Consider the following 60,948-nt stretch of genomic DNA (forward strand, 5'->3'; position numbering starts at 1 on the left):
GGTGCTGGAACTAGAGGTGCTGAGGATGCTGCAACACTCCACTGCTGACGGCAGTTTAACTGCACTGCAACTTATGTTAACACAATTTGAAATTAAGTTGTTGTTGTTTTTCTTCATTTTCCACATTTATTTATTTATTTTTTTCAATTATTGTAAATGTTATTTCATTTTTATACTAGGGGTGTGCACAAATAGTCGATTATTTGATCTGTAAATATTATTAAAAAAAACAAAACATTGCTGGCTGTAAATGCAGGGAATCCATGATAAATCCTAAACACGCAAACCAAAAGTCAGTTATAAGTGATGGCCAGATGAAGCTTCATGAAGCTTTAAGCTGTTCAGGTTCACAAAAGGGTTCATTTCTGGAGGCTTCATTTGCTCACAATACCACCTGGTGGCCAAAGAGTGTAAAACAAGCAGATATATTACAGACAGATGTGGATAGTCCAGGGGTCAGAAAGTAAAAGTCCTGCCATATGTTTATTCCACCCATTAACTTAGCAGCTGATTTCTCCAGAGGAGGAACCAAGTCATTCCTTTCAAGTCACAAGCAAGTCTCAAGTCAAATCCCAAGTCCTCAAAGAGTTTAAGTTAATGAGATAATTAAGTGTCTAATTAAATGATGATTGTGCATTAGTGATGAACACCTGCTGTTATTGAGAATCACAGAGGATCAGATGTTGATGTTTTATTGGTTAAAATGATGCCACCATCACGGAGAGCAGTGTTTGGGCTCTTGACCCTTTTAATAATTCAAAGTAACTTGTTTTTAAGTAGTTGCAGTAGTGTTTTATAGCAAACCTTTGTGCATTGCTGAATTCATGAAGCTTCATCTTGCCGTCACTGTCAGTTATAACTAAATGGGCAATGGGTGGCGCTTTGTAGTCTGTTAAGAAGTGAGCTGGCTGCATTTGAAATTGCGTACTCAATGAGTAGGTACTTAATTTCAGTAAGTACTTATTTAACGAGCGCTGAAAGAGTATTTATTCTACAGCCCAATCTCATTGAGTATGAATGTGATCTGCCATGTTTACTCCATGTGATTTTTGATGTTATAATAAGTGCAAAAACAAACTTAAAATATATGAATGACAGATTGAATTTATCTGTTAATATTTTGATGTTGATGAAATTTGCTCATTTTTGGTCTTGTTGAAAAAACAGCTGTCCTCGTGATTGTAGTATAACCAATACATTTTGGATTGATATAAGTTTTTATATTTTTAACTAATATAACCCACAGTTTCATCCTTGAAGATATTATTTTTTATTATGAAAAACCAAAATCGTCATCTCTTGAATATGTTATTCATTTCTTAATTTTATGTGCAAAATTGTTCATCCACACGCAAAACTGGGTTAAATCTCCTTTGTTTTCCTCTTTTTCTTCTTGAATGTCTCTCTTGTTTCATCCCTGAGGCTTATACATAACAAAAACAAAAGCAATTTTAATGCATTATGAATTTTATGATTATTCAAAGATATTTAATTTTTTTTTTCTGTATATATAATCTCATACTATGATGTACGCAAACCCATTATAGTTGTTTTCGTGTTTTTTTTTTCTTCTACCATTATGATTGTTCATTGTTAAAGATGCTACCATCTTTCCCTGAGCTTGTATGTAATTATAAGTTCTGCAGTAATAACAATAAAAAGAAAATAAGAGCGACAGGTGCATAAACACCTCATAGCATCAATAAATCCACAACCCTACCTAGTTCGTTTTCCTCCATGTTTGCAGTGTTTGTAATATATGCACAAAGGAGACATCGATCAGCTGCTCAAAGATCTCATCTTTGGAGAAGACTGTTGATTTTACTCGAAAAATGTAAGTATTACTACTTAGAAATTAAGATTACGGGTGGTGTTGGTTATGTTTTGACATCATCATCAGACCTGAATCTCTGAGTTGGATTTACCGTATCAATTTATGCCATCCTGTGATTGTACAGTGTAATATCTGGAATTTTCAGCATAAACAGATTTTTAAGAGCTCTCCTGATCAAATAATAAAGAAAGCTTTCATTTAGGCGCACATACATCAAGTATCAGCGTGAGAACCTCAACAATGGTGACCATCAAATGTTGCAGTGCATTCTGGGTGCCACCAATGAAAACTCATCAATAGCTCCCATCATGCATTGCATATTTTTAGTAGTTTGTTTTGTGAAGTTCAGAGTTGATCTGTTTATCTGAATATGTTGTTTATCACCGTTGTTGAGATTCATACTCTGATTCTTTATGTCAGAATGTGCCTAAAAAATGATTTTTTTTTCTTTTGGGATCAGAACTGTTTTTAAAAAACCCTTTGGATTATACTGAAAATTTCAGAATTTATACTGTAGAATTACAGGACTGCTGTAATCAAAGTAACTCTAATTCAGAGATTCAGGTCAAATGATGATGACAATACATAATCAACACCACCAAACCACCTTCTCATTTGGCTTGTCTAACTGTTGTTTAACTCTATAACAGCAGCCAAACAAAATCTAATGTTAAAGAGTCAAGGGTCAAGAGCCCAACTAAAGCAAACATTGACCACCGTGATGGTGACCCAATGGTAAAACATGATTTTCTCCTTCAGTGATTCTGTGTTAACATCAGGTGTCTTCAATAATTCAGTTTTGGGGGCCTGGAAACACAAGCTTTTGAACAAGATGCCTGTATCATCTCCATGTAAACAACAAAAACATGAATTTGCGAAAAAGGTGACGTCATGTGCATGCATATTACGTTTTTGCGCAGTGTTTCTTGATCGCCAACTACTGGCCTGACATGCATAACATAGTATCATTAGCATAGTGTTTTTTGTCCAATGAAACGAATATTTTTGTTTGAATTTTACTTAATTTTTTCATGCTATTTTACTCATTTTGAATGGTTAATTGTTAGCATTTCATTTGATTAATTCTAATTAATTTTAATGTGTTGAATTTAATTAATAATATTGCATGTAATATTTTGAAACAAATATATTTTTTACAGTGTGGGTGAGAAAGAGACATCGAGGCTATCATTGCCTGAGTGCAGAGAGAGGATGAGGTCCCCCGTACCACACAATCTTGAATAAGAGCAGGAGAACACGTGTGGGATAATCTGGATGCAGCTGTGTCTGATCCAAACATTTGTGTGCTGCTCTCTATGAGCGCAAATACCTGTAAAACATTTAAACAGAGTAAAAAAAAAAATAAATAAATATGTTGTCAGCATTCCATTTCTTGCCAAATTTCATTTCATATGTTTACAATTACATGCGAATTTTTGATATAGCTTCATTACTTCTGTGGTGTAATGAATTGGTAAGCAGAAGGTTGCTGGTTCGATCTCTGCAGCCGTCACCATCAGTGTCTCCTTCAGCAAGGCTCTACTCCAGGTTGCTGCAGGGGTTAGGGTTCCTGTAATAAGAGCACTGCAAGTCAATTCGGATAAAAGTCTCTTGCAAATGCATTTAAATGTAAATTAAAAAAACAACAACAACAACAAAAAAAAAATTAATATGTAAATGCTTTTAACGTTCAATAAAGCTGCTTATTTCTTAAAGTTTATCTCTTCAAGGTACTACTATAATATAAATTCTTACATACATTTCATGCAATTTATATTTGGGGCTTTAAAAGTTTAGTTCACCCAAACATGTAAATTCAGTCATATAGGGCTTTTCACACTGTGCTTAACCCCGGGTTATCGTCATTCTAAACACCGCTTTTAACCCCGGGTAAAGACACGTTTCACACCTGTAATTTGAAAGCAGTGTTAGCACCGCATTTTACCCGGGGTTATGAAACACTGCTCCGGAGCATTGTTAGCACCACATTTGTGGTGTTAACCCCGCATTGTGGTGCTAAGTTTGTTCAGTGTGAAACGGAGCGGTGTTTGCTTGTTGCTGCTGGAGCTTGGCAACAGACAGCCAATCAGAAACTGAGCAGCGAGGCTCATGTCAGTAACAGGAGACGCGCGTCGTGTAAACTGCAGCCAGTGAGAAGATAATATTCACATACTTTGCTCCTTGTTTTCTTTCTTTTGTACTTTTGTCTTTGTTTTCTTGCTTTTGTGCGTCATGAGGCCGTTCACATGTCGCGCCTAAAAATGCGGGTAAAACGCTAAGTGCACCGCTTTAGCACTGTAGCTTGCGCTCCCATGGCGTCTGCCGTTGCTAAGCAACCATGACCCGTGCTCTTCATGAAGACGCAGAAGTTTCAGCAAAGGATAAATGGATTTCCGGCACTAAATCGCTGGCAGTAGCTCTGCTACTAAATTTATTTAAAAATGGCTATCCCTGCCTGTACAGCTGATCAGCTGTTCCTCAATCTTCTGATCTAAAGACATAAGCTGCAACGTTTTTAATAACTGGCAAGACGCGGGAAAAGCCGTGTAAACAGGTTGCCTGCTGTTCGTCCAATCAGAGACAGTGACACCGCAAATATGCAAATAAGAACGTTAACTGGGGTTTAGGAATGTACCGTGTGAAACGTCTGTTAATGAATACCCAGGGTCAGGGCTGGACTGGGACAAAAAATCGGCCCTGGCATTTTTTGGTCCTGGCGGCCCACCACCATATACCATTCAAAAGTTTTTGAACAGTAAGATTTTTCTTTTTTTTTTTTTGAAAGAAGTCTCTTCTGCTAACCAAGCCTGCATTTATTTTATCAAAAATACTGCAAAAACAGTAATATTGTGAAATAGTTTTACTATTTAAAATAACTGTTTTCTATTTGAATATATTTTAAAATGTAATTTATTCCTGTGATCAAAGCTGAATTTTCAGCATCATTACTCCAGCATCATTACTCCAGTCCCATCTTTTGTAACATTATAAATGTCTTTATCATCATTTTTGATCAATTTAAAGCTTCCTTGCTAAATAAAAGTATTAATTTCCATAATTTCTTTCCCAAAAAATTATACTGACTCCAATCTTTTGAATGGTGTATTTTATAATGTTACAAAAGCTTTTTATTTCAGATAAATGCTGATCTTTGGATCTTTCTATTCATCAAATAATTCAAATAAGGGGGTACTCGACTGTTTTAAATATTGATAATAATAATAACAATAATAAATATTTATTATGAGCAGCAAATCAGCATATTAGATTGATTTCTGAACGATCATGTGACTGGAGTAATGATGCTGAAAATTCATCTTTGATCACAGGAATAAATGACATTTTAACATATATTCAAATAGAAAACAGTTATTTTAAATAGTAAAAATATTTCACAATATTACTGCTTTTGCTGAATTTTGGATAAAATAAATGCAGGCTTGGTCAGCAGAAGAGAATTCTTTAAAAAAAAAAAACATTCAAAAATGTTCAATAACGTTTGACTGGTAGTGTAGATATGTATCATTGCATCTAGTTGTTTTGGATAATAAAAACCGTCAGGTCTGACAATATCGTGTCTTTTCTAATTTAAATCTAGATTTATTCGCATTGGCCCATGGAAACCTCTATGAACACACTTGACATGACTTGGCCAAAAAATGGCGGTGTACGAATTTACGTTTTATTAAGAAGTGTTTGCGTATTCTGCACTAATGGCGCGCGCACACAGGATAGATGCAGACTCTGGTGCGAGTCCCGATCAAGCACTTCACCAATTCAACTGCTCTCCTCTCCTCCTCTTGCATGGCTCTTTACGCCGCATCACTCACCGCAGAGCAAAGCTGTGTCCGAAACCGCTCCCTATCCACTATATAGTGCACTATATCGGGTGTCAGCCATTTTGTAGTGCTGTCCGAATTCTGAGTGAACGACTTCATTCCCTACATTCGTTCACTACTTTTTACCCACAATGCATTCTGATTTCGAGTGTACAACCGATGTACACTCGCTGAAGCACTATTTCCCACAATCCAATGCGGAGGACCGACGAGCTGTTAGAGAGAGCGGGAGCGAGCGAGTTTGAACGAGAGATGCCGTTTAATTTACAAAAATTATGAATTTGGTGGATTTTTAAAAATGTTCGTTGGTAGTGTATTCATTCTCAGAGGTGGGTAGAGTACCCAAAAACTGTACTCAAGTAAAAGTAAAAGTACTTGAAGAAATATTTACTCAAGTAAAAGTAAAAGTAATAGTCTGAATAGTTACTTGAGTAAGAGTAAAAAAGTATCGGATAAAAAAACTAAAAAAATCAGACTATTACTTTTACTTTTACTTGAGTAAATATTTCTTCAAGTACTTTTACTTTTACTTGAGTACAGTTTTTGGGTACTCTACCCACCTCTGTGTATATATGTATATAACCTCTGACACGGAGAAGAATGAAATCTCCTCACATGACCGCTACAGAACATCTGAACATAACGAAAAAAATGCACATTGACGGATCTTCTTCCGTCTGTTCTGCAAAATGTAAACAAATGTAGCCTTTATTTCTGAAAGCGTAAATATTGTGAAAATATCAATATTAATTGTTTCCAGGCAAGGCATTCCTCCTAGAACTAACGCGGGTTATCGGGTGTTTATTTCATACTCTCTGACAGCTTATTTAATGAATAAATTATACATTGTATTTAATGTGTAAGGTACATGTACAACAAACTGGCAATGTCATAGTGGTATCGTGTATTGTAATCGAATCTATACCTGTGGAACCGTCAGCACACGCGGTGTTCATCTAATAAAGGTCTTCATAGCTAGCAAACCATAGCCTTTGCAGATTTGCTTTCAACTGACTGTTGATCCAGAGCCACGTCTTCAACGCTCTTCTACAACTCTGAGTGAGAGCCGCTTCAGACGACTCAGCGCGTGCTGCAGGGAACTGAACGAATCATTCAAACTGATTCGCGAACCGATTCACTGGTCTGCCAACTGGTTTGATCAAGCCTTCGAACAGAATTGACTCAAAAGAATGAATCATTCGCGAACGGGCATCGCTCATTGCCCAGGAAAAAAAGTAGATGGCGCGCTTGGAATAAATGAGCGTCGCCCACAGTAACGAAGTAAAAGTACCGTTTTTTCACTAAAAATGTACTTGAGTAAGAGTAAAAGTACCCATTTTTAAATATACTCTAAAAGTATTAGTTACTCAAGTAAATGTAACGAAGTAAATGTAACTCGTTACTACCCACCTCTGTTCATTCTGATGTCAAATTAACGGTCGCCTGAGGGCGCTCTACGGCCATCTTATTTGAGTGCAAAAACGCTGCTCGGGAGAGTTTCAAGATACTACAAACAATAAATACATACAATTATTAATGTGTGCTAATGTGAGTTTATTTTTGTTGACAATATTTTAATAGTATTTAATGATTATGACCATATTACAGAACAAATGAATAATATACCATCAATGAAACCACAAAGCTGATTACAATAGTCATTTTAAGTGTTATTGCTATTAATATTATTTTCTAAAATGAGGTACATGAAATATAAAAGTACATCAAAGATGTTTTTGCAACAGCCAAGTCTCACGCGCAGTGTACACGTCACCATCCGAATCCGTTCACTTCATTTCGTTCACTCCTTTCTAATATAGTGCACTCAACTGCCACACACTATATAGGGATTAGTGAATGAGTGAACGAGTGAGCGATTTCGGACACAGCTCAAGCCTGTTCTTGATGAAGCTGCTGCGAAAACGTGGAAAAAGCCGACGAGGAAGAAGCTGGGATGAAGCCTTCTATAGGCGGAGGCTCTGTCTATAGCGCATTGTGACTGGGTGGTTTACGCTGTCAATACAGGAGACAAACCAATGGGCCACTGGCTGCTCGTAGTCCCTGCGTGATGGTCCTTGGCAAAAAAAAAAAAGAAAAAGAAATTCTGTCGGCCCCTTCAGTGCGTCGGCCCACCGGGAAAATGCCCGATATGCCAGATTACCAGTCCAGCCCTGCCCAGGGTTAACAGTTAACCCCAGGCATAGTATGAGCAGTGTGAAACGTGATTACACAGGATTCCGCTTATCCGGGGTTTAGGATGACCCAGGGTTAACAATTTCAAGTGGGAAAAGCCCTATTATCCACGCTGTTTATTCGTTGTGTGTGTGTGTGTTTTCCAAACACAAAAGGTGTTGGAGCCCGAGTTACAGATTCTTCATGAAATTATTTGACGATGCTTTTGAAACTCGGGTTTCATTGACTGATGTTGTATGAACAGAAACCAGCAGAACAAACTTGACCAAAATCACATCCTCAGTGTCTTTTGGTCTTTCTCTAGATGTTCTCGCTGGCTCTGGGGTAACTGGGGATGAAGAGACCACAGCAACAGGGCAGGTGGAGTGATGGAGTGTCTCATCCATAGCACTGGACCATTTTCAGGATGCTGCTGTGGACTCTCCATCCTCACTGCACACACCAGTCTGCAGACATTTCAGACCCTGCAAGGATGCACAAATATAATACACAAGCAGTCATTTTAACAGCACGTCATTTGATTTCTGTATTAGAAGTAAAAAATAATTTCTTACTTTTTCTTACTTTATATTTTTGTTTCAGGTTTAACCAAAAAGTCATTACCAAAAAGTAGTATACTTTGAGTTTATTTTATTAAGTATACTTAAGTAAAGTTCAAGTATATTTTTAAGTATACTTTAAGTAGTAAGTATTCAAATATCAGTGTACTAGTAGTATACTCGTAACCCAGTCAACACGTCACACAATTCTCATACGGTGATTCTCACAGTGTGAGTAATATATGAGCTCATTGTGAATTCAAAATGTTGAGCAGGTTGAGAGGAGGCAGCTCAAATATCAGTCACCGAGGCGGCACATTCTACTTCCTGTTTCTCAACACTATCACAGAGATATCACAGTGCTCTCACATGATGAGCTCATGAGTGCACGCCCAGCTAACAGATTTCTGTTATAAGAACCTTCTCCAAACATACAACTGACTTCCAGACACAGCCTTCGATGAAATCAACTGAAATAAGAGAATCACAAGCTTCACTCATTATTAACCAGACTGACTTTTATTTATATACATTGTTACCATCAAAGTGATTAGTGTTTGCTTTAGTTGGGCTCTTGACCCTTGACTTTTTAACATTATATTTTTGGGGGCTGCTGTGTTTGTAGAGCACATTTGTTATGGCAACCAGGGGCCTGTTCCATAAAACTAGTTTACCAAATAAGCCAGGCTTATTTCAGTAATTCTGACTTATTTTCACTTGATTTGGTTTCTGAAAGCAAAATTACCATAGCTCAAGCTCAGTCACTGTGGCAACTTATGCTGGCAAACTAACCTGGTCCGGAGCAGGCTAACTGTCAGGCTAAACTGAGCTCCTCTAACACTGACCAATAGGAACACATCGATATTACCACTGACTCTCTCACATACAATTAGTTGACTTTATTATTAGTTCAAAAATAAAAGTATACAGAAAATACACCTTAAATAATCAAATACATAAAAAATAGGCTACAACCAACTGTATTTAATGTATTGTGCCCAAAATGTAGGCTAATGACATTTTAACGTAGTTGCTACTTGCGCATTTAGTTGATCAGCGGTTTCTAGCCATGCAGCCTTTCTCTCTGAATTTATGACAGATGCACCTTTTATGGTTATTAGAACATTAAAACATTGCAATCTAAAATGGCTCTTTAAAGCATTAAAAACACTAAATCAAAAGTTAAAATCACTGAATTAAAAAATAAAATAAATTATAGAAATCAGACTACATTTTAACTAATAAGAGGAACACACATTTAAGTCATTTGAGCTAGTATGGCTGTATTAGCCAGCTTACATTTGATTTACAGTTACTGCTATCATAAAAATACACTTATATGTAGGATTAAAATTCTATGTGTCACATTTAATGTCCAACAACAAATATTTGAGCAGAATGTATATTGTATTCAGAATTCTTCCGCTATTATTCTATTCTGCTCCGTCTGTGTAACGCGCATGCGCTCAGCAGCGCTAGTTCGCTCGCTAAGCCTCGCCCACTCCTGACAGCAAAATGGATATATTTGCATGACTTTCTAACATTTACAGATGAAAAATATACTTGTGACGTGTCAGTTATGCACTGAGGAAAACACAATGTCTCAAATGCATTAAACAACACAAATATTCGCTGTTTGCCATGGTGGATCGATTTGATCCATGATCGACTTTAAGGGCTGCTTAAGAATAAGTGTGCACATCAAATTATCCTGACTCACTGAACCTGGCTCGAATTAGTGAGATTGCGTGAACTTCAGTTTTCGTTTATGAAACCGCTTTAGTCCCGATTGATTTGTTAGGCTATTTCAAGTCAGGTTTTGGACTTTAATCCCCGCTTTTCTTAGCGTCTTTTATGGAACAGGCCCCTGGTGATATTGGTTTGTTATTGTTGATAGCAACACAGTAATCACCTACATTCCTCAGTCTTTTGTGTTTAGAGTTCACACAAAAAATGAAGACAATGACTGGTAACCAAACAGTTGGTGGTCCCCATTGACTTCCATTGTATTGGGGGGGATTACTATGGAAGTATATACATACATAGACCAAAATTTTCATTTTTGGGTGCACTGTCTATCCTTTCACGCAGCTCCTTGGCTGACGTATACTTACTTTTGTAGATGTGCTTGCAGTGTTCAGAATGTTAATACTCTCAGCTGTTGTTGTATTTATTATTACATGTATTTATTATAACAGTTTCTTCCTCCAGGCAATCCAACTTATGAACAGTTAAATTTGTTTGTTTATTTATATTTATATATGTGTATTTTATTAGTCTCATCTTATTTTTATTTTCTGTGTGTCGTTGTTGTCTCTGTAAACTGGAAGCTTATGACACTAAAACAAATTCCTTGTATGCACAAGCATACTTAGCAATAAAAGCTCTTTCTGATTCCGATTCTGAAGAAAGTGTGTAAAAGATGTTAATGTTTAACCAGAGATTTATATGTACAAAAAGATGTGTTATATACAGATGTACAAATTTCATCTTTCTTTATCAGAATTAAACTTTCATACCTAAATAAATAACAAGAAAATAATTGTCTTGGCATGTTATTCATATACAAACAATGCTGCTATTTTTACCATAAGCTTTTCATTGTCAAGTAAATCAAAAAATTATTAATTTGTTATCAATATGGTTCATTAGTTAACATGAACTAATAATGAACTGCACTTATACAGCATTTATTAATCTTTGTTAATCTCAACATTTACTAATACATTATTAATCTTGCTAACATTAGTTAATGCTCTGTTAACTAACATGAACAAACAATAAACAACTGTATTTTCAATAACTAACGTAAACGAAGATTAGTAAACACAATAACAAATGTATTGCTCATTGTTAGTTAATACATTAATGTTTAATGAACCTTATTGTAAAGTGTGACCATTAATTTTAATAACATCTTAAGACATGACACTTGCTGATAATATTTAACTTTTATTTAAATGTTAATAATACAATATTATTGAAATTAAAATAAAAAAAACGACCATAAATAACTTATAAGTGGTAAATGACCAATGCACATGAATAGAAATAACTTAAACGTTGTAAATAAACTCGTAAATATTCGTTGACATTGCGATTGCAATGTGACAAGTCAAAAGCAGTACTTGGATTCTTGCTTGGAAATGTACATAATGAAACGTTTTCCAAAAATTAACAAATTTACAGTGTATTGTTTAATACTACATATTTTTTACCAGTTATAAGTAATTAACGGGTTCACAGTTTTGTTTTATATAATTAAGTATTAATACCATGTAGGTCTATTGTTTCAACCGCATTTCCTATTTACCGCGGCGTCTACGTCATCGTGGCGTCGACGTCATTAATTTGCCACTAACCAATGAGAAGTTTTGCCCCGCCCCAGGTGCAGCCCCGCCTCGATCTGCAGGCTGCAGCTGGGTGTACTTGGAATTTTTACACAAGTGCCTACAACTTTTAACTTTGCAGGTAGGTTTCTTGAAGCATCTTGGAGACGCTGCCACAGTTCTTCTGGATTTCGACGATGAGATCAGATCTCTGTGTGGAGCACTGGCTGTTTTCAGACTCTTTGTGCAAACAAAAATCTCACTGGATTATTATAATTAATGGCAAAATGAATGCTTGGAAATGTAAACTGATATTTCCACTGACACATTACAGCAAAAGGTAGAAATAACTGACTTAAAACCATTTTTTAACTGGTTTAAAATAAATACTAGTGTTCTAATAATGTTGGGCACCACTGTAGCTCTGATAATACATGTAGACAAACATATGTATTTTAATTGTGCATTCTAGCTATATTAGTGTAATAAGTAAAACCAAAACGTACAACAAAATGTCCATGGCCAGAAGTGACAGACACAGCAGATAAAGAGCAGTTCTCCAAATTGCCAGTAATCAGCTGGATTAGCTGGGGGGAAAAAGAAAAAAAAGAGAGAGAAAAAAAAAAAAAGATTATGTCAGAAGACACCTGTTTTGTCTGGTATTAAAACAAATTAAAAACATGGAAGAAAAATACTGTGAAAATTCATTTAAAAATAGATTTATATAATATGTATTAATGTTAGACATGAATACTCACTTCCTCTGAAGATCATGGTAGAAGATTTTCATTTCCAAAACTTCTGGATCATGAGGGGGAAGCGCACACATACACACATTATTATTAATTTGTTTAATAAAACGCTGTCTGCTTACTGACAGAGACATGGGCTTGCAAAAGTGTACTCACCAGCTCCATACAAAATCTTCACTGCTGATCCAAAATCCTGTTTTGCATACAGTATTCTTCTCCATCACTCTCAAAAAAGATGTGTCAAATAATAACACATTTTTTTGTGTTACGGCCATTTTAACACATTTTGTGTAATTTTAAGTTGGTCATGAGTAAAAAGGGTGAGTAAAAAATGGTGTTTCCCATGGTTACGATGGGAGTTGGCAACAAAATAATCAGCTCCTGATTTAACAACATTTTTACCAGAGAATGTATGTTTTTAATGACTCAAATTTTGATTAAATAATTGGATACCTAACTGTAAACAATAGAGGCAGAAGATTATTAAGGTAAGACCTCTAAAAAAAGTAATTTTTTTATTGATATCAACTGAAAACTGCAATATAATCAGTACATTAAGCGGCCTGCTAGCCAAGCTAACATTCCGTGGCAGTTAATTCAGTTGAGAACAAAATGGGCCTATCTAAAGCAGAGGCATTTTCAAAATGAAGAGGAGCTGGAGATAATATATCCAGCAGAAGTTAAATCTGCCAAAGACAAGAAAAAGATGAAAGAAATGATCCTGAGAGAGAACCCAGAGACACTGTTATCTGACTACAGTGGACCAGAAAACAACAGAGTCCGTGTAACCTGCTCTTCTTTACCGAACACCCATCATCCTGGCACACCGTCCTCTGCTCCGCCATGACATGTATGAGGAAAGGAGGCATCAGCAAAGGTAGACAACTCACCCTGGAAGGAGACGACACAAAGCTGACTGTGAACCTTTATCACAATGGCACAGTCATGGTCCAGGGACTAGAAACCAGCCTCAATGAATTCCAGAGGAACTTCAGAAATCTTAAAGGGGAGGTTCAGAAAATTAAGAAAGCTCCTGAAGTAAAGAGCCAAGCAGAAGAGGAGGCCGGCACAACCTCAGTTACCATCACTGACCCCAGCTCAAGAACACATGGGCACACCAGCACTCCTGCGTCTCCCAAGATAAAGGCTTTGAGAGATAACATCGCTGAGCTGGAGCAGGACTTCTTCCTGTTTAAAGAGGACACTAACAATAACCTTCATCAGCTCCTGAACATGACCAGTGTGCAACAACTTCAACAACTCTGCTCTGCTGTAAGACACCTGGAGGAGGACAATCAAGAGCTGCGGCAGGAGCTGAGGAGGGTGAGAGAGGAACTGACCAGAAGAGAACAACACGGCCACACTCTGGAGAGACTGCTGGAGGAGACCAGAACCCAGCTACACACAATACAACAGCAGCAGTGTGTCAGCACACGACCCCACAGCACCTCCACGACCACAACTCAACAGCAGAGGTGTGTCAGCTCACAAACACCCAGCACCTCCACAAACTCAGCTCAACAGCAGCGTGTCAGCACACAGTCTCGGAGCTCCTTCACCCCTGCCACCCGTCAGTCTCCTCAAGCCCATCAGAACCTCAGCAGCACTCAGATTCATCCACCGACTACAACATCATCATCATTCACGAGCAACGGCAGAGAACAGGAGAGAAAAGACAACATCGTCATCCTCTGCGACTCCAACGGCCACCATCTTGACCCCAGACGACTGTTTCCGGGGAGATCCGTGAAGAAGTTCTGGTGTCCCACCTCACACTCTGCTTTAAGACTGCTGCAAGAGGGTGCATTGGGTGCCCCGTCACACATTATTATTCACACGGAACAAACGACCTCAGCACCAGAAGGGTGGACGTCACAAAAGCCCTGACCAGCGTGGTGAGAACAGCTAGCAGGATCTACCCCAGAGCCAAAGTCATCATCTCGAGCCTTCTACCTCGCAGAGACGTGCCACAAAGGATCATCAACAACATCAACGTGGAGATAGCTAACATCTGTGCCCCAATACCGAATGTCCACATAGCCAACCATTAGCAAATCACACATCAGCATCTCTACGACCATATCCACATCCACCGAGAGGGCATGAGACTGTTTGCAAAAACCATCAAGGCATCGACCCTGAACAGCCCTCAGAAGACACATCCGGACCGGGAGGAGAGAGCTGGGCAGCTTCCCGGCAGCTACGCCGCTGTAGCGGCACGACGAGGTACATCAGACTCCACTGACCTCATCCAGATAAAAAACATGCTGAAAATTATATGTGATAATCTATTAACTTAAGCACAAGATGGGTCTATAGTCAAGAATGATCATTATTTCTTAATGACTTATTTATTTATTTTATTTTTTTGCTTATTTACTTGTTTATTTTTAAATGTAACATTTGTAAAATAGATCCACTCACTGTATTTCTCTATATTCTCTATATCATCTTTTTAATTGACTAATCTATATATTTATATGATTGTGTCATGAACTCAAACATTATTCTGGTAATTACAATAATACTCAATGTCATCGTTTAAAATCACATGTTACAATATTCAAGGGATGTTCTCTTCAGCTTTTGGGGAGAAAATTACTAACTCTGATTTTGTTAATATTGTATATAGTTCAGATATAATTATATTACTTGAGACGTGGAGTCGTTTAGACTCCAAATCCTACACCCCTCCAAACTACAGAGAGCTGCGTATCCCCTCAATCAAACAGCCTAATGTTAAAAACAGAAGAGATTCAGGAGGAATCATAGTTTGGTTCAAAGACCATCTGTGGCAGTATATTCAGCCTGTGAAAAAAGGAAAAACACACATTTGGATAAAACTTAAAAAAGAGATTTTGTGTTTAGATGAGGACCTGTACCTATGTGCCACATATATCCCCCCACGTGAGTCGCCTTATTATAATGAAGACACCTTCTCAACTCTACAGACAGAGATCATATACTTTCAGTCTCGAGGCCCAGTGCTGTTAATGGGGGATCTGAACGCTAGAACAGGGAGAGAAGCGGACTACATTAGTTCAGATGGAGATAAATATATTAACAGTTCACATACGTACCAACAAAAACGTTTTACTAAAGCACGACAGAATTATGACAACACAGTAAACAGACACGGAAAACAGGTCCTGCAGCTCTGCAAAAGCCTGGGTCTATACATAGTTAACGGCAGAATAAAGGGTGATTCTCTGGGTCGACTCACCTACTGCTCCTGTCTGGGCAGCAGCACAGTAGATTACGCCATTACGGATCTAGACCAAAGTAAAATCAACTATTTCACAGTGATGCCACAGCTACCGTTATCAGACGAGTCACATAGTCCTCAGTCTGAACACGTCAGTGAATCTTCTGCCATCTTCAGAGCAGAAGGTCAAACTGTACCCCCTGCCCTCCAAATTTATATGGAGTAAAGACAGTCCTGCCCAGTACGAAGCCGAGCTCCACAGCACTCACGTGGAGAACATGATAGACTCATTTCTACTGACTTCATTTGGTGAAGAGAAGAAAATGATCAATTTAGCAACAGAACAATTAACTTCAATTTTCTCTACAGTAGTCAGAAAAGCCCTGAGAAAAAGAAAACATTACAGATGTAAAAAGGAAATCGCTAAAGCTGGTTGGTTTGATAAAGAATGCCAAAAACTAAGAAAAGAATTACGATCATTATCAAATAAAAAACACAGAGACCCTGCAAACCAACAAACACGAGCCACATATCAACAAACCCTTAAGATATACAAGTCACTGCTAATACAGAAAAAGCTGATCACATGAAGATAAAGCTCAACAAGATCGAGGAGGCAGTCGATCAAAATTCTTTTTGGGAATTAGGGAATAACTTAGATAAATCCAGAAAAGCTAAACACATTCCCATCCACGACCCAAACATCTGGACTGAACATTTCGGAAAACTCTTTTCACAAAATGAACCAACCATTACCCAAAAACATCTGACCTCTGAACTACACGACCTAGAATTCACCATTAAAGAGCAGCTAAACCATCTAGACAAACCCATAGCATTAAATGAACTAATAGACAAAATGAAATCCCTAAAAATAAAAATCCTGTGGCTTGGATGGAATATCTAACGAGATGCTGAAACACAGCAGCTCCAAACTGAAAGATGCTATTCTGAAATTATTCAATCTCGCACTAAAATCAGGACACTTTCCCAAAATCTGGAAAGAAAATCTAATAACTCCAATATTTAAACAAGGTGAGAAGTACGACCCAAACAATTATAGAGGCATCACAGTCAGCAGCAACCTCGGAAAACTATTCTGCTCGATTATTAATGACAGATTAGTTCAGTTCATTCAAGAACACAAAATTATAAACAACTGTCAAATTGGATTTATGCCTAAACAAAGAACATCAGATCACATTTACACACTCCACACACTCATACAAAAATACGTTACGCAGACAAAACAAGGAAAAATATTTGGTTGCTTCATTGATTTCCAAAAAGCCTTCGATTCGGTGTGGCACGATGGACTTTTCCTAAAACTTATCCAGAGTGGAATAGGAGGAAGGACATATGACATCATAAAGGACATATACAACGGGAACAAATGCTGTGTCAAAATCAACGACAAACGAACCGATAATTTCAGTCAGACGAAAGGAGTCCGTCAAGGCTGCAGCCTCAGCCCGACTCTATTTAATATCTATATTAATGAACTGGCATCAGCACTTGATGAGTCTCTTGTCCTGGTCTGACCCTCGAGGGCAGAGAAATCAAATGCCTCCTGTATGCAGACGATCTTCTGCTCTTGTCTCCTCATGAAGAGGGGCTGCACCAAAGCCTCTCCATTCTGGAAAAGTACAGTAACGATTGGGCCTTACCGATAAACATGGAGAAGTCAAAAATCACGATCTTTCAGAAAAAGCCTCGTCTTGCTGACAAAAAATATGAGTTCACAATCGGTGGAACAATTCTTAATCACGTCACCTGTTATAATTATTTGGGTCTGACGATCTCAGCCTCTGGACAGCTCAATACTGCAATCAAAGATCTGACGGATAAGGCACGCAGGGCTTTTTACAGTATAAGACGACCCCTGTTCAAATTCAACCCACCCATTAAACTGTGGCTGAAAATCTTCGATAGCATCATCAAACCCATTCTTCTCTATGGCTGTGAAATCTGGGGCCCCAAATTTAAATTAAACTATGAATCATGGGACAAAAACCCTGTTGAAATTTTCCACCTTGAATTCTGCAAAAGCATCCTGGGAATTCACAGAAACGCCCCGAATCTCGGCTGCAGGGCAGAACTGGGCAGATTCCCTCTGCTCTCTGAGATCCAGAAGAGAGCAGCGAAGTTCTGGATCCATCTTTCAGACGCGCCGACAGATAGCTACCACCACAGTGCTTTCACTTATCGACAGAAACACCCAGAGACTGACCCCTTTCACTATTTAGTGGAAAAACATCAACTCAATTCCACAATTCAGTTAAAGAATTCAAAAATTAAAGAAACAGAAAAAGTAACCCAGGAAGAATACATTCATGATTGGCAGCAAAAGTAACTCAAGTAAAGAAATTAACTTACTTCCACAGAATAAAATCTGATTATAAATTAGCGCCATACCTGAGCAGTATTAAAGAGTATGGTCAGAGAAAGCTGCTGACAGTATCGTCTGAGTGAACACAGTCTGTGTGTGGAGACGGGCCGACACAAGCAGAGCTGGAGAGCCAGAGAGCTGCGACTGTGTTCTCACTGCACTGAGGGACTCGTAGAGGACGAGCTGCACTTCCTCACGGAGTGCAGCAAATATAAACGCATCAGAGATGCCTATTTCAAACAAATAGCTCTAGTTTCACCTGAATTTAACCATAAAAGCAACTTAGACAAACTCTGTTATATTCTGGGAGAAAAGGAAAAGTGTATCCACCTGGCAGCGCAGTATGTGTCCTCCTGCCATCAAATGAGGGACAAAGGCTGATCCCCCCTTTCCATTTATAACTGCTCTCTGTATTCATTTAATCATTTATTTATTTTTTAATTATCCTTTTTTTTTTTTTTTTTTTTACCTACATGTATATGGACATATGTGTTTCCTCATGATTTTATTTATCTGTATAAAATATGTATTGCTTTGGCAACATTGTGATGCTACACAGTCATGCCAATAAAGCTAATTTGAATTGAATTGAATTGAATTGAAAAAAGAAAGAGAGAGAGAGAGAGAGAGAGAGAGACCAACACAGTGTGTTCAACACGATATGTGTTAACTATCATCCAATCACATTGCTGCCTACGTCACTCCACAAGTTGATAACCAAATTCACGTCTCTATTTTTCATTGGTGGATGATGTGGTTGCACTCATGTCAGGTATATGGATTTCCCCGCTAGAAATGTACCCAGTCAACAATTTGATCTCACAGTGATGTCACCATGATCTCACAGGATACTCGTGATGAGGTCACAATGTGAGGTAACAGTGAGCTAAAAGTGTAACCTCACAGCGCCCTCACTGTGAGCTCATACTATGGTCACAATGTAAGGTCAAAGTGCACTCACTGCACAGAGACTAGATACCCAGCATGCATTGCAGCATGAAGCTTTTGACTGTCACCATTGCTGATTCTTGATGTCTCTCTTTGTTTTTAAATGACACCATAGTCCAAAATGTTTGTGACTCATTCTTTTAAAATCATTCTTAAGTCATTTCACTGTTTGACCCTATACTGTATAATCAAAAAGCTGTTATAATTATATCATTCAGACTAATAATTGAAGACCACATACTGAATCTAGGTGATGATTTTGTTATAATCAACAACAAACCAATATCACCTGGTTGCAGTGTCTTTTTGGTGTTACTTGCCATAACAAATGTGCTTTACAAACACAGTTACAGCAGCCCAAAAAAAATATAATGTTGTAAAGTCAAGGGTCAAGAGCCCAACTAAAGCAAACACTAATCACTTTGATGGTAACATCAAACGAAACAATAAAACATCTAATTCTCAATAAGCGCTTTTGTAGATATCAGAAATAAAGTCAGTCTGGTTAGTAATGAGTGGAGCAGGTGATGCTTTTTGTGGAGTTGTTTAATCTTTCTCTGCTGAGATCATGAGAGATTTAATGTACTCTTTTATTTCAGTTGATTTCATCGAAGGCTGTGTCTGGAAGTCAGTTGTATGTTTGGAGAAGGTTCTTATAACAGAAAGCTGTTAGCTGGGCGTGCACTCATGAGCTCATCATGTGAGAGCACTGTGATATCACTGTGATAGTGTTGAGAAACAGGAAGTAGAATGTCCCCCAGCGACTGATATTTGAACTGCCTCCTCTCAACCTGCTCAACATTTTGAATTCACAATGAGCTCATATATTACTCACACTGTGAGGATCACCGTATGAGAATGGTGTGATGTCACTGTGATCATCGCGTGATCTCACGTGTTGACTGGGTAATGTTCCCAGAGCATTATCAGAGCGTCCTGCTGGTGTCAATGACGTTCCCAGAACGTTTCCCGAGATGCTCATGATGTGGAGCTCTTTAAAGGGTTGGGGGATGTTATTTGGATGACCTTCAGGGATTAACACTGCTCAGAGTGTATTTGGTCACACAATACAGAGTGTTAAAGTAACACTGAAGCAGAGTTGAACTTAATGAGAATGGCGAACAGAAACACAACAACAACAACTGACTTAGTCACAGCTTACTGCACGTTGTCCGGAAACTTCACGCCCATAACCTTTACGGGTGACAGCTGCATGTGCTGCGGTCAAATGTAAATAATGGTGTCAATATTGCCGTATCAGTTTGAGCCAGAATCAGACCCAGAAAGCGGTGAAGAGAGTCTGAACTTCCGCAAGCACGGCTCTTACAAAACGTTTCTGAATGGAAGTTTGCTGTTGTGATTACATATAAATTTTGAAGTTTGTACACGTTTGTCTTATACACACAAAATAGCATTGAACTAACTGGCTACTATAACCAAACAGCGTTGGCTTGTGTTTACGTTCTTGATCAAATCGAAAAATTACGTCATAAAGTATACATGGAAAATACATTTACAAAATTAGTACATAATTACAAATTCGGGTCCAAAATGTTTGTATGCTTTGTCATAGACACACGAAATAGCATTTAACTAACTGGCTACTAAAGCCAGCGCTGGCATTTGTTTACGACCTTGATAAAACTAAAACATTAAGTCTGAAATTATACATGCAAATACATTTAAAATTATGAAATCTTACTCACAGGTTGTGGCCCAAAAACTGCTGCCTCTGGTTTTAAAGTTGGAACCGCTCCATGTTTTAGTAATAGTTTCTGTGTGAATCCGGCATTGAACTCGTGTAGATTCTGGAAGCTGTAAAATGCGCAGCACAGAGTTAAATTAGGATTGTAATTGTCAGGAACATAATCAAACATAAATTTTAACCATTGTTGATGAACTACAGCGTCCGTAGGAAGCCCGAACACAGAAGACCTGACAGCTGGGTGAAAATAACACCGTTTCGACGGCATGACTACAACTCTCCACTATAATTCTTCCTCTTCGACAAAGCCGCAGAACATGGCCTTGCCCCCTCTTTTGCATGTTCCGGAGGGAGGGGTTGATGCAGATGTATGTTTTTTTTACGTATGCAACCCGGGAAGTATCTCGTTGTAGTCCCATATGAGTCGTTTTTGTAGGCATTAAACTTCCTGATTTTTAAAAGACGATATCTCCGCTTACGCTGAACTTTCAGCGCAGTAACTTTGCAGATACTGTTCATGCACCAACAGCAACATTACACACTATTTAAAATGAAAAAAGCAGTAAACCACCCCTTTAATAAGAATTAACAAAGGTTTAGATGTTGGTTTCATTTCACAAAACTTCACCATCACCATCACCGTGGTCAGTGTTTGCTTTGGTTGGGCTCTCGACCCTTAAGTTTATATTATTTATGTTTTTTTTTTCTGCTATAATTGTGTTTACAGAGCAGATTATTATAGCAAAGACACCCCAAGAGAAAATGTGATCAGGTGATGCTGGCTATTTGATGCTGAAAACAGTCATCAAATAGTGTCTTGATTCACTGATTGTTGTGTTTGACACTGTTGAATATAGAAGCTTTTTGTTTCTGCAGGCTGAATTTTAACAGTATTTGGACAAATTGTGCACAATAAGTGTTTGCTTATGGCACACATAGCCATGAAGAATCGGCATATGAATCTCAACAATGGTGACAATCAACAAAATATTCAGATAAACAGATCTTTGATCATCACAAAACAAGCTACTAAAAAGTCACAACAAAAATAGCAAAAATTAAAGCAAATAGTAAGAATAAAAGAAAATACTAAGATGATTCAGGTGCATAATTTATTCATGTTGCAATGCATTTTGGCAGACATGAATGAGTTTTGATTGGTGCACCCAGAATGCACTGCAGCATGAAGCTTTTTGTTTATTGTCACCATAGTTGAGATTCATATGCTGATTCTTGATGAATGTTTGCTTCAGAATTATACAGATGTTCAGAATGTCTTGTGTGCAAAGTGGTTAAATTAAGTGGTTAATCCATCAAATTATCTGAGTAAAAATGTGTTCTATCGATATCACATCTTATTTTCACATGTTAACATCAAATAATCACACATTTGGACTCCGGATGAGATCAGTGAATCAAGACACTACACAACACAAGTCATTATTAATGATCAGCCAAAACCAACAGATCATGTTTTTTTCTGGCTTTTTTGTCGTAACAAATGTGTTTCGCAAACACAAATTTACAGCAGCCAGAAAAAAAACAATGTTAGAAAGTCAAGGGTCAAGAGCCCAACTAAAGCAAACACTGAACACATTAATGGAAAGTTCAAAGGGAACAAATTCAATATTTAAACCTCTGTTCTAAATAGCTTTTTTAGACAAACTGGTTAGTAATAAGTGAAGCTGGTGATGCTGTTTGTGGAGTTGTTTAATCCACCTCTGCTGAGATTTTCAGAGATTTTAATTTTATCTAAGACTGTGACTGGAAGTCAGTTGTAGTTGTTTCTGTATTTTTTTTTTTTTTTTTGCATTCATTATTGAATTCACTATTCAGTATTCCATTCATTCTAACTGGTTAAGAAAAGCACATCTATGACACGAATTATGTGATTTTTGACACATTAGTATGTTAAATATTTTAACACACTGCCTGTGTTAAAAGAATAACACACTGGTTGTGTTAAAATTGAATTAACACAAAATGTGTTGTCCCTAACTTGACAAACAGGTGTGTTAAGATATAACACAGGTTGTGTTGTTTTTAACACATCTGTTTTTTTTAACACACTAATGTGTCATAAATCACACAATTTGTGTCATTATTCAATTCAATTCAAGTTTATTTGTATAGCGCTTTTTACGATACAATCGTTGCAAAGCAGCTTTACAGGAAATTAAGTTTCTACTATATATATATGCATACACATACGCACACATGCACATATATACCCAGTCAACACGTGAGATCACGCGATGATCACAGTGACATCACATCATTCTCATACGGTGATCCTCACAGTGTGAGTAATATATGAGCTCATTGTGAACTCAGAAAGATGAGCGGGGTTCTTATTTCTGTCAGACATCTACAAAAGTGCGTATTGAGAATTAACAGATTTAGATGATGATGTTTTATTGTTTTGTTTGACGTTACCATTGTGGCGAGTAGTGTTTGCTTTAGTTGGGCTCTTGACCCTTGACTTTATAACACTATTTTTTGAGGCTGCTGTAACTGTGTTTGTAAAGCACATTTGTTATGGCAAGGAAAACCAAAAAGAGACTGCAACCAGGTGATATTGGTTTGTTTCTGATGATAACAGTGCAGCCACCCCTAGATTCAGTATGCAATCTTTGTGAGAAGTTATTGATCTGAAGTTTTTATAATAGCTCTGTGATTACATAGTATAGGACCCAGCAGTGTCATAATTGTTTATGAAGAATTTTAAAAGCATGACAAGACACAAACGTTTCTTACTACTCTGTCATTCAAACACAAAGAGAGACATCAAGAATCAGTGTATGAATCTCAACAATGGTGACAATCAAAAGCTTCATGCTGCAATGCATGCTGGGTACCTAGTCTCTGTGCAGTGAGTGCACTTTGACCTCACATTAGTATGAGCACACAGTGAGGGTGCTGTGAGGTTACACTTTTAGCTCCCTGTTACCTCACATTGTGACCTCATCACGAGTATCCTGTGAGCTCATGGTGACATCACTGTGAGATCAAATTGTTGACTGGGTATACACATACACGCAGAAGAAACCCAATATATTTAAGTTATGACAGACTTAACTTGGTAATTATGTGTTGTCTGAGGGTTGGCATCCTCCGTGGTCCTCTGAGGTGTTGCCATCATCTCTTCTCAGGTGTTTGGTCATCTCGGATCTTTTTAAGGGTTGGATCCAGACTGACGCTTCAGTAATTCCTAGTTACCACGGGATGTTAATCCCGTGGCAGAATCAGAGATTATGACACATTAGTGTGTTAAATATTTTAAGAATATCAACCTGTGTTAAGAAGTATTGCATTCAATTACTTTGTTAACCACACTACATTGGACATTCAGCAGACATTTGCAAGTATGACATTAAAACAATACTTGCTCAATTTGATCGATTGTGAAAAAAATGTAGTAGGTTGACAATGATATCGCTGATTAGAATCTGAAAAAAATAACTTTATTGCACATATAATTAGAAAGTTATTGAACGCGGAAATGTGTGAATGTGCGAATATAAAACCAACTTTACCCAAGTCAAGGATCATGCTTTCAGTTCCTCTCTGTCAAATGAGTTTACATGACAGTTTTCTCAGGTTACTCATTTCAAAGTGCTGTCACTTTTTTCTTAGGGGTTTGATCTCATTGCTAGCTGACAGTATGGGGGCGATATGACCATATTATTTCACAATATAGGAAATTTTACTTCACAATAACAATATATATTATATATCACATGTATAAGATCAAAGTAGAAAATTACAAACCATAGGACTAATGCAATAGAACAAAGACCAGTTAAATACATTTTCTCTTTAGTATTTTGTTGTTTGATTTAAATTATGACCGACTGCAGGTAACATTAGGCTAAATTATACTGCTGTCACTTTAAGAACCAAAAGCACTGATCCAGTATACTGACAGGTCACCGGGTTTCCACCTGAATGTTTATCTTGATTCCAGACATTAGCGACTGTGTTTAAGTCAAGTTAATTTTGATATGACTGTCTGTATTTGAGCATTCAAGCATTTCTGTGTGACATGGTCATATATCAGTTAACTAACAGTATTAGCTCATACCTACAAAACACAGTAACTGGTAGGACATTGAGAAATGATATGTAATCGCGATTAGCATCTTGATATAACTATAAAACATTAGGCTATACATTAATAAAAGGTACTTACCTTTTGCAGTTTGCTTGTCTGTTAGCTGCTGGTAGAAGTCTGTGTCCATATTCGCGTTTATTCGTTCTCAGTCGTCATCCCACAACACAAACTCACTCAAAATATGAATTTAACACTCAGATAATACATATAAAAGCCATTACTAGAGGAACGACCGCAGCAAACTGTAGAAGCCAAGCAGCAGCGGCACACTGACAGACACTGCTGTGAAAGTGTATATTCAAATTTGAGCGGGAAAACGGCGCACTCGCTAGTCATTGGCCAGATTCCTGAGTGACAGTCAGCTTAACCAATCAGCTCAAAGCAACACTGAGCGACAGCAAATAGCGTTGCAACTATGAAAAAAAGATTACAGTTAGCTTAATTAAAATAACTTAATTAAAGATTACAAATATGTATTTTTATTTGTTTATTTTTATTTGTAGGCTGTTATATTTAATTGAATAGCACAGATGCAATGTGAAATCACCATTTGATCAATTAATGTTCACCACCTGTCATTTCCCTCTGATTTTAGGGTTTAGTTAGGCTTAGGGTCAGAGGCACTATGTATTCAGACAGGATCAATAAAATATGCTGATTTAAGAACAGGTCTTACTTGGCAAAATCATGGCAGTTGTGTATGTGTGTGTGTGTGTGTGTGTGTGTGTGTACCTGTTTTTCTATTCAGGTGGGGACTTAAACCCGAATACACACAGACTCATGGGGACTCTTGTCTCGGTGGGGGCCTAAATTGAAGTCCCCGGGTAAACAAGCTAATAAATCACACAGAATTACGTTTTTTGAAAATCTAAAAATGCCTGTAGTTTCCTGTGGGGTAGGTTTAGGTGTAGGCTTGGTGTGGGGTGATAGAATATACAGTCTGTACAGAAAAAAACATTACGCCTATGGAGAGTCCCCACAAGGATAGCAAACCAGACGTACGTGTGTGTGTGTGTGTGTGTGTGTTATTTAAAAATACTGCCATAATTGCATGCAAGTTACAAAATTTGCCTACATACTTTTATTTAATAGCATACCCAGTCAACAATTTGATATCAGTGATCTCACCATGAGCTCACAGGATACTCGTGATGAGGTCACAATGTGAGGTAACAGTGAGCTAAAAGTGTAACCTCACAGCACCCTCACTGTGTGCTCATACTAATGTGAGGTCAAAGTGCACTCACTGCACAGAGACTAGGTACCCAGCATGCATTGCAGCATGAAGCTTTTGATTGTCACCATTGTTGAGATTCATACACTGATTCTTGATGTCTCTCTTTGTGTTTAAATGACACAGTAGTTCAAAATGTTTGTGTCTTATCATGCTCTTAAAATTCTTCATAAGTGATTATGACACTGCTGTGTCCTATACTGTATAATCACAGATGTATTATTATTAAAACCTTTAGATTAATAATTCTTCACAAAGACTGCATACTGAATCCAGGTGACGGTTGCACTGTTATCATCAGTAGCAAACCAACATCACCTGGTTGCAGTCTCTTTTTGGTTTTCCTTGCCATAACAAATGTGCTTTTCAAACACAGTTACAGCAGCCAAAAAAATATAATGTTATAAAGTCAAGGGTCAAGAGCCCAACTAAAGCAAACACTACTCACCACAATGGTAAGGTCAATAAAAACAATAAAACAATAAAACATCATCATCTAAATCTGTTAATTCTCAATAAGCGCTTTTGTAGATGTCTGAGAGAAATAAGAACCCAGCTCATCTTTTTAAGTTCGCAATGAGTTCATATATTACTCACACTGTGAGGATCACCGTATGAGAATGGTGCGATGTCACTGTGATCATCACATGATCTCACGTGTTGACAGGGTATATACTAACTGCAGTAGGACTTTATAGTATTGTGATATGAGACAAGTAAACTGAAAATGTTGAACTTCTCACCATAGAAAGTGACAATCTGTATTTTAGTTATTCAAAATTAAAGACATTGTATAGGTTGCCCTAAGAGTGATGTTCCATCATGAACAGTGTGGTCCTTCCCACATAGCAAGCGATCTTGGCCCAAATGTGGCCTCAATCTGGCCTTCTGTCGGCAAAGTATTCTTTCAGCCAGAGCTGGACAATGTGTGGCAATGATGGAATAATATTGCAATAAACATATTACAGATATTTTAATGAAGTTTAGTGTAGGGACTCCTAAAAATATACCTTGTTTAATATGCTTTGTGTCAGAAATAATACAAAGTATTAAAATGTATTTTATTTTATTTTTATTTATTTTGAAATATGATGCAACAACTATATGCTTGCTTATATCCAATGAGAAAGAGTGTTCAATACAGGTGTACTATTGCAAGCCAATGACTGTTGAGCTTGAGGTTGCGTCATAACGTGAATCACGTGAGGAAAAAGGGAGGAGGAGCATTGCACGTGGCGAGCCTAGGCTGCATGTGTATTTGGGGTGCGTGCAAATCTGAATCGTTGTCAGTTTGGAGACCGTGTATATTCTCAGTAATATAAGGCCCAAAGTGAAAGGGAACAATCCTTGTTTATTTCTGGTTTGTTTGCTTAAAGTATTTTTCTTGTCCTTGTTGTTTATTCGCGATCGTCTGAGTCACCCCGTGTGTGCTGACAGCTAGAGACATTCGTCTTTGTGAAAAGTGATTGCATTGAAGAGGTTTGTGTTATGAGTGCTGAATTCGTTCGGGACTGGACGTATCCTGTTTCTTCAAGGGACTTCGCTGGACTGGACTCGTCGTGTGCCAGGGACTGTTTAAGACTGGAAACAGTGAGGTTATGCCGTGAGTGATTTCAATATTGCCTCATTATCGTCGGAAAGATGTAAATTGATTCATTTTCGTGACTCCTTGACTGTGAGCGAGTACTCTGAATTCGTCATCTGATTAATGTGCACTAACGAACTGGGCCCCAATGATAACGATCAGTCATACATTTGAACTGTTTGACTGGCTTACATATATTTGAACTGATCATAAGATACGTAATTAATGTGTATACAGTACTGAAAGACAGTGTATGGTGTGAATTGCAAGTTTTCTCAAGTGTATAACTGATCTTGAAAGAGAGAGTTTTTTTCATTATTGTATTACGTGGTTCTGGAGGCAACTGAGTGTTTTGCCAGAATAGGGTTCTGAATTGACATTATATATCTCAATTAAGTTATAGTATTCTAAAATAGGAACAAAGCTAAGGTTAAGAAGGAGTGTAATAAGTGTGAAAGAAGAAGAACCGTTCTGAGGAGGAAAAAGAGGTTTATATATTTTATTTAAAAGAAAAGTAGTAACTTGCATATCATCAGAGATAATTCTTTACCTGCTTTCTTTCATAAGAAGGTTATTGATTTCTTCCTTTACTGTTTTCTTTAAGAAAAAAAGGAGTTATTACATTAATGTAAAACAAAAATAAATCTTTGTTATTCTTTTTCTCTTTAACATTTGTACTTTGTAAATGAATTAACTTGCCAGACTCAAGGAAATACCAAAGTTACTGAATTCCTGTGAATTGTAAACAAGAATTGTTTAATTGATCTTCAGTAAAGGGATTGGGTAAAATTGGTACAGGAGAAAATATTAAACTTTTTTGTAAACACTAAAAGAAAAATACCGGCCTAATTCACCATCTAACTGCCGGGGATCCAGGATTTGTGTTAGAGAACTAATTAAATTAACCCCTAGGGTTAAGAAAACAGTCAAACATATAATTTCAAAATTACGCAAATAAATAAATCAGTCAACTGTATTAAATTAAATTATATTTTATGTTATATATTATTCTGAATACAAATATCTAATTTTAGAATCTTTACACACACACACACACACACATATATATATATATATATATATATATATATATATACTGTATAGAGAGAGAGAGAGAGAACATTTAACTTATCATGCAATATTAATTTGGTTTTAACATGGGGCACATACATTTATTAATATGCTGTCATTCACTAGCATTAAATAAAATGATCATAAAAGTATTTTATTTTTATTCAAATCTTCGGTATCCATGTGATGCTTTGTGTGAGGATCAGATACAAATTCAAACCATTCATAAATGATATGTATCTCCTTCCTCTGTAGCTATAGTAACAGATTCAAAATTTGCTGTTAAAAAGTTTTACAACAAGTTTTATGGCAGCAATATCAAACGCTCATTGGCTCTCGCCGGTTTCATCATAGATTGCGACATGCTGTGTTTCCAGTGATGCATGAGAAACGCGCACAGTCACGGAGTTGATGGGGAGAGTATTTTCAGCGTTTAACAACTTAAATGATGCCCTGCTCCTCGCACTAAACTATTATATTCCGTCAGAGAGGACCGCGACTGCAACGCATCGTCATTTGGACTACTGTACTGTGGTACTGCTTTTTGACATTTCTGCAATAAATTATTGTGATTACACGTGTCTGTCTGTTACATTTCTCTCAGACTGTACTTTATACACTCACTGATTCTTTTTTTCTTTATAAAAAAAAAAAAAATTAATGCAATACATTTTTTATTGCACGGTTACATGATTTGTGGATTTTAAGGCTGATTTTATTATATTCTATATAAAATTACAGAGTTTGAATATAAAAATACACCTAAATATAAAACCAATAAGACTTACTTTAAAATTACAAAAAGAAAATTAAAGTTGTAGTGAACAACAGTCAAACTGGCATTCCAAGGACCAGTTTATGGCAGGGCCCCTCTCTAACTGCCGGTGTGGAGGGAGATGTGCCTCGCTGTGATTGGATCTTGGTGGAGGAACATAAAAATATGTTCAGAACCATCAGATAAGATGCCAAGACAACTGCCAGACACCTCTAACAGGACAGGAAGGGAGACCTTCTGCATCCACGACCACCTAAGAGAGGACTTCTCATTGGACTACGGGTTGACCCACACCATCACACCCAATCCTAAGGTTTAGGAAATGACTGCCATAAAAATTCCTCCAGATCTCTGGATGCAACAGCAGTGGCCGAAACAAAGAAAGGCCACACAGATCTATCCAAATCCATTCATACCCATGTTTGGAGACCTTAAATGGATGCAAACGGCAAGGGATTCACTTCATCCTCAGACGAAGTACAGTTTATGTTGATGGCCATTGACTGTTAACACAACAGTTCACGGAAGCAGGCCTATTAACATATTATGGTATGAATAAGTGATAGTTCAACAGTTTCCTATCATGTTTGGACTCTTTTTGCTCCTCATGATGCTGATACTAGTTTGAAAGAGGTTTGGTAAAGAAATATTGCATGGGTGAAATGTTAAAGACATTGTTTAACTTTGTACTCCACTGTATGCAAATGAGTTCCACACTAGGGCGGGCAACATCATGGTCACCTTGGACACAAGTGGCCAATCACATTCCTGGAACGGAGAGGCGCCAGATTCCAATCTCCTCATCATCAAAAAGAGATAAAGGTACCTTCCCAAAAGACACTCCCCGTTTCTGAGTCTTTCATCTAGAGAGACACTAACAGAAACACCAAAGTTCTGAGTCTCTGATACATCCAGAGAGACAGTAGCAGATACGGCATTCTGAGTCTCTGGCCCGACGAGGAAAGATATTTCAAGACAGCTAAGGTTTAACTCATCTCCTGAGCAAACCTTCTTTATTGCATTTGGCTGCCCTTCAGTTGCAAAGGACCCAGCAGTGACGGACCCCGTCTGACTCTTGCCGCTCCGAAAGCAGCACAACCCAGTCTGCAAAGGACCTCCGCAGTGGCAGACACTGCCTGAAACCCACGGCTCCCCAAAGACGCAGCCAGGCTGCAAAGGACCCCGTGAAGACCCATCTGACCCAGCTGCCCGGTCCATGCTCTAAGGACCCTTTGTGGCACAACAGAAGTTCGGCATCCTCCAGGTCAGTGCATTGACAGCTACTGGAACGTAACTCTGTGCCCTCCCCACTGCACGCAGTCTGCATCACCAGTGGAAGACGTCTCTACCGCCGGACTGATCACCCGCCTTTGGAACGTAATTATAAACTTAGCAAACCTCTTTCCTAAAGACCTTGGCTTAGTTTATACCTGCAGCCTGTGTTTCTCTAACCTGTTTAGATAACATTTACTTGGGGTCAGCATTACGAATAATAGCTATATTATTTGTTCAGAGATAAATAAGCAGTTATTTATTGTTAATTCCACCAGAGTCATTAAGTGGTTCCCATAAGCAACATTTCCATAGAAATCTCTTCCATTGCTAGATTCAGCTCAACAGCATTGCATTCAGCCGTTCTGTGTTCATTCCATTTATTTGTTTCTGCGATTTACTCCGTATCTTCCTTCATATTTAGTTGTCTATTATTCTCTATTAGCAGTGCATATTCACTTATTAGTATCATCACTAGTTGTTGTATTTACTCTTGCATATCTGTTGTTAATAAATTTCATTTATCGTATTACAATTGTGGATTCTTTGTGTTGATGATCCAAGGCTCTACTAGCTAGCTAAATCACCAATCTTTCAGATAAATCAGCTGATCAGCTCCCTCCAATGTGTGCAATTCAAATTATTGAACAGCTTGTGGAAAACACGCCCACATTGCCAAATTACCAGTCTTTGACTGGTGCACTAAACTAAGTGAGGTGGGAACTGGTCATCTGATATACTCATAACCGCACCTTGAGTGACGTGTGACCCAAAATCACAACGTCTTAGGTGACGTGAGTCCCACATCCCAGCCAACAAACTTATGTGGGGCCCAGATGGGTGGCACCTGGGCTATCTAACTGGGCCCCAGCCAGTTTTGTCCTCGGTTTCCATGAGGGCCCCACATGGGTCAGCCCAGATGAAACAATGAAATGAACACTGCTCAGTATGCATACTATAGAGTGCTAAAAATAAGACACAAGCAGTACTGCAATTCATTAGATAATTAAGTGATTAATCTAGTACTGATTAGGCATTAGTGACAAACACCTGCTTAAGAAAAAAAGAGACGAGCAGAAACACAACAACTACTATTGACTTCCAGCCACAGCCTGCAAAACAACTGCTAATAAAAGACATTAAATCTCTGAAGACCTCAGCAGAGGAAGATTAAACAACTCCACAAACAGCATCACCAGCTTCACTCATTACTAACCAGACAGACATTATTTCTGTCAGACTTCTACAAAGGCTTTTGATAATTACAGAGGTTCAGATGTTGGTTTTATTGACAAGTATATTTGTCACCATTATGGAGAATAGCGTTTGTTTTAGTTGGGTGGTTGGCCCTTAAAGTTTCAACTTTAGTTTTCCTCTGGTTGCTTTAACTGTGTTTCTTATGGCAAGACAAACAAGAAAAACCGAGGTGATGAAGAAATAATCATCATTTAATAGCCTGATAGTAACTTCACATTAATAACATTTAACATGTACACATCTACATTCATAAGTGCAGAAAAAGTTAAAATTTATCTTTCACAAAATGCTTTGAGCGTCTGCATCACAAACACACACAGACATCAAGAATCAGTGTATGAATCTCAACAACGGTAACATGATTCATGCTGCAATGCATTCTGGGTGCAGCACACAAAAGTCATCCATGGCTCCCATGCATTACAGCATGAATTGCGTCACCGTTGTTGCCCATCCCTGCTCTAAAGTCAAGTCAAGTCACCTTTATTTATATAGCGCTTTTACAATACAGCTTTTACAAAACCAGGCTCAGTCGGGGGGCCAGTTCTCCTCTGACCAGACGAAACCCGCAGTTCAAAAGTTTATATTTCTATTTTAATTTTGTTGCAATTTCTAACAATAGTAGTATTATGTAGTTAGGTATTTTATTATATTTTAGTTATTTAGTTATTTTTTTTTTTTATTGTATTCAATAGAGGTTTTCACTGGGGATATATCTCTGGGGGTCATCTGGGTGTCCTGGTCTCCGCTGACGATCAGGTCTCTAAAGAGTCCTTAACCCCAGGATTATAACTCTGGCATTTGTACTGTGAGACATTACTGCATTATCAGAAATATCTCTTCAGTATCTCTTTTTCGTCCACATTAAATTCTGTCAGAAAGCAAATGTCAGGCATAATTATCTGGACCCATTTATTTTATTCATTGTATTATTGTTCAACTGAGATACAGATTAAAAAAAATATTACACAAAACAAATTACAATGTTGGATTTGTGATTTAGAATTGCAAGGTACTGTTTATCACACCATGATTATTTAGTCAGGAGTCTAAAATGAACATTTTGTAGTTTCATTCAGTCAACCATGTTTTTTTTTTACTCAAAATTATAAAAAGTATTCTGGCTCAAACAATATTATTTAAGATTTAATGAGTGCGTGCTGGAGATCATGTTTAATTTTCTGTAATCAACAAATAGGTGTTTATAATTATGTAAAACATCCATATTTGATGAGTCTATTCTCGAGATCAGAGATGCCGATCTATCGCTCCCTGTGTTCTTTTTGTGATTGGCTTTCCTCGCTTGTAGGCCAGTATTCAAGCCAGGTATGCTCTCCAAAAACATACTGCAGTCTAAAACAACAGAAAGTGAAGTCAAAATGGTCAACAAAAAATAAGTATATAAAAGAGAAATCTATTAAACATGTTTGTTTCCATGATGATTTTAATACATTTTTGTAAAATATTTGATAGACATTCAGTTTTATCTGAACAAAACATACTTTAATAACAGGTCAAAATATGTGATTATTTTGTAAAAAAAAATTTGGCTGCTACACAGCAAAATCCCTGGTGTCAAATTAACCCTTGTATGGTGTTCGGGTCCAGAGGTGTAAAGTTAAACATTTTTTTAAATGTAACAAGGGGCCTCGTTTATAAAATATTGCGCAGAAACCATCCTAAATTTCATCTTATGATCATTTCTTAGATTTGTGTACGAGCGATTCATAGAATGAATGTACGAACAGAAATAGCGCGTACGCCTCTCTTTGCCTTGTAAACGACTCCTAATGAATGTCATTAACATATAAAATATCACCAATCATCATAATTTACAACAGCGAGCTGCAAGAACAGCTTACATTTTCAAAAACCTGCAGTACTCCGACAATAAAAAGTGCGTACGTCTGCTCAGACCCTGACGTGACACTAAGCACTTTTCCACGTCAAAGACTCATTAAATATGAGCGCTGGCATGGATTTAAGCGTACGCACACTCTAAGATCAAATCTGAGTGTACGCACGCTTTATAAATGAGGCCCAAGAGATTGAAACGTCTGAAATTACATTGATAAATATAATAATAATAATAATAATAAAATATACATAGATCTATACATAAAAATATATACAAAAATTAAACTGCTCAGTTCAACCTCAAGCATTACTGTTATGTTGGTCCATAAAAAGCATACTGTGTCCTCATTGCTTTCACGAATCATGAGGAAATTTGACCATAACTGGACTCAAAAACAAACCGTACTCAGAACACCTCAGGAGGGGGGGAAACATGTGCGATTAAATCGTTTTTTTTTGTTGTTTTTTTCTTCGATTGAAAGCACTAATTTTATTATTTCTTATATTAAATTATATTATTTCTTATTTTTTATAAGAATTGCAGCCTTTTAATCAGACTTAGTTTTTTCCCCCTTCAATCTCTGGACATTTTTGACTTCAAAGCTCACAAAAATAATCAAATTTACTTCAACTCAGAAAATAAAATACATCCACTACAGAAGATTTGTATTCAAGTTATATTTGTATTAATTATATTGCTTAATTTATTTAAGTGTATGAACAACACTCTACATACTTTAAATGCATAAACCTCAGGCAAATCATCCTATCTTGAAAACACAGAGTGGAAACCTACCTTCCGCCTATATCTGGCAGGTCAACAGATTTGCCCATGATGAGGTATGACTTGCCTTCTACCAACCCTAAATGTTCTCTGCAGCTGGGACGAGCCAAAAATTGTCTCACTTCCCCATCAACATCATCATCAGTGCCTACAGGACAGAACAATGTTTACAAAACAATTCTACTGCAATGCAACTTAGCCTTCATTAGAGCATTAATGGAGAAGGACAACTGCATTTAATAGAAATCAGACATATTTCATATGAATTTCATTATCAGTGGAGAAACATGGAGGGAATAATGAACTTTACCTTCTTTTAGCACTTTTTCCACTTTCAGTGTACAGGTGTCAGTGTCCTGTGTCAGATTCATCGCCAACACTGTGACTTTATATACTGTCGAACAAACATGTTGTTACTGCCATAACGTATTAGACTTCAGTGGTCATGTTTCAAGTCAATTTTTTTTTTTTTAAATTGCATTTACTGCAGGGTTAATGGAATAGTTAACTGAAATAGGAAAATTGTCATCATTTACACCCTAATGTTGTCCCACGCCTTTATGACTTACTTTCTTCAGCACAACAAAAACAAAAATATATTTCCCATAAAAAAAAAAAAGAAAAAAGAAAAACTCACTGATTTGTTTGCAGGGATACTTAAGTTAACAACTCACTGAAAGGGTTTAAAAGTGACTTAAAAGTGAAATTTATCTTTCTTCCTCACACAAAGCCATTCCCAGTCAACAATTTGATCTCACAGTGATCTCACCATGATCTCCCAGGATACTCGTGATGAGGTCACAATGTGAGGTAACAGTGACAAGTACTCCTCGCTGCAGACTGTAGCGCAGTGACGTCAGATACCTACTAGGTATGTGTTTACTGCGCATGTGCAAAGTGACGTATGGTATGTCTATAAAACGCATGTGCAGTAGCGCGGTATGTATGTATGTATGTATGTAATGTATGATGTTTCTCATATTTATCATCTTTTTCATTAATTAACATTATCAAAAGTTAATAGATACTGTAACAAATGTATTGTTCATTGTTAGTTCATGTTAATTAATACATTAACTAGTGCTAACCAATGACACCTTATTGTAAAGTGTTACCTCTTAAATTTACCTTCATGTTCATATGACTTTTTAGGGACATTATCAGTGAGACGAAATTCAAAGAAGAGGCCTACTTCATATGTCTAGACAGATAGTTCTTTAACTCCTTAACATGTAGTGAATACTGTAAAAAGTATTTGAGTGTCTGTCTCTCTTCTCGTCTCATCTCAACTATCTGTTTTTTTTTTGTTTTGTTTTTTTCCCCCTGATAGACTGTATTGCCCTCAACTGTAAAACTTTCAAATAGTTTCAGGCTATGCTTTCTCAAGCCAAGCCAACCTAAATTTTGACTTGACAAACTTTTTTAATTTAGTTGGTTACCCAGTCAACAATTTGATCTCACAGTGATCTCACCATGAGCTCACAGGATACTCGTGATGAGGTCACAATGTGAAGTAACAGTGAGCTAAAAGTGTAACCTCACAGCGCCCTCACTGTGTGCTCATACTAATGTGATGTCAAAGTGCTCTCACTGCACAGAGACTAGGTACCCAGCATGCATTGCAGCATGAAGCTTTTGATTGTCACCATTGTTGAGATTCATACACTGTCACTTAAACACAAAGAGAAAAATCAAGAATCAGAGTAGTTAATAATGTTTGTGTTTTATGCTGTTGTAGCTCTTCATGAATGATTATGAAAGTGATGTGGTTTACGGCCAAGTATGGTGACCCATACTCGGCATTTGTGCTCTGCAATTAACCCATCCAAAGTGTACACACACCCGGCACAGTGGGCAGCCGTTTATGCTGCAGTGCCTTGGAAGCAGTTCGGTGCCTTGCTCAAGGGCACCTCATTCGTAGTACAATCTCTGCCGGCCCGAGACTCAAACTCACAACCTTTGGATTACGAGTATGAGCCCGACTCTCTAACCATTAGACCACAACTTCCCAAGACCAAGACTGCAAATTGAATCTAGGTGATGATTGTGTTGTTATCATCAATAACAAACCACCTGGTTGCAGTCTCTTTTTGGGTTTCCTTGCCATAACATATGTGCTTTACAAACAAAGTTACAGCAGCCCAAAAAAATACAATGTTATAAAGTCAAGGGTCAAGAGCTCAACTAAAGCAAACACTAATCACTATGATGGTAACATCAAACAAAACAATAAAACATCATCATCTAAATCTCTGTTAATTCCCAATAAGCGCTTTTGAAGATGTCTGACAGAAATTAAGTCAGTCTGGTTAATAATGAGTGAAGCTGGTGATTCTCTTATTTCAGTTGATTTCATCTAAGGCTGTGGCTGGAAGTCAGTTGTATGTTTGGAGAAGGTTCTTATAACAGAAATCTGTTAGCTGGGTGTACACTCATGTGAGAGCACTGTGATATCTCTGTGATAGTGTTGAGAAACAGGAAGTAGAATGTCCCCCCGGTGATATTTGAGCTGCCTCCTCTCAACCTGCTCAACATTTTGAATTCACAATGAGCTCATATATTACTCACACTGTGAGGATCACCGTATGAGAATGGTGTGATGTCACTGTGATCATCGCATGATCTCACGTGTTGACTGGGTAATGCTGATTATGAATTAAATCTCTTAGGTACTTTACAGACAAAGCAAACAACACTCTTTTTCTAACACCATCCTATAATATTTAAAAATACTGTAGGATCAGAACGAGTCAGACAAAACTAAGATTCGATCAGAACATCGAAACATGAGGAGCCAAAATTCCAGAAGAGGCCCCAAGAAAACAGGACAATGTCATAAATTAGATTCCTTGCTCCAACCTCGGAAGGAAGCCTAACCAACAAGCCTCCAGAACAGCTTGCAACATTAAGTCCAACGCAGGAAGGAGATTGTCAAATTTGGGGTAAATAGTCAAGATTAATGATCAAAGAGATGGCCATCACATGTGTTCCACAAGAGAAATCACGAGCTTCTTTAGATTGACTTTTCCCCCACACATACAAGACAAAGACTGAGACTGAAATTCCTCTGTCCAAAGACCATGTCTTTTGGTCTCCACAGAACTACACAGAGACTTTCTTTTTCATATGCATATAAAATCATCCTAGAAGGACATTTCTAGGCATAACACTATATTATGTATGTAACCCACACATTAGACTATCATGTTTTAAGCACATATTATGTATGTCTTTTTAATAACTATTGAATGACTTTAAGGTTTATTCGTGTTTGGTATGTATGAGCTTGACAATTCTAGCTTGAAACGTTTCTTCCAATTGATTCTTTGTCAAATGTATAATATTCTGGTTATACAAATCACATCCAAAAGTATACTTTGCAAGAGTGTGTAAAATTCACACCATGTGACCAGATAACAAACTGATTTATGATGGAAGGAACAACCCTAGCTAAGCTAATAGCCTATCTAATTGGTCAAGACACCAGATGGGATGTGTCCAAAAGCCGAGTTTAAAACCTCAGGACACCATCAAATCTTCCTCTCTCGTCCACTTCTTCCCTTCTCGCCCTTTTCTCTTCTCACCACCGCGTTTTGACGCTTTTTAGCACTTTTTGAGCGTGCTCTGGCCTACAGGCCAGTTGCTACCTAACACCACGATGAGAAGAAAAACCACCTACCCAGCCAACAAACTTATGTGGGGCCCAGATGGGTGGCACCTGGGCTATCTAACTGGGCCCCAGCCAGTTTTGTCCTCGGTTTCCATGAGGGCCCCACATGGGTCAGCCCAGATGAAACAATGAAATGAACACTGCTCAGTATCAAGTCAAGTTGAGCTTTATTGTCATTCCGCTACATGCGGGGGCATACAGTGGAACGAAATGTCGTGCCTCACAGGACCACGGTGCTACATAAATACAGGCATACAACAATGGAGTAAGACAATATAAACCTATACACAACTATCCTACTGATAGATTTTGACTATAAATATAAATATACTATCTATAAAAAAGTACCTATACAAACTAAAAAATACAAACTATACAAACTATACGAATGCTTCAGATAAGTACTGTACATGTGCAAGGAGAAACATTGAGTTCAAGCAGCTGGCTGGGGAACAGTGCAGGAGGATTTGTAGTGCATGAGCATGTAAACATACATATATTACGGAGTTCTTTTGTGGGATTTGTGTACACACAGCAGTGTGTGTGAAAAGTGACTAGTGCGCATAGAGGAGGAGAGTGTGCTACTACAGGTGGTTTGTACAGGCCCACTCACCTGTGTGTAGCACACTTCGAATTGCACGTTACATGTTACAGGAGGTAGGGGGTTTGTATGGGGGTTCAGAGAGGGGCGGGGTGATTTGAGTTCAGGGCTCTCACAGCCTGGGGAAAAAGCTGTTGAGCAGTCTGGCAGAGCGGGCTCTGATGCTCCGCACCGTCTTCCTGATGGTAGGAGCTGGAAGAGACTGTGGGAGGGGTGTGGAGTCCTTCACGATACTATTGGCTTTGCTGGAGCATCGTGTGAGGAAAATATCCAGGATGGAGGGGAGAGGGGCACCGATGATCCTTGCAGCGGTGTTCACTGTCCGTTGTAGGGTCTTGCGGTCTGCTGCAGTACAGTTCCCGTACCAGACAGTGATGCAGCTGGTCAGCACACTCTCAATGGTGCCCCTGTAGAAAGTGGTGAGGATGGGTGGAGGGAGACTTGCTCTTTCAGCCGGCGGAGGAAGTGTAGGCGCTGTTGTGCCTTCTTGGAGAGTGACATGGTGTTGGTGGTCCAGGTGAGATCCTCTGTGATGTGCACCCCCAGGAATTTAGTGCTGCTGACTCTCTCCACAGGCGAGCTGTCGATGGTCAGTGGGGGGTGATCACCGGAGTTTCTCCTGAAGTCCATCACAACCTCCTTTGTCTTACTCACATTGAGGGACAGGTTGTTAGTGCCACACCATTCAGCCAGCTGTGCCACTTCCTCTCTGTAGTGCGTTTCATCGTTGTTGCTGATGAGGCCTACCACTGTTGTGTCGTCAGCAAACTTGATGATGTGGTTGGAGCTGGACTTGGCAGTGCAGTCGTGGGTCAGCAGCGTGAAGAGCAGCGGGCTGAGCACACAGTCTTGTGGGGCACCTGTGTTCAGTGTGGTAGTGCTCGAGGTGTTGTGGCCGACACGGACTGACTGAGGTCTTCCGGTTAGAAAGTCCAGGATCCAATTGCAGAGGGAATTGTTAAGGCCCAGCAGGTTGAGTTTATTTATGAGCTGTTGTGGGATTATTGTGTTGAATGCTGAGCTGAAGTCAATGAACAGCATTCTAACGTAGGAGTCTTTATTTTCTAGGTGGGTAAGAGCCAGGTGGAGAGTGGAGGAAATTGCATCGTCCGTAGAGCGGTTCGGACGGTATGCAAACTGGAGCGGATCGAGTGTGTTGGGGAGGCTGGTTTTGATGTTGTGCATGACTAACCTCTCAAAGCACTTCATTATGATTGGAGTCAGTGCTATGGGACGGTAGTCATTTAGACAGGACACAGGTGATTTCTTTGGTACCGGTATGATTGTTGTGGATTTGAGACATGTGGGGACGACTGCCTGGCTCAGCGAGGTGTTGAAGATATCTGTTAGGACATCTGTCAGCTGTGCAGCGCAGTCTTTCAGTACACGGCCAGGTATGTTGTCGGGACCCGCAGCCTTGCGTGGGTTGATCCTAGATAGGGACTTCCTTACGCCGGCTGGAGACAGACAGAGCGCCTGGTCGTTGGGAGGTGTGGGCAGTTTTGTGCAGGTGTGTCATTCAGCATTTCAAACCGTGAGTAAAAGTGGTTGAGTGTATCTGGGAGGGATGTGTCGTCATCACAGGCCTGTGGCGGGGGCTTGTAGTCTGTGATAGTCTGAATAGCTTGCCACAGGCTCCGTGTGTCACTGCTGTCTGTGAAGTGATTGTTGATTTTTTGAGCATATGACCGTTTTGCATTTTTGATGCTGCGGGACAGATTGGCTCTTGCTGTTTTGAGGGCTGCTTTATCTCCTGATCTGAATGCTTCATCTCTGGTCTTTAGCAGCCCACGAACCTCTGCTGTCATCCATGGCTTCTGGTTGGCGCGTGTGGTGATGGTCTTGGTGACTGTCACATCATCAGTGCACTTTTGGATGTAAGCAGTCACAGTTTCAGTGTACTCATGCAGGTCTGTGTGGTTGTTGTAGGTGGCCGCCTCTTTAAACATGTTCCAGTCTGTGTCCTGGAAGCAGTCCTGCAGTGCTGAGGTGGCATTGTCTGGCCATACCTTGATCTGTTTGTGAACCGGTTTGGCCAGTTTCAGAAGTGGTCTATATGCTGGGATTAGCATAACAGAGATGTGGTCTGAGTACCCGAGGTGGGGGCGGGTTCAGCTTTGTATGCGCTCTTAACTGTTGTGTAAACAAAGTCCAGTGTGTTATTTCCTTGTTGCAAAGTTCACATGTTGGTAGAACTTTGGCAAAACTGTCTTTAGGTTTGCGTGGTTGAAGTCACCGGCTATGATGAAAAAGCCGTCGGGGTTATTTGTTTGTTGTTCGCTGATGGCGCTGTACAGCTCGCGAAGCGCGTCCTTTGCGTTTGCGCACGGTGGGATGTAAACCGCGACAATAACAATGGCCGTGAACTCCCGCGGCAGATAGAACGGTCGACACTTCACAAACATAAACTCCACCAGCGATGAACAGTGTTTTGTCACTACCCCAGCATTGTTACACCATTCTTTGTTGACGTACACACACAAGCCACACACAAGCCATGCATACTACAGAGTGCTAAAAATAAGACACAAGCAGTACTGCAGTTCATTAGATAATTAAGTGATTAAACTAGTACTGATTAGGCATTTAGTGACAAACACCTGCTTAAGAAAAAAGAGAGGAGCAGAAACACAACAGCTACTATTGACTTCCAGCCACAGCCTGCAAAACAACTGCAAATAAAAGACATTAAATCTCTGAAGATCTCAGCAGAGGAGGATTAAACAACTCCACAAACAGCATTACTAGCATCACTTATTACTAACCAGATTGACATTATTTCTGTCAGACTTCTACAAAAGTGTTTGTGAATTACAGAGGTTCAGATGTTGATTTTATTGAAAAGTATATTTGTCCCCATTATGGAGAATAGCATTTGTTTTAGTTGGGTGGTTGGCCCTTAAAGTTTTAACTTTAGTTTTTCTCTGGTTGCTTTAACTGTGTTTGTTATGGCAAGACAAGCAAGAAAAACTGTGGTGGTGAAGAAATAATCAAGTAATACTCTGACTCTAGAGACTGATTTCTAATGGTACAGATGATGTGATAATAACTTCATACTAATAACACTTGACATGTGATTGTACACATCTATCTTTATCATTGCAGAAAAATATTAAAACGTATCTTTCACAAAATGCTTCAAACTTCTGCGTCACAAACACACACAGACATCAAGAATCAGTGTATGAATCTTAACAACAGTGACATGATTCATTGCATTCTGGGTGCAGCACACAAAAGTCATCCATGGCTCCCAGCATGCATTACAGCATGAATTACATGACCGTTGTTGAGATTCATAAACTGATTCTTGATGTCTGTGTGTCTGAAACAGTTGACAGTTAAAAACCAAGATTCAGAGTTTCAAATCTGTTTTTTTTTTTCTCAGGGTTAGTAATGTGAGAACTTAATTTGTTGATCATAACAAGCCACTTCCAAACAGTGATGAGTTCTATGAGAAAAATTGCTTTATAACGTTAAAATCTATACGCCCACCAATGAACAACCATTACCAGCTGATCATCTTTGATTCTAGATGTTTTTGCACACATATTTTCTAAATACATTGTGGCAAAGAAAACAAGCATGAAGAGTAGCATAAGAGTCAAGAGCTCTATTAAAACAAACGTTATTCACCATAATGGTGACTTCAAACCAAACTCTTACTTTCAATAAAACATCAACATCTGAACCTCTGTATTTCTCAATAAGATCTTCTCTAGATGTCTGACAGAAATAACATCAGTCTGGTTAGTAATGAGTGAAGCTGGTGATGCTGTTTGTGGAGTTGTTTGATGCTCATCTGCTGAGATCTTGAGAGATTTAATGTCTTTTATTTGCAGTTGTTTTGCAGGCTGTGGCTGGAAGTCAATAGTAGCTGTTGTGTTTCTGCTCGTCTCTTTTTTCTTTAGTGTTCATCACTAATGCTCAATCAGTACTTAATCACTTAATTATCTAATGAACTGCAGTGCTGCTTCAGTCTTATTTTTAGCACTCTGTAGTATGCATACTGAGCAGAGTTAATTTCATTGTTTCATCTGGGCTGACCCATGTGGGGCCCTCATGGAAACCGAGGACAAAACTGGCTGGGGCCCAGTTAGATAGCCCAGGTGCCACCCATCTGGGCCCCACATAAGTTTGTTGGCTGGGTAGTCTCGTTATATCCTTTCTTTCTTTTATTTTAGTTTATTTTCTGTTGCGAGTTTCGTGTTCTCAGTTTAAGTTTTGCCGCCACGCCTTGTCTCCGAGTTCAACTCGAGCATGTGACCGCCTCAAAACTTCAACCAGACCAACTCCGCATCCTCAGCCAACGCCCAAGACATCCCTTCAACGACTACTGAACTTCCAGCCAATCACCAACTCGGGAAACCCCTTTTCCTGCAACGACGACGACAAAAGGGAATCCCTTAACACAAAGGCAACGCAAGCAAGTACCTCCAGGTCTAACTGAAGTGGTGCATTTAATATAAATTTTAGCCTCATTGAGAAACTCAATGCGAGGGTTAATTACATGATTGATGGTTGTTCAGGTCTAGGTGATAGCACGTATTGCTATAAACTTGGGATTTCACATTCTCATTCTCTAAACTCATCCTTTCTCTCTTTCTGCAACGTGCGAATGTGTGAATGTGTGTGTTCATGTTAGAATCCATATTCTTATAATTGCTAATGTTAATAATTTGTATGAATCTCCGCCCCTGCTATATACACAGAACGGATGTGAGAGTGCAGTGGGAGATGGAGACGAAGATTATGAGCCGTAAGGACAGATTAAGCTGCAAAGAAAACTTAGCAAAATTGTGTTGCTGTTTGAAAGAGTAAAAAAGGGAGCATATGTATCAGAAAAGGGTGCAGGAGAATTGTTAACTACCCAGTCAACACGTGAGATCACACGATGATCACAGTGACATCACACCATTCTCATATGGTGATACTCACAGTGTGAGTAATATGTGAGCTCATTGTGAACTCAAAAAGGTGAGCGGGGTTCTTATTTCTGACAGACATCTACAAAAGCGCTTATTGAAAATTAACAGATTTAGATGATGTTTTATTGTTTTGTTTGATGTTACCATCGTGTTGAGTGGTATTTGCTTTAGTTGGGCTCTTGACCCTTGACTTTATAACATTATATTTTTTGGGGCTGCTGTAACTGTGTTTGAAAAGCACATGTTATGGCAAGGAAAACCAAAAAGAGACTGCAACCAGGTGATAACAGCGCAACCATCATCTAGGTTCAGTATGTAGACTTTGTGAGGAGTTATTAATCTAAAGTTGTTAATACTAGCTCTGTGATTATACAATATAGAACTCAGCAGTGTAAATCATTTATGAAAAATTGTAAAAGCATGATTAGACACAAAAAATTTGAACTACTGTGTCATTCAAACACAAAGAGAGACATCAAGAATCAGTGTATGAATCTCAACAATGGTGACAATCAAAAGCTTCATGCTGCAATGCATGCTGGGTACCTAGTCTCTGTGCAGTGAGTGCACTTTGACCTCACATTAGTATGAGCTCACAGTGAGCACGCTGTGAGGTTACACTTTTAGCTCACTGTTACCTCACATTGTGACCTCATCACAAGTATCCTGTGAGCTCATGGTGACATCACTGTGAGATCAAATTGTTGACTGGGTTAGTTTGTCTTAGGTTTATATAAATAAACTCGTATTTATATTGAAAAGATAAGTATCTTGTGTTTTGTGCTTACAAGTTAATGTCTTAATCTGCCGATCTTGTTACTGTGCTTATTAATAGTGTTTTCACTATATTTTGGATTTTAATATCCAGTGCAGAATTAATGTTATACGGCTCGTTCAGTGAAAACAGTGATTCTGTTCAAATTCCCTATAAAATCACAAATTATTCCCTTTGAGCTAAATTAAATTATATTTATGTATCAAACCCTACAATACTTTTAAAATATTTTCCTTGTATGGCTCTTTTTCCTTTCCTCAAAATGATTTAATATTGTTTGTTCTTTTATGTAAATTAGGTGTAGTGAACTGGAGTGCATTTTCTGCACAATACAGACAGGAGTGCCGGGTGTCGTATTCACAGACCCAGTGCCTACGGTGCAGTGAGATACTGTATTTAAAGACTGTCCACCTAGGTATGTCAGGAATGACAGGAGGGGAGTCCTGTGTGGGTTTTATTCATTCAAAGAATTTGAGGGCTACTGCTCGGTTGATTGTTTTATCGGTGATGGAGGTGAATTTCAGAATGAGTAGATGCAATTTTTCTTTCTTTCTCCTCTGTCATGTTTGTAGTCTATAGTCTTGATCTATGTTTGTATATACAATTATATTTTATGTTTTGTTCTTTGAAATAATAATTGAAAAAAAGATCAGTTATCAGTTTGTTTTTTTAGAGGCACCATGCATAAAATGGGATGCAGACGCTGAAAATATACTGTATGTAGTCAACTGAATTTAAAACTACTTTATTGGCTTAAATATTTCACATGCAGAATTGCCAAAGCAAAAGAAAAATGTCCAAAATTATACAAAATAAATAAATAAACAAGAACCATGACAGAGGACAGATTAAAATAAGAAAGGCAGCGGCTATTTGCACTAAGTGATAGCAGGATTTTCTGCTATTTAAACTTTATTGCAAACAGTGGTAATTACCTGTACCTCAGTATTGTAGTACATTATAAAACAGTATGCAATAATAACTTATTGAGTGTAAATTATAAATTTAAATTATTAAATGGATATCACCTTATTGGGACAATAAAACCCTCCCTCACAACTTTTTGATTATTTCCTTAATTTTTATTGAAAATAAATGCTTTTTTGGTGTGATTTGAAATTTGAAAATGGAGAAAAAAACTTTGCTAAAAGGCGGATTCGAACCTGCGTCGATCGCGTCAAAATGTGAAAAACACACGTTTTACCATCTGCGCCACTAGAGCTAATGACATTTTTTGTAATGTTGACTAGCCTAATAAGAAATATATAAGGGTAATATTAAATATAATATTAGTATTAATATATAAAAGGGTAATATTACAATATACACAGTGAAGTAAAGTGCAACAGAATGTTAATAAACTGTAAATAAAATACTACACAGATATTACAGAATAAACTCTGTAATTCCGTATCATTTCACCTGAGATGAGAAATGGTTAAAATCATGGATATGTGCTGTATTACATTTTATTGTTTTATTTTTTTTCCCACCTTAGCGTTCTTAATACTTTTAAATTTTATAAGAGTATTCTGTTAAGTATGCGCATGCGTTTTTATGACGTGTTACGTCACGCACGACGCGAAAACACCTACCGTCACCACGCAATGCAAATTACACACGCAATGCACATGCGTGTCATAGACATACCATACGTCACTTTGCGCATGCGCAGTAAACATATACACTCAAAAAATGATTTGGTCTAATTTGCGCCAGTGTTCATGTGTTTCCACACTACAGAGTGTTCAAGTAGAATTGAAGCAGTGCTGGAGTTAAGGAGATAATTATGTGATGATTGATCATTAATGATGAACACCTGCTGTTATCAAGAAGAATCACCGAAGGAAAGAGAAACACAAGAACTACAACTGACTTCAGCCACAGCTGAAGATGAAATCAACTGAAAAAAAAGAAGACATTAAATCTCTCAAGATCTGATTAAACAGCATCAGACTGACCAGATTGACTTTATTTCTGTCAGACTTCTAGAGAAGCTCTTATTGAGAATTAACAGAGGTTTAGATGCTTTATTGTTTTGTTTGAAATCACCATCAAAGAGACCAGTGTTTCCTTTTGTTGGGCTCTTGACCCTTGACATGTTGGTGTTAATATTACACTGGTTGCTTTAATTGTGTGATCATTTAAAACACACTTAGCTCAACCAGCGAAGCCAAGTGAAAAAGAGTTGTGGGTAGATCTTGTCACTGTTCCTTGACCTCATTTCAAGTCCAATTTCTGATTATATAGACATTATACTGTTTTAGATTTTTTCGTAACTTCATATCTTGCAGTATTGTAAATATCAGATAATTTGAATAATTTACAAATCACCTTGTGCACATAAAGTTTTCATCTGTATCAATACAAAGACCACAGACATCAAGAATCAGCATATGAATCTCAACAACGGTGACATGATTCATGCTGCAATGCATTCTGGGTGCAGCACACAAAAGTCAACCATGGCTCCCAGCATGCATTACAGCATGAATTGCGTCACCGTTGTTGAGATTCGTACACTGATTCTTGATGTCTGTGTGTCTGAAAGAATTGACAGTTAAAGACCCAAATTCAGAATTTCTTTTTTTTTTAAATTTTATCTCAGGATTAGTAATGTGAAAATTTAATTTGTTGATCATAACAAGCCACTTCCAAACAGTGATGAGCTCAATGAGAAAGACTGCTTTATAATGTTAAAATCTATACCACCACCAGTGAACAACTATTATCAGCTGATAACCTTTGAGTCTAACTGTTTTTGCACACAACATGTTTTCTAAATACATTGTGGCACAGAAAACAAGCATACAGAGGAGCATAAGAGTCAAGAGCTCTATTAAAGCAAATGTTATTCACCATAATGGTGACTTCAAACCAAACTCTTACTTTCAATAAAACATCAACATCTGAACCTCTGTATTTCTCAATAAGAGCTTCTCTAGACAATCTGACAGAAATAACATCAGTCTGGTTAGTAATAAGTGAAGCTGGTGATGCTGTTTGTGGAGTTGTTTAATCCTCCTCTGCTGAGATCTTCAGAGATTTAATGTATTTTATTTGCAGTTGTTTTGCAGGCTGTGGCTGGAAGTCAATAGTAGTTGTTGTGTTTCTGCTCGTCTCTTTCTTCTTAAGCAGGTGTTCGTCACTAATGCTCAATCAGTACTACACTCAAAAAAATGATTTGGTCTAATTTGCGCCAGTGTTCATGTGTTTCCACACTACAGAGTGTTCAAGTAGAATTGAAGCAGTGCTGGAGTTAAGGAGATAATTATGTGATGATTGATCATTAATGATGAACACCTGCTGTTATCAAGAAGAATCACCGAAGGAAAGAGAAACACAAGAACTACAACTGACTTCAGCCACAGCTGAAGATGAAATCAACTGAAATAAAAGACATTAAATCTCTCAAGATCTGATTAAACAGCTTCACAAACAGCATCAGATTGGCCTGATTTGACTTTATTTCTGTCAGACTTCTAGAGAAGCTCTTATTGAGAATTAACAGAGGTTTAGATGCTTTATTGTTTTGTTTGAAATCACCATCAAAGAGACCAGTGTTTCCTTTTGTTGGGCTCTGGGCTCTTGACATGTTGGTGTTAATATTACACTGGTTGCTTTAATTGTGTGTTTATTTAGAACACACTTTGTTTAGCCAGCAAAGCTAAAAAAAAAAAAAGAGTTCCACCGATCTCACTTCGAGTCCAACATCTGATTGTATGGATATAGATTTAGATTTTTTATATAGCTTCAGATGTAGTAGTCTTGTAAAATCAGATAATTTAAATAATTTACAAATCACTTTGTGCTCAAAAAGTTTTCATCAGTAACAATGCAAAGATCACAGACATCAAGAATCAGCGTATGAATCTCAACAATGGTGACAGTCAAGAAAATATTCAGATAAAACTCTGAACATCACAAAACAAGCTACTAAAAGTCACAACTATAACAGCATACGTAAAATAAAATAGTAAGAATAAAAGAAAATAATCAGACAATTCAGCTGCGTTGTTTATTCATGCTGCAATGCATGCTGGGATACATGGGAGTGTCTTGTACTATGCTGGTACCCAGCATGCATTGCAGCATGAAGCTTTTGATTGTCACCATTGTTGAGATTCATACACAAATTCTTGATGTCTCTCTATGTCTTTAAATGACTCTCTAGTTCAAAGTGTTTGTGGATTATCATGCTTTTAAAATCCTTTTTCAAAAGGATTTATTACTCTCTTTGATCCTGTACTGTATAATCAAAAATCTGTTGTAATTAAACTGTTTAGAATAATAACATATCAGATAGACTGCATACTGAATCCAGGTTTTGTTGTGATCAACCAAGACCCAACATCACCTGGTTGCAGTCTCTTTTCGTTTTTTTTTGTGTAGCAGAGGCCACAAAGAAAACTTTGTGCTGTGCAGGTAAAACCTCACTCCACGCTCTCAAGTGGCGCTCTAGCGACTGACGCTAGAAGCCGTGGCCTTTAGCCTCCTTGTTAGAGCGCCCGCCTCCCACGCCGGAGACTGCGGTTTGAAACCCAGCAGGACCGCAATACTTGCCATAAAAAAATGTGCTTTATAAACACAGTTACAGCAGCACCCAAAACAAATAATGTTACAAAGTCAAGGGTCAAGAGCCCAATTGAAGCAAACACTAATCACTTTGATGGTAACATCAAACGAAACTATAAAACATGTAATTCAGTGATTTTGTAGATGTCAGAAATAAAGTCAGTCTGGTTAGTAATGAGTGGAGCAGGTGATGCTGTTTGTGAATTTGTTTAATCTATCTCTGCTGAGATCATGAGAGATTTAATGTTTTCTTTTATTTCAGTTGATTTCATCTAAGGCTGTGTCTGGAAGTCACTTGTATGTTTGGAGAAGTTTTTATCCACTGATCCTAAAATAAAAAATATAGGCTACATATAAATATACATTATACAAAACAGCTAAATCTCAAACAGTGGATCATTTTTATCAACGTCGCCCAGCTAAAACTGCTCAATATTTAAGTATGTCTGCTTCGTGTACTGTGAAAAGTACAATAATATCTGACTTAATTTAATGTGCAACCCAACTGTTGAGATTGAGGACCACTATTTACGTTCATCACACAGAAACATAATATTTCTCCTAGGTGAGGCTATTTATAGCATAGGTACACTGTAAAAAAAATAAACTTAAAAAAACAGTGAAATGCTTGGCAGCACAGGGTGCCAAACGTTTACCATTAACCCCTTAACTGTCACCCACAGTTTTGAACAGAGACATTATAGTGCACTATCCAAACTTAATTTTTTATAATTCATGAATGAAAATATTTTGTAACATGATTTTAATGTACCATTTACATGGTAATGCAATGTCTGATTTTAAAATGGGTTTCAAAGGATGAATTTTGAAATTAAGTTTTCTACTGATAAATAATTTCTTATGATTTCTAATTCGTGATAGAGAAAAGGCAACTAAGAAGACTTTCTGTGACAAAGGTCAGAATTCATGTCATGATGTAGATTTTTCAGGTGCACTCTTGTCATAAACAGAGGTGTCAAATCCAGGGTCAGAAAGTAAAAGTCCTGCCATGTGTTTATTCCACCCATGAACTCAGCAGCTGATTTCACCAGAGGAGGAACCAACTCATTCCTTTCAAGTCACAAGCAAGTTTCGAGTCAAATCCCAAGACCTCAACGAGTTGAGGTAATTAAGAGATAATTGAGAGACTAATTAAATGATGATTGTGCATTAGTGATGAACACCTGCTTTTACTGTGAATCACAGAGGATCAGATGTTGATGTTTTATTGGTTAAAATGATACCACCATCATGTAGATCAGTGTTTGCTTTAGTTGGGCTCTTGACCCTTGACTCCTGTGTTAGATCTCTCTGTAGCAATGCATGTGCTGTTGTAAAGCGGAGAGATCAGTGCTGTGCTGTGAGCAACTGTTAGTTGTTTTCATATGATGAGGTAATCATCAGGTGCTTACCTGTTTACATCCAATATACTGTGTGTATATATATATATACACACACATACAACATTTTTCATTTTTTTAAATTTATGTTCTGCTTTTGAATAAACAACTCTGTGAAACCACAGTACGCAATGAATTTACTGCTGTTGTAGTTATAGAGAAAGAATTTTAAATCTAATGCATTTAAATATTTAAACTCCAGTCCAACTCAGACACACACAGACATCAAGAACCAGCGTATGAATCTCAACAATGGTGACAATCAACAAAATGCTTCATGCTGCAATGCATGCTGGGTAACACCACAGTATGAATAATTATTGTCACCACTGTTGAGGATCGTATGATAAGTGTTCATGTCTAAAAGCCTGAGCAATATAATTCTTAATTTTTCCAATATTTAATATTACGATGGCATTTGTTTAATAGTAAATTCCTGCAGTTCTGTAACAGCTGAACGTCAGTAAATAAACCAAAGAGACACCTTCATGATGTTCATTCAAGTGACATAAAAGCCAAAAGTGTAAGCTCATCTGCTTCCTCAAGCTTTTAATTCAGCAATGTGCAAATGTTTGTTGTGAAGCAATATTGCAATTGCTTAAAAGCAATCATTCTCAGTTACTAAAAGGGTCAAGAGCCCAACTAAAGCAAACACTGATCTCCATGATGGTGGCATCATTTTAACCAATAAAACATCAACATCTGATCCTCTGTAATTCTCAATAACAGCAGGTGTTCATCACTAATGCACAATCAACATTTAATTAGTCTCTCAATTATCTCTTAATTACCTCAACTCGTTGAGGTCTTGGGATTTGACTCGAAACTTGCTTGTGACTTGAAAGGAATGAGTTGGTTCCTCCTCTGGTGAAATCAGCTGCTGAGTTCATGGGTGGAATAAACACATGGCAGGACTTTTACTTTCTGACCCTGGATTTGACACCTCTGGTCATAAATTAATCTATTACTTTTCCTACATAATTTTTAACAGAAAAAGTGGTAAAATACCTATTTAGGGTCTTAGACCTTTCCAACGATATATAGTTTGTCATGATTAGATTAGGATTTAATTGTAAAATAGTGAAGTAAAGGTAGGCGTCCCACAGGGTGGACGGTGACAGTTAAGAGGTTAATGGTTTCAACAGTTGAAGAACTTTTTTTTAAAAATGGTCAATGAACGGCAGAAGCAGCTGCCAAACAAAAACTAATTTTAAGGTACAACATCCTGTTTTTTCTTTAACCTCTTAACTGTCACCGTCCACCCTGTGGGACGCCTACATTTACTTCACTATTTTACAATTAAATCCTAATCTAATCATGACAAACTATATATCGTTGGAAAGGTCTAAGACTCTAAATAGGTATTTTACCACTTTTCTGTTAAAAATTATGTAGGAAAAGTAATAGATTAATTTATGACCAGAGGTGTCAAATCCAGGGTCAGAAAGTAAAAGTCCTGCCATGTGTTTATTCCACCCATGAACTCAGCAGCTGATTTCACCAGAGGAGGAACCAAGTCATTCCTTTCAAGTCACAAGCAAGTTTCGAGTCAAATCCCAAGACCTCAACGAGTTGAGGTAATTAAGAGATAATTGAGAGACTAATTAAATGTTGATTGTGCATTAGTGATGAACACCTGCTGTTATTGAGAATTACAGAGGATCAGATGTTGATGTTTTATTGTTTAAAATGATGCCACCATCATGGAGATCAGTGTTTGCTTTAGTTGGGCTCTTGACCCTTTTAGTAACTGAGAATGGATTGCTTTTAAGCAATTGCAATATTGCTTCACAACAAACATTTGCACATTGCTGAATTAAAAGCTTGAGGAAGCAGATGAGCTTACACTTTTGGCTTTTATGTCACTTGAATGAACATCATGAAGGTGTCTCTCTTTGGTTTATTTACTGACGTTCAGCTGTTACAGAACTGCAGGAATTTACTATTAAACAAATGCCATCCTCAACAGTGGTGACAATAATTATTCATACTGTGGTGTTACCCAGCATGCATTGCAGCATGAAGCATTTTGTTGATTGTCACCATTGTTGAGATTCATACGCTGGTTCTTGATGTCTGTGTGTGTCTGAGTAGGACTGGAGCTTAAATATTTAAATGCATTAGATTTAAAATTCTTTCTCTATAACTGCTACAGCAGTAAATTCATTGCGTACTGTGGTTTCACAGAGTTGTTTATTCAAAAGCAGAACATAAATTAAAAAAATGAAAAATGTTGTATGTGTATATATATATATATATATATATATATACACACACAGTATATTGGATGCAAACAGGTAAGCATCTGATGATTACCTCATCATATGAAAACAACTAACAGTTGCTCACTGCACAGCACTGATCTCTCCGCTTTACAACAGCACATGCATTGCTACAGAGAGATCTAACACAGGAGTCAAGGGTCAAGAGCCCAACTAAAGCAAACACTGATCTACATTTACATTTACATTTAGTCATTTAGCAGACGCTTTTATCCAAAGCGACTTACAATTGGGGAATACATCGAGCGATTAATCTTGAAGAGGCAATCAGACATACGAAGTGCTTGCAACACCAAGTCTCAGACATTGTTCAAATAAATACAAACTACCAAAGGAAGGAAGATTGACAGGGATCCAGCATTCCGGATAGAGGTGGGAAGATCGTTCCACCAGCCAGGAATGGTGAATGAGAATGATCTAGAGAGTGATTTTGCGCCTCTCTGTGATGGTATCACGAGGCGTCGCTCACTAGCAGATCTCAGATTTCTGGAGGGGATGTAGTTTGTTAATAGAGAGTGCAAGTAAACGGGTGCTGAGCCAGTGGTTGTTCTATATGCAAGCATCAGTGTCTTGAACTTGATGCGAGCCGTGATTGGTAGCCAGTGCAGGGAGATAAAGAGAGGTGTAACATGGGCTCTTTTGGGCTCGTTGAAGACCAGTCGTGCCGCTGCATTCTGAATCATTTGTAGAGGTTTGACTGTATTAGACGGAAGTCCAGCCAGAAGAGCATTGCAATAGTCCAGCCTAGAAATGACAAGGGCCTGGACAAGAAGTTGTGCAGCATGCTCTGTCAGAAAGGGCCTGATCTTTCTGATGTTATATAGTGCAAACCTGCAAGATCGAGCAGTTTTGTAATGTGGTCTTTGAAGGTCAGCTGATCATCAAAGATTACACCAAGATTTCTGACCGAAGTTGATGGGGTTATTGTTGATGAACCTAACTGGATCGTGAAGTCATGCTGTAGAGTCGGAGTGGCAGGGAGGACAAGAAGCTCAGTCTTTGCCAGGTTGAGCTGCAGGTGATGTTCTTTCATCCATGCCGAGATGTCCGCCAGGCAACCTGAGATCCTTGCAGTTACCGTTGGATCATCTGGTTGAAAAGAGAGGTAGAGCTGTGTGTCATCAGCGTAGCAATGGTATGAGAATCCATGTGCCTGTATGATGGGACCCAGTGATGTAGTGTATGTGGAGAAGAGGAGGGGTCAAGAACTGATCCCTGAGGAACCCCAGTGACCAGTGTATGTGCTTTGGATACCTCACCTCCCAGGCCACCCTGAAAGACCTACCAGTGAGATAGGATTCAAACCAGCGAAGTGGAATGCCAGAGATGCCCAGTGATGAGAGGGTGGACAGGAGTATCTGATGATTGACAGTGTCAAAAGCGGCAGATAGGTCCAGCAGAATGAGGACTGATGATTTGGAATGGGCTTTTGCAATTGCAGGGCTTCAGTGACCGAGAAGCGCAGTCTCAGTTGAATGGCCCCTCCTGAAACCTGACTGTTTAGCATCCAGTTTGTCGTTCTGTGAAAGAAACAGTGAGACTTGGTTGAAGACAACTCGTTCAAGTGTTTTCGCTATGAGCGGAAGGAGAGAGACAGGTCTGTAGTTTTCTATAAGAGAAGTGTTTAATGTAGGTTTTTGAGCAGTGGGGTTACCGAGCCTGCTTGAACGCAATGGGGAAGTTACCTGTGAGTAGGGATGTGTTGATGATGTGTGTGAGTGCAGGTAATGTGGGTGAGATTGCTTGGAGAAGGTGTGAATTGGGTCAAGAGGACATGTTGTAGGATGGTTGGAGGAGAAGCTTGGATACTTCAGCTTCAGTGAGTGGACAGAAAGAAAAGATGGGAGTTTTAGCAGTGGATGTGGTAGGGTGAGGGTCCTGTGTGCGTGGAGGTGAAAACTGACCACTGATTGATCTAGTTTTGTCTGTAAAGAAAGTGGCAAAGTCATCAGCTGTAATAGAGGTGGAGGGAGGAGGTGGAGGGGGACAGAGGAGGGAATTAAATGTTCTGAAGAGATTACGCATGTCTGGAGCGCTGTCGATCTTGTTGCGGAAATGTGAGGATTTGGCAGTGTGGACTTTAGCAGAGAAGGATGTGAGCATAGACTGGTACCTACTGAGGTCCGACAGATCGTTTGATTTGCGCCATTTTCTCTCTGCCGCTCTGAGTGTAGTCCGATGTTCACGAAGAACCTCGGATAACCAGGGGTTGGAAGGAGCAGCCCGTGCGGGCCTAGAGGAGAGAGGACAAATGTCGTCTAGACAAGAGGTTAAGGTAGAGCATAAAGTCTCAGTAGCTGCGTTTACATCCAGAGATGAGAAATGGGTGGGTGAAGGAAGAGAGGAGGATACCACAGAGGAAAGATGGGAAGGAGAAAGGGAGCGCAGGTTTAGTCTAAAAGTAACTGGTAGGGGTTGGTGGCACAGGAGAAGCAAAGTGTAATGTAAATGTAATGAAGAAATGGTCCAGTATGTAGCGGTTGTACCAGAATGTTATCTGCAGTACAATTGCGTGTGTAAATTAAGTCAAGTTGGTTGCCTGATTTGTGCGTGCTAGTAGTGGTAAGGCGTTTGAGATCAAGCGAAGCTAGGAGTGCATGGAAGTCTGTAGCATAAGGCTTGTCTAGGTGAATGTTGAAATCACCAAAGACTAGGGTGGAGTGCCATCCTCCACGAAAGAGGACAGCAGCCCGTCCAGCTCCTCTAGGAAGGTGGCTAGAATTTGGCTAGGGGACGGTAAATGACCACGATCTGGAGTTTTATCGGAGCTGATACAGTAATGGCATGAGATTCAAATGAGTTGTAATTGCATAGGGAAGAGCGGGTTGAGTATTTCCAATTGTTAGAAATGAGCAGACCAGTGCCTCCACCCGGCCAACTTGCCGGGGTGTGAGAGAAAGAGATTAGTAGAGAGCAGCTGGGGTTGCTGAGTCTTCTGGACGAATCCAGGTCTCAGTCAAGCCCAAGATGCTGAGCGTGGATTTTAAAGAAAAGCAGAAATGAAGTCAGCTTTGTTGACAGCTGACTGACAATTCAGAGACCCACAGAGAAGGAAGAGGTGTAGTGAAGGAGGTAGAGATAAGGCGCAGGTTAGCAGGATTACGTTGCCGTCTGCGTGGGACGTTAGGCGTGGTTGAGAGAGAACCGGAATAGTTTGGAAACACATGATAGAGGTGGCAGGAAAGAGGATGGAAACGGAGAGTGTGTAAGGAAGGGGAAAAAGAAAAGATACTTAAGTGTGTCGCTCGGTGTCGTTGCTCGGTTAAATTCGATGGTCTTTACCCTCGTCTGTCTTCACACGAGGAGGCTGAACGCTTCGCTGATGCTTCCGCGTCAGCGCTCGGACCTCTGATAAATACAGCCTAACACACTACCGTGAAAACAGCTGTGGCGGCTTCTGATTGGCCCAGCCAATAGCCTTGTGCAAATAACTCAAGAAACTAACACTTGCTAGCAAGGAGCACTGAAAATGATCCAGGTTCCTTCTTAGCGAGGTGCAAATTATTATAATTAACAGAAAGTGCAATCAAACAACGAAACCTCAACGAAAATGCAGAATAGAAATAGAAGGAAGCAGTATTCCTTCCCAATAACAAGTAAATAATTTAAACAACAGATCTATGACTAAGTATCAACACTTACGAGCTGCTGTCCGTCTCTTCTGGTGAATATTGCTTCTGACTTGTAATAGCGAACAGGCAGTTTAAATACTTTTACAGTCGCTGTGGCGGCTTCTGATTGGCCCAGCCAATAGCCTTGTGCAAATAACTCAAGACAAACTAACACTTGCAAGGAGCACTGAAAATGATCCAGGTTCCTTCTTAGCCGAGGTGCAAATTATTATAATTAACAGAAAGTGCAATCAAACAACGAAACCTCAACGAAAATGCAGAATAGAAATAGAAGGAAACAAAGTATTCCTTCCCAATAGCAAGTAAATAATTTAAACAACAGATCTATGACTAAGTATCAACACTTACGAGCTGCTGTCCGTCTCTTCTGGTGAATATTCTTCTCCCGACTTGTAATAGCGAACAGGCAGTTTAAATACTTTTACAGTCGCTGTGGCGGCTTCTGATTGGCCCAGCCAATAGCCTTGTGCAAATAACTCAAGACGAAACTAACACTTCGCTTGCAAGGAGCACTGAAAATGATCCAGGTTCCTTCTTAGCCGAGGTGCAAATTATTATAATTAACAGAAAGTGCAATCAAACAACGAAACCTCAACGAAAATGCAGAATAGAAATAGAAGGAAACGAAAGTATTCCTTCCCAATAGCAAGTAAATAATTTAAACAACAGATCTATGACTAAGTATCAACACTTACGAGCTGCTGTCCGTCTCTTCTGGTGAATATTGCTTCTGACTTGTAATAGCGAACAGGCAGTTTAAATACTTTTACAGTCGCTGTGGCGGCTTCTGATTGGCCCAGCCAATAGCCTTGTGCAAATAACTCAAGACGAAACTAACACTTCGCTTGCAAGGAGCACTGAAAATGATCCAGGTTCCTTCTTAGCCGAGGTGCAAATTATTATAATTAACAGAAAGTGCAATCAAACAACGAAACCTCAACGAAAATGCAGAATAGAAATAGAAGGAAACAAAGTATTCCTTCCCAATAACAAGTAAATAATTTAAACAACAGATCTATGACTAAGTATCGCAACACTTACGAGCTGCTGTCCGTCTCTTCTGGTGAATATTCGCTTCTCCCGACTTGTAATAGCGAACAGGCAGTTTAAATACTTTTACAGTCGCTGTGGCCGGCTTCTGATTGGCCCAGCCAATAGCCTTGTGCAAATAACTCAAGACAAACTAACACTTCGCTAGCAAGGAGCACTGAAAATGATCCAGGTTCCTTCTTAGCCGAGGTGCAAATTATTATAATTAACAGAAAGTGCAATCAAACAACGAAACCTCAACGAAAATGCAGAATAGAAATAGAAGGAAACAAAGTATTCCTTCCCAACAGCAAGTAAATAATTTAAACAACAGATCTATGACTAAGTATCAACACTTACGAGCTGCTGTCCGTCTCTTCTGGTGAATATTCGGCTTCTCCCGATCTACATGATGGTGGTATCATTTTAACCAATAAAACATCAACATCTGATCCTCTGTGATTCACAGTAACAGCAGGTGTTCATCACTAATGCACAATCATCATTTAATTAGTCTCTCAATTATCTCTTAATTACCTCAACTCATTGAGGTCTTGGGATTTGACTCGAAACTTGCTTGTGACTTGAAAGGAATGAGTTGGTTCCTCCTCTGGTGAAATCAGCTGCTGAGTTCATGGGTGGAATAAACACATGGCAGGACTTTTACTTTCTGACCCTGGATTTGACACCTCTGTTTATGACAAGAGTGCACCTGAAAAAAATCTACATCATGACATGAATTCTGACCTTTGTCACAGAAAGTCTTCTTAGTTGCCTTTTTCTCTATCACGAATTAGAAATCATAAGAAATTATTTATCAGTAGAAAACTTAAAATTTCAAAATTCATCCTTTGAAACCCATTTTAAAATCAGACATTGCATTACCATGTAAATGGTACATTAAAATCATGTTACAAAATATTTTCATTCATGAATTATAAAAAATTAAGTTTGGATAGTGCACTATAATGTCTCGGTTCAAAACTGTGGGTGACAGTTAAGGGGTTAACATTTATTTTTTTAAACCTGAAACTTTTTTTTTTTTTTTTTGCAGTTAATCATCATTTAACAACAGCACGGACACAAAAACTAATAATGATCACTGCATCAGCACGTCCACAGTTTTTTTTCTTTCGAAAAACGTTTTATTGTCACCATTTTCATTTTGAACATTTTTCACACATTTCTTTTCATTTTTTTAACACACATTTAAAAAAAAACCAAACAAGCAGGAACAAATACACATGGTTTAAAAGAAAAAAACAATTTTGCTAAAACCAAACAATTTAAAACCATTGTGTGTCTTGTTAAAATGTCCATTTTGTGTGTGTGTGTGTTAAAAGGTGTGAGTACCTCAAAAGTAAAAGGCAATTTAAAACAAGCATCTCATTTTTTTTGTAATAAAAACCAAGTCCAGTTCTAAAACACAATAAAATATACCAATTAAATGACTTTAAAAGTCATCTGTTGTGCAAGACCGGAGGGTGAGTCCTTATCAATCTGTCTTCACCCCGCTCTCCAGAACAGGCGCGTGAGATGTTGTTGCATTATGGGCTCAGCGGAGATCCCCTCTCCTCCGGCCCGCTGGCCCGCTGTTCCCGTAGCCAGAGTGGTGAGGGTGCATCTACGGGCAGCCAGGAGCGGTGGCGCCCGGGACCCTTCCCGTGCGACCCCGGCCCCCTCGTCTGAATATCGCCGTCCGGTACCCCTGCAGCATTGTTGTTACCTTTAGCTCGCATGCATGGAGGGGTACCGTAACTCGCTTCCCCACCAGCAGGTTTCTGGTGGCCCAGATGGCATCCTTGATGACGTTGAGGGTGAGCCAGAGCGAGGTAAATTCCTGTGCTGTTAAGTCCTTCAAGCCCCGGCCCACCCCAAGGATGGCGAGCTGGTACCCTAACTGGGCCCCACCCGCTGGTAGGCACGGGAAAAACAGGGGGCCGGTCTTGGCCCACAGGGCCCGCGCGGCGCCGCACTCCCAGAGCAGATGTCGGACGGTCTCCGGGGAATTGCACCCGGATCGAGGGCAGATCGCGTTTTTGGCCATGCCTCTGGAGTGCATAACCACTCTGACCGGGAGGATCTCATGAGCCACCATCCACGATAGGTCTTTATGCCGGTTCTGGAGAGCGGGGTGAGAAGCGTTCCTCCAAACTTGTTTGGCCTCACCTAGTGTGAGGCCTGGAACTGGACTCACCGGTTCCCGATCCTGCACAAGAGAGACAAGATGCTTGTGGTTGGTTAAAATGGTGACTTCTGCTGTTTCTAAAAGGTATCTCTTTAAAAACTTTTTGATAAAACAATACTCTTTTGACAAATTAAAAGACACTGGTGTTTTCAGGTCAACGGGTAAAATCTTTAGGGTTCTTAAATAAGACCCCATCCAAAACCGTGTCATGGCTGCCGTCTTGTTATCTTTGGATGGGGTCATAGCATACTTTATGTGGAGGGCGGTGAAGCGGCTGCCTAAAAACAGGTGGGGGTCTGGGAGGCCTTTTCCTCCATTCTCCGGTTTCTCTTCACGACTTCGCTTTAGGCGCTCCCACTTGGACCCCACAGGAAGTAAAACACCGCCCTCTCCAGCTGTGCCAGGGATCTCCGGGTGGACTAAAAACAGAACAGACAAGTAAAATCAGGGGTAAAATCACCGATTTAAAAATTAAAACCTTGCCTTCAAAAGTCATCTGTCTTAGTCCCCAGAACCCCAGTCTTTGCTTAACTTTCCCTAGCAAGTCAGTCCAGTTTTCCCTTCCACTTCCCTCTCTGTCAAATTTCACCCCTAAAATTCTAAAATCGGTCTCTTTAAAAGTCACGTCCAGTCCACCTATGTCCGCTCCCTCCCACGGCCCGAAGAGCTGGGCCTCGGATTTTTTTCGGTTGAGCTTAGCCCCCGAGGCCCGACCGTACCAGTCAGTCAAGTCCATTGCTCTTCGTACTGATAAAACGTCCGTGGCTAAAAGGGTTACGTCGTCCATATATAAAACACAAGTGGTTGTCAGTCCGCCCGTCCCAGGAACGTGAAGTCCTTTGATCCATTTGTCCCTTCTCAAGATCTGTGCCAGTGGCTCAATACAAGCCACGTACAGAAGAGGAGATAAAGGACACCCCTGACGGACACCGCTGTGGATATTCACAGCCTTGGAAAGATGCCCATTTACAAGGATTTTGCTGACTATGCCCTCATACAGCAGTCCCACCCAGGCTATAAACCTCTCTGGAAACCCCATTTTTTGCAGTACTTGAAAAAGGTACTGGTGCGAGACTCGGTCAAATGCTTTTTCAAAGTCTAAATTTAGGACTATTAGCCGAATATTTCTGTCTCTCGCATAACAGATGGTGTCTCTAATCAGCACTAGGCTGTCTGTTATCTTTCT

General features: G+C 38.8%; 2 protein-coding genes across 2 annotated transcripts; one reads left to right on the forward strand and one right to left on the reverse strand.

Annotated features, from left to right (window-relative positions):
* The first annotated feature begins 14,367 nt into the window (after nucleotides 1-14,367).
* On the forward strand, nucleotides 14,368-16,518 carry LOC131526258 (uncharacterized). Its single transcript, XM_058754497.1, has 2 exons — nucleotides 14,368-14,712; nucleotides 15,160-16,518. The coding sequence occupies exons 1-2, from the start codon at nucleotides 14,589-14,591 to the stop codon at nucleotides 15,915-15,917; spliced, it is 882 nt and encodes a 293-aa protein (XP_058610480.1). The 5' UTR covers nucleotides 14,368-14,588; the 3' UTR covers nucleotides 15,918-16,518.
* Nucleotides 16,519-33,053: 16,535 nt separating this feature from the next.
* LOC131526403 (complement C3-like) lies at nucleotides 33,054-37,028 on the reverse strand. The gene is made up of 3 exons (XM_058754735.1): nucleotides 34,993-37,028; nucleotides 34,695-34,830; nucleotides 33,054-33,394 (listed from the first exon to the last, which is right to left on the reverse strand). Exons 1-3 carry the CDS (start codon nucleotides 35,051-35,053, stop codon nucleotides 33,304-33,306), a joined length of 288 nt encoding a protein of 95 aa, XP_058610718.1. The 5' UTR covers nucleotides 35,054-37,028; the 3' UTR covers nucleotides 33,054-33,303.
* Nucleotides 37,029-60,948: the final 23,920 nt, after the last annotated feature.

Source organism: Onychostoma macrolepis, chromosome 01 (genome assembly GCF_012432095.1).
Source record: "Onychostoma macrolepis isolate SWU-2019 chromosome 01, ASM1243209v1, whole genome shotgun sequence".
In the NCBI taxonomy this organism is placed as follows: Eukaryota; Metazoa; Chordata; class Actinopteri; order Cypriniformes; family Cyprinidae; genus Onychostoma; species Onychostoma macrolepis.

Coding starts and splice junctions, on each gene's coding strand:
- LOC131526258 (XM_058754497.1), top strand. CDS start 14,589: ATGAGACTGTTTGCAAAAACCATCAAGGCATCGACCCTGAACAGCCCT. Junction 14,713..15,159: donor CGCTGTAGCGGCACGACGAG/GTACATCAGACT, acceptor GGAGTCGTTTAG/ACTCCAAATCCTACACCCCT.
- LOC131526403 (XM_058754735.1), bottom strand. CDS start 35,053: ATGAATCTGACACAGGACACTGACACCTGTACACTGAAAGTGGAAAAA. Junction 34,831..34,992: donor GGAAAAAGTGCTAAAAGAAG/GTAAAGTTCATT, acceptor TCTGTCCTGTAG/GCACTGATGATGATGTTGAT. Junction 33,395..34,694: donor CTGCCAGATATAGGCGGAAG/GTAGGTTTCCAC, acceptor CTGTTGTTTTAG/ACTGCAGTATGTTTTTGGAG.